At 44.6% G+C, this 68,437-nt stretch overlaps 8 protein-coding genes across 12 annotated transcripts in view; 6 read left to right on the plus strand and 2 right to left on the minus strand.

Moving 5' to 3' along the window:
- The first annotated feature begins 298 nt into the window (after positions 1–298).
- Positions 299–5,531, plus strand: kera (keratocan). Its single transcript, XM_080518630.1, has 3 exons — positions 299–425; positions 3,721–4,592; positions 4,675–5,531. Exons 2-3 carry the CDS (start codon positions 3,731–3,733, stop codon positions 4,845–4,847), a joined length of 1,035 nt encoding a protein of 344 aa, XP_080374756.1. The 5' UTR covers positions 299–425; positions 3,721–3,730; the 3' UTR covers positions 4,848–5,531.
- A 2,007-nt stretch (positions 5,532–7,538) lies between these two features.
- Positions 7,539–19,197, plus strand: epyc (epiphycan). Its single transcript, XM_080517974.1, has 10 exons — positions 7,539–7,786; positions 10,095–10,297; positions 14,223–14,397; positions 14,722–15,165; positions 15,947–16,159; positions 16,850–16,984; positions 17,152–17,310; positions 17,415–17,617; positions 17,780–17,875; positions 18,911–19,197. The coding sequence occupies exons 2-10, from the start codon at positions 10,103–10,105 to the stop codon at positions 19,079–19,081; spliced, it is 1,791 nt and encodes a 596-aa protein (XP_080374100.1). The 5' UTR covers positions 7,539–7,786; positions 10,095–10,102; the 3' UTR covers positions 19,082–19,197.
- A 1,045-nt stretch (positions 19,198–20,242) lies between these two features.
- LOC308146383 (uncharacterized protein) lies at positions 20,243–21,565 on the minus strand. Its single transcript, XM_080518164.1, has 4 exons — positions 21,469–21,565; positions 21,234–21,327; positions 20,925–21,012; positions 20,243–20,850 (listed from the first exon to the last, which is right to left on the minus strand). The coding sequence occupies exons 1-4, from the start codon at positions 21,527–21,529 to the stop codon at positions 20,413–20,415; spliced, it is 681 nt and encodes a 226-aa protein (XP_080374290.1). The 5' UTR covers positions 21,530–21,565; the 3' UTR covers positions 20,243–20,412.
- Positions 21,566–22,080: 515 nt separating this feature from the next.
- On the plus strand, positions 22,081–30,127 carry ints13 (integrator complex subunit 13; the record flags this gene model as incomplete). Of its 3 annotated transcripts, none has more annotated exons than XM_080517878.1 (17): positions 22,081–22,487; positions 23,027–23,283; positions 23,382–23,456; positions 23,551–23,753; positions 24,005–24,085; positions 24,206–24,296; positions 24,385–24,513; positions 25,901–25,985; positions 26,098–26,190; positions 27,046–27,135; positions 27,229–27,407; positions 27,490–27,654; positions 27,729–27,883; positions 28,019–28,249; positions 28,347–28,477; positions 28,581–28,716; positions 28,887–30,127. In XM_080517878.1, exons 2-17 carry the CDS (start codon positions 23,059–23,061, stop codon positions 28,921–28,923), a joined length of 2,106 nt encoding a protein of 701 aa, XP_080374004.1. In that variant the 5' UTR covers positions 22,081–22,487; positions 23,027–23,058. The 3 variants fall into 3 exon arrangements, with proteins under 3 accessions (XP_080374004.1, XP_080374005.1, XP_080374006.1); XM_080517879.1 differs by having other exon boundaries at positions 26,098–26,184; XM_080517880.1 differs by lacking the exon at positions 28,887–30,127 and having other exon boundaries at positions 28,581–28,720.
- Positions 30,128–38,023: 7,896 nt separating this feature from the next.
- Positions 38,024–42,175, plus strand: LOC308146707 (high affinity choline transporter 1-like; the record flags this gene model as incomplete). The annotated part of the gene is made up of 8 exons (XM_080518610.1): positions 38,024–38,207; positions 38,920–39,033; positions 39,126–39,281; positions 39,873–40,021; positions 40,261–40,404; positions 40,489–40,642; positions 40,815–41,032; positions 41,663–42,175. 8 exons carry the CDS (start codon positions 38,024–38,026, stop codon positions 42,173–42,175), a joined length of 1,632 nt encoding a protein of 543 aa, XP_080374736.1.
- Positions 42,176–44,499: 2,324 nt separating this feature from the next.
- Positions 44,500–51,518, plus strand: LOC308146595 (high affinity choline transporter 1-like). Of its 3 annotated transcripts, none has more exons than XM_080518497.1 (10): positions 44,500–44,611; positions 46,102–46,818; positions 47,601–47,791; positions 47,880–47,993; positions 48,452–48,607; positions 48,689–48,837; positions 49,805–49,948; positions 50,072–50,225; positions 50,394–50,611; positions 50,709–51,518. In XM_080518497.1, exons 3-10 carry the CDS (start codon positions 47,608–47,610, stop codon positions 51,252–51,254), a joined length of 1,665 nt encoding a protein of 554 aa, XP_080374623.1. In that variant the 5' UTR covers positions 44,500–44,611; positions 46,102–46,818; positions 47,601–47,607; the 3' UTR covers positions 51,255–51,518. The 3 variants fall into 3 exon arrangements, with proteins under 3 accessions (XP_080374623.1, XP_080374622.1, XP_080374624.1); XM_080518498.1 differs by having other exon boundaries at positions 44,509–44,611; positions 46,102–46,162; positions 46,730–47,791; positions 50,709–51,517; XM_080518496.1 differs by having other exon boundaries at positions 46,102–47,791; positions 50,709–51,517.
- Positions 51,519–58,171: 6,653 nt separating this feature from the next.
- Positions 58,172–61,791, minus strand: LOC308146588 (uncharacterized protein). Its single transcript, XM_080518476.1, has 6 exons — positions 61,596–61,791; positions 61,406–61,498; positions 61,235–61,327; positions 60,990–61,100; positions 60,678–60,801; positions 58,172–60,308 (listed from the first exon to the last, which is right to left on the minus strand). Exons 1-6 carry the CDS (start codon positions 61,764–61,766, stop codon positions 58,615–58,617), a joined length of 2,286 nt encoding a protein of 761 aa, XP_080374602.1. The 5' UTR covers positions 61,767–61,791; the 3' UTR covers positions 58,172–58,614.
- A 4,171-nt stretch (positions 61,792–65,962) lies between these two features.
- Positions 65,963–68,437, plus strand: part of LOC308146708 (plexin-C1-like) — a gene marked incomplete at both ends in the record, with an annotated part of 7,708 nt that continues 5,233 nt past the window's right edge. The window contains 5 exons of the mRNA XM_080518611.1: positions 65,963–66,979; positions 67,250–67,372; positions 67,992–68,126; positions 68,211–68,311; positions 68,396–68,437. The exon at positions 68,396–68,437 is cut by the window's right edge and continues 58 nt beyond it. Coding sequence (XP_080374737.1) covers positions 65,963–66,979; positions 67,250–67,372; positions 67,992–68,126; positions 68,211–68,311; positions 68,396–68,437 — 1,418 coding nt within the window. The remainder of the gene's footprint in view (positions 66,980–67,249; positions 67,373–67,991; positions 68,127–68,210; positions 68,312–68,395) is intronic.

A 68,437-nucleotide genomic window follows, 5' to 3' on the forward strand; every position in this document is an offset into this window, starting at 1 on the left:
AGCGGTTGGAGGGCGACGGCACTTGAACCCTCAGCTGCGCGCTGATGACTTCAATTTGTACAAAAAAGAAAAAAAAGGAGAAGGAGAAGAAGAGAAAAAAAAAGAAAGAAAGAAAGAGGTGGGAAAAAGGCAGTAAAGTTGAGCAACGCAAACGTTTAAAGGACATCCCAACTCATGCACAATTGTCCTCCCATCAACAACGCATGCTCCATCTTTCGACTGGTGTCCAAGGTGCAGCCTCGGGGTTGGGGGGGTTGGGGGAGGTTTGGGGGGGGGGGGTCAAACCAACATGTGTCAACGGGGTCCAAGTGCTGCAGCACTGGAATTCTTCAGTCACTGAGATTGTGTGCAGACAACAAGTCATTGGAAGACGTCGAGAACCAACCGACACCTGGCTGCACCTTCCATCCCGGCTGGACCAACAGGTACTTCTTTTTTTCTTTTCTTTTTTTTTTTTAAATCAATTTTCATGTAATGAATCTGAGTGGGAGGGGTGAGGATGGAGAAAGGCTTGGAAACAAATGCAATGGATTTTTTTTTTTCTTTCCTGGCTACACTTGACCTTTTATGTGGGTTCACTTTGGCAGACCCACGTCTTTCGTCTTGCAAATGGACTTTATGTCACGGTGAAAATCAATCTTACAGGCTTCTTGTGATCAATGTAAAACAATTCCACAAACATTTGCACACCAGCAAGTGAACAGACTGCTGTGTTTGGTTTTCATTTCTAGACGTTTTCAAAGAAAACACATCTTGAAAAGTCACTCTTACCACCGGACTGGCTTTTTCCACACAATAATCAGTCTTAAACAACAGCTACGTACTTTCTCAGATCTTGGTAAAGTAAGCCACGCTACCGCTTCCAAATGCTTCGGAGACATGAAGTGGATTTCAGCAAAGCCACCAACTGGAAATAATCCCACAAACCCCCATATATTGCAAACACAAGCCGTTGTGTAATTAACATAGCTGGCTCGGACACAAAGCCGCTGGCAGGAAATTAGCATTATCATATTCCTTTGCGTGTGTTTCTCCTTAGTCTGGCAGGCAGACTGCGCCTAACATTTGTTCCCAGTAAATATATGTTCCTTTCAGCAATGCATGAAACCCTGACTCACCATTCAAAAGTTGTTATGAATAGACAGTTGTGAACGTTGTGCACATTGTTTTGGAACGATGATGGGAAAGATGCCTCATTTGTTTTGTGTGTGTATGTGTGTGTGTGTGTGTGTGTGTGTGTGTGTCTGTGCAAGTGAAAACAAGGATTTAGTTCAATTGTAGCCACTTTAAATTAAATGCTGCAAAGTGTTCACATCAGAAGAAAGGTAAAGTGAAAATTCTCAGCCTTGAGGACAGATGGTGGTACTCTTACATAACCGATTGCTTGCAAAGAATACGCAAGGATTTCTTGCAGCCTCTGCAGCCTCACAAGTTAGCATCACGCTATGTGACATGATAGGTATTTTAACGCTATACTGTGAGAACTGTGCTAAAATTCCGACCTTAAAGGTCATTGGCCCCAGGGGGGCCACAGTCCTGCACATTATACATATCTTCATGCTGTAGCACACTAAAATCTTAATGGATGAGTCAGCATGACGCTCTGCAGAAAGCTTTCGATTATCATGTATAGTTTATTCATGCATGTTTTGGACTAGCGCCTGGGCATTTAATTGGCCCCTCAAGATTACAAACATGTGTTTGGGAGAGTTAGCTGCATGTAAACGCACCTTGGCTCACACCGGAGGAGCTCTAATGGGCTTGCCGGGCTGATCGTGGAGTGTTGCTCCTATCCTCACCACTGAGCCGGGATTATCCCGTTGCATTCGACCCTTTGCCGTCACCGCGAGAAAATTCGTGCAATCTCATGTTTGCAAGTTGAAGGGTCACCAGCTGTGACGCTGTGCTCTCGCCTCGACAAGGTGAAATCTCCCCGGCTTAGGTGTGACCCGCCTCCCATAACTGCATTACCGTTCATGTCTGCAGGCCCCGTTTTGTACTGGGTACATTGCGTCATGTTTGTGCTGGGTAGCTTTAGCGGTAATGTTGACCAACGTGTCTCCCCGGTTGGCAATATCAGACGAGATCTTCAAAAGCCGACTATTTTACAAGGAGACAATGAAAGACTTCCTCTATTATGCACAGAGGTCCCACATATATCTCTTTGAACGTGTCATCTGGGCTTGATGGGTCCAGTGGACAACGTTGTATGTGGCAGCTCCTGCTAATTAGAGAACATTGGGAACACAAGTCTTGCTGTACTGATCACGCGTTGAATGTATCTGTACACCCAATTGTGTGTATCCGTGGACGATCGTCACAATTGCACACACTCTTCACTGGCAGCACAACTTTGCAACTCGCATCTGGTAAATGAATTAATCCTAATCACATTGTGGACCGCGCAGAGGCACAGAATTAACACAAAGGTCGGTAAAGGACACGTGGGGATTTGTTAGATGAGTTAAAAAAAGATCAGTCCTGCCATGGAGGAAGGAAGGGTTCTGCATGTGGGAGTCAGTAAACAAAGAACAGGTACACCTGCAGTGCTTTGCTCCTAAATGGGCCATGTCTCAAGAACTAAAAGGGCTTAGCACACTATATGCCTCTTTGGGATTACGACCTTTGATTCTGCGATGCAGTGATTGGCCGGGAGAAGCTTTGGTGTCATCCTGAGTGACAGGCTTGCACACACTGAATGAAAAAGGTAGTAGTACAAATACAGGGAGGAGCGGAGTACCTCCTCACTCTTTCAGACCACACTTCAGCAGCGCGGCAAAAGGAAACTTAAATAACCACAGGTAAGATGCACTTCTAGAAGGCAAAGACATTGATCCGTATGTGTGACAGGGTTTGTTTCTGTCGTATTTTTGGGGGGGTTAGTTTTGTTCTTTTGGGAGGGAAGCATTGATGCAAGTTTGATAGACTTGCACCACATCTTGCATTGGAAAGCTTCAGGCTGTGAGCTACTGGGAGCAACTAGAAGCACCGAGGGCTGATCTGGCCTCATCTTTGAAGTGCGCCCATCCATGGGAAAGCGTGGCCTTTGCTAAATGAGTTCCAGGCAAACATGGAGTGCATCAAGAATTTAAACAAGCACCAGATGGCAGCTGAAGGGAATCGAGTGGAAGCTCTGGAGATGGATTGATAGAAGATGGCAGAGCAGACTGTGGATTTTTGTCAAGACAGCGTTTCGGTGCTTCTCCTTTGCATCACTTCCATTTCTTTTTCTTTGCACATGCTGTTTTCTCCTTTAACCCCAACAACCAATCTCTAAAAGTCTGGTTCTCTTCTGAACAAAGCAATAAAATGTGTTGTAATATGTGAACCCTTGCATGTGTCAACCAAAGCAATGTGTAGTGGGCTTAATCGTCTCTGTCCCAGCGTGGCGAACAACGTGCGGCTTACAACTGACATGCAAAGTCTTTCAGTCTGAGCTTTAAAATTGTCCTAATACAATTAAAGTTGACCTGGCTCTGCATCCTGTTTGCTGAGTTTTGAACCACCTCCAGCAGGTAAAGTGGTGAGCCGGGGTGACAAAGACATTAGCGGTGCAGTTCAGGACATCTCCTTGTAGTGGAACATTTTAGTTTGAATTGTCACGCTTGTATTCATGCATCTTCTGACGCCACAAAAAGCTGCTTCCGATGTCTCACTTCCAACATGAGAGGAATCAATACACAACTGGTTTACTTAACTTTTTCTTCTTCTCCGACACAGGAGCAGCGACATGGCACATCTTCTGCACCTCCTCTTCATTGTATCCCTGGCTGGGACCGTTCTCGCCCAGGACATGCCCTATGAGGACTTTCTAGCCCAGATGCATGCGTGTCCCAAAGAGTGCACATGCCCTTCCAACTTCCCTCGGGCAGTTTACTGCGACAATAAAGGGCTGAAGCGCATCCCCGACATCCCGCCACACACGTGGTACCTCTACATGCAGAACAATCTGATCGAGGCGGTGTCGGGAGATGCCCTGAAGAACGCCACGCAGCTGCGCTGGCTCAATCTCAACCGCAACAAGATCACGAATGAAGGAGTGGAAGAGGGCGTCTTTGGCGCGATGGCTGACCTGGTGCACCTCTACATGGACGACAACCTCTTGTCCTCCGTGCCGTCGCCCCTGCCGGCGAGCCTGGAGCACCTTCGTCTCTCTCGCAATCGAATCTCCAAGATCCCCGACGGTGTCTTCGCCGGCCTGAATAAGCTAAATCTCCTGGACCTCCAGTCCAACAAGCTGATGGACGACTCTGTGACCGAGGTCAGCCTGAAGGGTCTGAACGGCCTGGTGCAGCTTAATTTAGCTAAGAACCAGCTGAGCATCATGCCCCTTGGCCTGCCCCCCACCACCACCCAGCTCTTCCTCGACGGCAACAACATCGAGAAGATCCCGGCAGACTACTTCAAGGGTCTGCCCAAGGTGGCATTCCTGAGGCTCAACCACAACAAGCTCGGAAGCAACGGCTTCCCCAAAGACGTCTTCAACGTCTCCAGCATTCTGGACCTGCAGCTGTCCCACAACCAGCTCACCGAGATGCCCGTCATCCCCTCCGGCCTGGAGCATCTCCACCTCGACCACAACAACATCAAAAGTAAGACCGAATTTCAACCGTTGATGCAAACAGGGAACGTATATATATATATTTACTCACTCTCTTCTGTTGTCATTTGCAGCTGTGAGCGGCTCTACAGTCTGTCCCGTCCCGGTGAGCGACGCCGTGGAGGACTCGCTCAACAGTAGCGCTCCTCGGTTGCGTTACCTGCGGCTAGACGGCAACGACATCAAGCCACCGATTCCCCGAGACGTCATCCTCTGCTTCCGTCTCCTCACATCCATTGTCATCTGAATGCAGAAACATTTATTATTCGGTTTTGTTTTTTTCCACAAGCCATGACTTGATTTGGATAGAAGCCATACATATCTGCATGTTTGTTAAAAAAAAAAAGAAAAAAGAAAAAATGAACTTAACACTAGTTGGCATCCGCTTTACTTTAATTTCAAATGATTTTTGGTTTAATTTCAATAAGTTTGAAAAGAAATTTGCTTAACTGGGTTAAACACAATTGTGAGTGTTGTGACTGCTTGCTGTGCCTTATGTGGGTGTAAACAACTGCATGTAAAACTTTGAACCAAACTTTATTACACTTTTGCATAAATGTGTATTTTTGGCATGTGGAGAGTTTTACGGACTTATCGTCACTATGAAGAGGGAAAATGTCACTTAATTTTTACCTTTGACTACTTTATACATATTTGTAGACGTGAAGCTGAATGAATGGTTTTGTGTTTTAGGTTTCAGGACTTATTTACAAAATCCGACAAAAATATATATATATACTTTAGGTAATTTATTTTTTATTTAATACAGGGGGACATAATTAAATTCCTGTGAATCGACATGGCCAACATCCCTTAATGTTTTGTATACAAAGAGAATGCGATTAAAGTTGTGATACTCTTTTTAATTCAGATAATTGTTTTTCAGAATTAACTGAACAGGAGATTTCATTTTGGTTGTTTTCAGTTTGAATAAACTTCACAGAATGAACACACATGTTTCAAGTTTGTCTTTTTTTCCTGTGTAAGTCAAGCTGAAGTTACAAACTGGAAACTCAAATGACACACTTCTTATTTTGGTCTGTTTGACTATTATTAGATTTACTCTAGTATTACATTTCTATGCACTTTTTGTTACGCATTCGGAACTTTGCACCTCTTTTTTGAAAGAAGATGATTTTTTTTCAAAGCTAAATTACAACAAGACAACAATCAAGTATATATTTAGAAAGCCCAGGAATTAGACATGGTTCTTGTCTGTCCATTAACAGAACGTTTGATATATTAATAGAAACTATTCACCTAACAAGCGGGACAAAGACACAGCAGTTCCACAGCTACTTCACCACAGTTACCTGCACCAATAATCAACTGACAGCAATACTTTATAAATATCTCAAAAAGGAATATTAGTGTTAGCCTGAACTGATTTGTGTTCCCAGTAATTCCTACTTACCCCCCAAAAATTTGCAAAAATCATTCAGCTTGAAATATTCTGTAACTAAAATGCATAATTTTTGCATTTTTGTTCCAGAAAAGTGTCACGTTTACACAGCGACGTTTTGAAAAATGATGCACGTTTCCACGAAAGAAAATGTCAGAAATGCTGGAAAATAATGTAGTTTACCTGCCGGGCCATTACTAAGTGCTGTTGTTTGTTTTTGTAATTAATATATATAGAGAGATATATATGCGAAAAACATTAATGACAGCGAGTACACGGCTTTTTTCAACTCATGTTTCTCCGGAGGCCGCCATTTTTGTTATTGCTGATGAAGAACTATTTAGTACTTCTGCTATGGTAGCATTTGAGAAAAGGTGCATTTTTCTCCTACTGTTTATGACACAGCACAGTACTTTCTACTTTCTCCACTCCATAAACAAATAGGAGAAAATATAACGATGGTAAAAGAGTGTTTTTATTAGACATTTACTGCTGGATAGAGTCATGTTTGATGATTTGAAGCAGGTGGCTTATTGCTGTGGGTTTGAATCGGAAGCTGGCGCTTGTTTTACATTATGACACAGCAGGTCAGGTACCTAAACATGACTGAATGGCCTCATGTGTCACCGCGATAACAATCTGCCAATCAGTCAACTCCGTGTTTCTGCCGGTGAAACGTTTCCATCGTGCTCTAAGTATTGTTAGACTCTGCATTCATCAATCACTGTCTGCAGATATTATATTTTTGGGGCAACGTTTCATTCAGGCTTTGAATATAAATCCCCGGTTTATACAGCAGGTGTGGAGTGAATCCTGGCTTCTCACTCATCGCAAGGTGTCGGGTTACCATGGGAGCGAGCGCGGCGAAGGTGGGCTAGCTTGAGACAAAAACTGCATCCAAACTGACGCTGAACCTTTTTTTAAGAATGGACATGTCTTCAACTGCTCGACGCTTGACGTCTCGTTTCCCCCGCGGCGTCTCTAAACTCTGAGGCAAGTGCAGAAGAGAAGAGCTGCCCGAAAACCCAAGGAGGCGAGCGGAGGCCTTCCTCCAAGCGGGGACTTCCTCCCAGCGCCATGCTAACGGCGGCTCCTCACAGAGGTCCCATTGTGTACGCGGACCCTGTGGATCCCCCCTTTTTTACATGAAAGCAACACATGCCAGAGTTTCGCTTCAGGAAAAGGCCGACAAATATTTCAGTCTGATTGAGCCACTCTTAGGAAAATAGAGGGTACTCTTGTAGGGGATTAAAAAAAAATCCAGCGTGTGTGTGTGTGTGTGTGTGTGGAGGGGGTGTCTTTTTGCTCTCTGCTTCTTTTTGTGTCTGATACGTGTGTGTGTGTGTGTGTGTGTGTGTGTGTGTGTGTGTGTGTGTGTGTGTGTGTGTGTGTGTGTGTGTGTGTGTGTGTGTGTGTGTGTGTGTGTGTGTGTGTGTGTGTGTGTGGAGAGGGTTGTGCATGTGTACGGCGTGGGGTGGGTGCACTCTGAGTGACCAAAAGCAATCTGCTCTGGTCCAATCAGTCTCAGTGCCTACCTTCACACATAAGCGGCAGGGCACTCGGGTCCGCCAGAGCGCACAGACCTTACACATTACACACACCTACACACACACACACACACACACACATACACACACATACACACACACACACACACATACACCTTTCACACGCCCTCCCTTCCTCAAGGCACCCTGTGCGACCTCTCACCATTGGCCAAGTCCCGGAGCCCTCAGCATCTCCATCACGGCTGAAGGGACCATTCGGGAAAGCAGGAGACAGAGGTAAGCGTCCTTGGTGTTATCTTCATGCTGGCTGCACAAGTTCAGGCAGGCCAACTTACTCGACTTGCCACTTAAATTTATTTGATTAAAAAAAATAAAAACAAAAAAACACAACTAATCAAGGTTTTGAATAGGAGCTGCTCTGCTAATTGGCTTTAATCTTCATCCCCTGCTTTTGTTTTGGGAGATTGTCTGAAATGTGGATCTCTTTTTGAACTTTTTTTTCCGATTTGTGACATTTTGGTTTGGTGTGGAGCTTGTCAAGACAGGTCACACCTTCAATTTTGCACATGCTTTATCCAATTTTTGTTTTTTGTCTATTGAAGATGAATACTTGCCTCCTGAACTTTTTCATTCTTTTGTAGCAAACTTTTTTAATTTACATTTTTTTTTTTTTATTGTGACGCAAAACTTGCATTTTTTCCCCCCATAAACGACCTGGACCTGCACAAAATACTTTATCACCTGCTTTGGGACTCACTATTTTAGCAACTCTTCTGAGTGCTGGATGGTCCTCGAACCACCACCAAGTTTGTTTGCGGTGTTTGAGGATTGGGGGGGGGGGGGGGGGGGGGCGCGTTAGAAACACCAGGAACGCTCGATTTCGCCAAGCATAACAAGGGTGGCTATCTGGAGGCTGCACTTGCACACACTGCGCTGCTGTGACGGGCCTTTATAAAAGCACACCTCTGTCTATAGCATAGTCCCTCTTTCAGATTTCAGAATCGGCATCAGTGCACTGGCGGTTTGGTTTGCACGTCAAATCTCTCCTCGTATCGGAGAAGAGGTTAGTTTCACCACCGAAATACCTTTGGGAAGTTTTTTTTTTTTGGGGGGGGGGGGGGGGTTTGTTTCATATCTGTCTTCATTCCAAAATTGTGGTTGAGGTTTCTTAGTTTTCTCAGACTGGGAGATTTGGTGTGTCGAGGACAGAGCGTGCATCTGTGTGAGGGTTGTGTCTTTCTGTGTGTGTGTGTGTGTGTGTGTGTGTGTGTGTGTGTGTGTGTGTGTGTGTGTGTGTGTGTGTGTGTGTGTGTGTGTGTGTGTGTGTGTGTGTGTGTGTGTGTGTGTGTGTGTGTCCGAGCAGAGTCACGTCTGAATGAAGCGTTTCCTTGCAGCAGAGCCTCGCTGCCATCCTGTCCACAAACCTCGGTGGAATTTGGAGTTTGAGTGCTGAGACAGGCAGCGACCCGGGGCCTCATAAAGGCCGGTCTGTAAAGGCCGAGGGGTCGACTTCGCCTGGAAACCTGCCCCCCCCCCCAACCCCCCCGACCCCCTCACCACTCCCCCACCTACCCCCTCACCTCCCCACACCACCCTCCTTCTCACTTTTTTGCTCTCTGCAGCTCCGTTTTTTTTTTTTTTCCCCCCCTTCTCTTCACTTTCTCCATCTAACCCTGAGGGCCAACATCTTGTCTACGTCTCTCTCTTCTTTTCTTCTCCTCTCCTCCCTCGCTCTCCACTTCTCTGCCCTGGCCTCGCGGACTCCCTTTAAACTCGTTCGACATGAAACCATCAAGGCCTCACCTGCTATTGTTTTTTTTGTTCGTTTTTTCTGCTTTGAAGCTTCACAGGCGATGAATCGCCAGAACCCGACCTCGGTGGTAATTAATCAGTAATTAACGCACGCTGATCTCATTAGTGCCTCCCACCTCGGAGTCACTCCCGTGAACTTAATCGGCCTCGCTAAGCCACGGAGGAAATGAACGGGATTATAAACGGCAGCTATGTAGGTCAGGGCGGCGCATATGGGGGATTTTCTGCGTGGCGTGAAATCCATACGCGCTAATTTTAGATCCAAGTACAAAGAGACATTGTCGTCTGTGGCCTCGTTTCAGCCTCGTTACCCCGGCGATGTGATCAATGAGCAAGAATTAAGGTCCCAATAAAGTAGCAAAAGTAATTAAAAAAAGCCACAAAAGAAAAGAAATTCAATCCCCTTTCTCGTGGTTCGTTATCAGATCACGTCTGACTTTTGACCTTTGACACACAAGATCACCGATTCCAGCCAAGATGGCCGCCGCCTTCGTAGGCCTCAGAGGCCCTCGTGTTCTGATCCCCTGAGCTGTCGGCACCTCCGTAATGAATTCTCTGACCTCGGTGACGGGACCCGGGGACGAGACCCAGTCAGGATGAAAACACGTGCTGTATTTTTTTTTGTTTTTTTCGCATTCGTTTCCAACAAACCGGCAACAGTTTGGTTTCAGAAGTCAGTGGGTGATGTTGAAATGTTAAGAATTAGTCGCGACACCTCGCCACGGTCCGACTCCATTCCTCAGTAACGTCACGAATCTCTGTCCGTGTGAAGGGGTGACGATGAGGATGCTGGTGCGACTCGTGTTCGGACTCTTCGTCCTCAAAGCGGCGGCGGCCGGCCCCCGATTCTCCCGACAAGCCGACCTGGATACGTACGACAGCGTGAACTACGACGTGGATCTAGACAATATCAATTTGGAGAATCAGGATAACTACGACGACTACGAAGACGAGCTGACCATCGACGAGCCTCAGGTGAGAAACATTCTGTCGGAGCGCCACCTTCAGTGTGCGTGGTGAAAAGTTCAAAGATCAGCGTGGCGCCAATAAGGCCTTGCCATGAAATATGCCTGATATGAGTCATTGTGGATGAACTTTGCACGAGAGGGATTATAATTTAATAAAAACTCAGCGAGGCGGTATAAAAGTGAATAATTACAGCAAGAAACATAAAACCAAGAATAAAGAGGATTTAAGTGAAAAATGACAAATTATGGAAGAAAATGTCACAAAAAAGGATGACAACAGGTAATAAAATGGAATTAATGTATAATAGAATAGAATAGAATAGAATAGAATTTTCTGGAATTGTAATAGCAACCACACTCTAAAAACTATCAACATAATGGGGTTATAAATAATTGGTAAGAAAATCAAATAAAGTAAAGTAAAGTAAAGTAAAGTAAAGTAAAATTAAATAAAATAAAATAAAATAAAATAAAATAAAATAAAATAAAATAAAATAAAATAAAATAAAATAAAATGAAATGAAAATCCCTACACTGCCAAAAAAAAAAAAAAGAATTTGATTTGACTATTTGCTTTGTAGGTGTGTTCGAATCCGAGGTCACCGAGTTCACCTGAACCTGTTGAGCTGGACAAACTGTTTCCCAACTTTTTGCTGTAGAGTCCAACACTGTTCGGTTCTTCACTTCGATATTCCAAGAATTTTTTTAATTACCTGCTCTGAAATCTTCCATCTGCTGCAGCTTCCATCCATCCATCCAGTTTTTTTTTGGTTTCCCAACTCAGAATGGGCAAAACATTTGTCCATCACAGGACCAACACGGAGATACACACCTTCACACACACACACACACACACACACACATGGCTTTGGACTGTGGGAGTCAGCCAGAGCGCAGAACCAATGCACACAGGGAGAACATGCAAAGGCTCCACCACACCGCTGCGCCGCCATTTTTATTTCCCAATTGTTTCTCCCTCAACCAGCATCTTCAGCGTTGGTATTTGTCAATCTGCTTCACTTATGTTCGGCTTTTCAAACACGACTGGATGAAAAATCGATGCTGGCGTCCCGTCACGTTGACTGTGATGTGGCAGGCGCACACACACACACACACACGCACACACACAACACCGCCAAATCCCCTGTTCCCATTTACGCGCCTTTGTCTCGAGGAAATCGGGCCGGCCGAGATGACACGAGGCAAAATCGTCCACATGGGATTCCCGAGACTTAAGTGAAACCCGGTTGCGGGTTGCGCTCGCACCACAGCCATCTGAAGGCCCTCGGCCCACAATCTGGAGCAGATTTACAAGATAAGGCAAAATGTCAAACTGTCTCCACATCTACCAAACAAAACCTTTTTTTCATTTTCTTTTTTCTTTTTTTTTTTTTACCACTAATACGCCCGAGCTTTTAGTTGTACGGCTGAGTAACAGTTGGGCGCCGGCTCAGCGTGGGAAAGTTGTGAAGTTGCTTTGACGACGTGTCTCGGCTGATTTCGATTTGCACAATCACCTGGAATCCTCCTGGTTCGGACTCAGCCGAACACAGTTTAGTTTCGAAGGTAGCGCCACCGTCTCACATTATGCAACTGGATTTTTAAACTCATGCACAAGGGAGACATGGAGCGACGATGATGAGCTCCATAACCTCTGGAATGCTGAGTCATCGCTTTCCACGTACGGCTCTCGCCTGGTATCCCTCTCCCTCCTCTCGCCTCTCCTCACAGAGACTCGTCTGCAAACTGCTGCAAGTGGATTCTGCTCCGTTTTCCCCATTAAAAGTTTGCATTCCTTGCACAACCACTGGGGAAAGTTAGTTTATACTGGAAATTTTTTTTTTGCTCAAACCTGATTGTTAAACCTGCCTCAAAGCCGTCTGCGTTCGCACCAAAACACCTCAGTGTTAAAGAGAAGTAGGTTTCTAATTCCCTGCACGAATTGCAATAGTTTTTTTTTTTTTTAGCAGATATGCAGAAGTTAATCACGAGGATGGAAATCCACAACTTCTTATGCATGAATGTATGTATTGATTGCTTTACTATAAATTAGAATAGAATAGAGCTTTATGTATAGAGCACTTTTTTCCCAGACACGAGTCACAAGGTGCTTAACGGCACTTAAAAACTGAAAAGAAAAAAAACAATTACACAACATTTAGTTATTTATTATTATTTTATTAACATTGTAGGTTGCACTCCCTGTGCATTCTGTGTTTCCATGCTGGTTCCAGAGGGGCTTTTCTTTACCTCCCAGCCCTTGTTGCCTCTTCTTTCCCCTCGGGGGCATGTGTTTGCTTTGGAGAGAGGGGGAAATGAAGCAGGGAGCTGCGATGTGCCCGACTTTTCAAAGGCCTACCTTGTTGTATCTTAAACTGCGTCCCAGTCAAGCTTTTATTTATTTAAATGTTTTTTTTAAAGTGACATTCAGAACTAAACATCTCTCCTTTTTGCTGCCGTTCTTGTTATTATCCGTCTACATTTCTGCTCGTGTTGAGTAAAACTTAATACCCATGTCAGTCCGTCTGCTGGACCCTGAGAAGGACTCAGACTGGAATATTTGCAGCTACCATGTGAGTCTTGGTTCCACAAGGACCATTGCCTGTCTGGAGGGTTGGGTCGGCCTCGTTGGGGCGGGGAAACGGGTGTCAGGTACTACCTGTGGCAGTGTGTGGGAGTTCGTTGCCCCCTACAGGAGGATGGTAGAACTGCAACTGTAAACACAAAAAAATAGACATTATGCATAAATAACAGGAGGATAAAACATAATTCAGAAAACGTTTTGGCAGTTTCTGCGTCTATTTTCCTGAGGAAGTCTTGTTAGGCATTTGTTTCTCTGTCCTTTAAGGCCCTCTATATTATCTTTGCAATATTATGAATCCTTCTCCTTGAAATAAGGTTTTTTTTTTTTTTTTTTTTTTAATATAAGTTCCTTGCAAAGCGCTTTTCAAGCAAGGTCCTCCTATAAAGTCTGTGAATCAATCAGTCTTACTTTCACCACAATCGCATGTGAAGAAATGTGTTAAAATGCATCTTTATTCGTTCTTCTTCCACACCAAGAGGTGGGTTCTCCAGTCTTGCGTTGGGGTCTCCAGTCTGCTCAGTTTGCTGCCATCAAGTGGTGAAAATAGACTTAAAAATATACTTTCGACAGAGGAAATGTGCAAAACTCCTTTATTTGTGTACCAACTGCGCATTCCCTCAGTGTTCATGTCTTGCTGGTTTGAATCAATACTCTTAATCCATCCATTTAGTTCATGTCAGTTTACTTTATTTCATTCTTTGACAAAAAATAGACAATTCAATACAAAACAAAACAAAAGTTTCTAAGGTTATGAATGAAACGGAGTCGAACAAAGTTTAAAGTTATATAATCTGCCCTTTTATATTGCACGTTTAAAAAAAAAAACAACATTAAATAAACAAACAGCCGAAAACAGGATAATACTTTACTGAAAAAAAAGAGCATTGAGTTAGTTGAGCTATCCTCAATGCACACAGCCATTAGTTTATTGCACAATGCACAATGCACAAATACCTTAAATACTGTCTTTCCGCAGTATATTATAGATTAAAATGTCTTTTTTTACATGCACCAGTTGGGCTACTGCCTTCATGGCCAGTAGAGAGACCTGCACACACATATTTGCGTGCAGGAAGAGTTTAAAGACGAGCATTTATCTGAAAATATACATAGTCAGGCCTTCTTGCTGTGAGCATACAGTGCTGACCGCAGTGCATTTAACGACTTACTGCAAAAATAAAACCAACCAAAGAACTACGTGTGCTTTGCGGTGGTATATAGTAGTTTTATTTTTACTATTTATAAGAGTATTTCACAGTATTATATTGGACATACATACAAAAAAAAAAGCTAAATGTTTCTTAATGTGTCGTTTATGTCTGACTCACTGCTGCTGTGTTTCTCTCAGATAGAGATTGAAACACTGGCCCCACCCGACTATAACTACCCTGCACCGGAGGCTGAGAAACAAGAGGAGGAGGAGGAGGAGGAGGAGGAGGAGGAAGAGTTGCCCCTGACACCCCAGCTTGTCCCGCAGGGTTCCGGGGGCTCCGGGGTCCTCATGGGCCCAGACACACAGAAAGGTCTGAAGAAGCGCCGAGACGTCGACCTTTAACCCCTCAGAGTTCTGACATGAGTGTGATAATCCGGCCCGAACGCGTCGCCATGACGACGGGGGTGGAGAAAGCAGCATTACCTGAGAATCACCACATTAACCCGCCATGATCGCTTCCTGTTCGCACGTCATCCATTTAACTAGCGGCTAATGGTTAAATGTGTTCAACCGTGTCTTTTTATTTTATTTTGTCATCAACAATTTAACCCAATCATCACTGTGATTCCTGATTCTTGATCTTTTCCAGCATCGCCTGTCTTTTCTATTAATCCCTAATCTTGTCTCTAACAAGAGGTGGAGCTGCGTCTGACGCCCATCGATATTCTTCATGTCTCCGGAGATTTCGGGGGCTCCGCGGGGTCCGGGGCCTCGGGGGCTTCCGGGGCTTCGGGGGCTTCTGGGTCCGGAGGCTCGGGAGACATGCTGGTCTCCGGCGCCTCGGGGGACATCGTCCTGATCTCCGGGGACTCCCGGGAGCTCGTCGGCTCCGGGGGCTCCGGGGAGTTCTTGCTCTCCGGGGATCTCTTGATATCTGGGGATCTGTCGGGATCCGGAGATACCACGGGATCCGCCGCCTCCGGGGATTTCTCCGGAGGCTCCGGGGTAATGGTTGATCTGGGTTCTGGAGGGTCCGGGGACCCGTCTGGTTCTGGGTCCTCTGGAGAGGTTCTGACCTCGGGGGCCTCTGGAAGCTCTGGAAGCTCTGGGGACTTTGGGATTATTCTGATATCAGGAGGTTAGTACCTTTACAGAGCCGTCACCTGAGGACATGTCCTTCTGTCACTCTTTTTTCTCTCTCTTTTTGTCCTTTTTCATCTTTTTTCTTACTCTTTCTTTTTTCTCTTTTGTCTTTTTTATTTTTATTTCTCTCTCTTTTTTCTGTTTTGTTTCTCTTTTTGTCCTTTTTGTCTTTTTTCTTCTTTTTCTTTCTCTTTTTTCTTTTTTCCTCCTTTTCTATTTTTGTCTTTCTCGTTTTTCTATTTTCTTTTTCTTTTTTTTCTTATTTTATCTATCTTTTTTCTATTTATATTTTTTGTCTCTTTCTATTTTATTTTATCTCTTATTTAATTTCTTTCTCTCTCTTTTCTTTTTTCTTTCTCTTTTTTGTTCTTTTTGTCTTTTTTCTCATTTTTTCTTCTTTTTCTTACTCTTTTTTTCTTTTTTCCTTTTATTCTACTTTTTTCGTTCTCTTTTTGCTATTTTCTTTTTTCTTTTTTAATCATCCTGTCTGTTTTTTCTCTATGTTTTTTCCTTTTTTCCTCATCCCCTCATTCTTTGTGATTGATCTCTATTAATATTGTCATAAATGCCATTTAACTGCTTATCTTTAATTGTAGTTAAATGTTGAGCTTGTTGGTTCTTGTGTTCCAGTGTGTAACTGTGTGTGTGTTCCATCATCACGTCTCTCTAATGTCCCGTCACCTCTGAAATGTTGTGGTGACTGGATTTCCATCTCACCCTATCGCCCCCCTCCCCCAATCTCATGTCTTCTAACCTCAACCCGTGGCTTTAACAAGAGGAGGAGCTGCCCCTCACCCCACACACTATCCCCCAAGAGGCATCGGGTGCTTCTGGGGAGTTTTCAGGAGCGTCAGGGGGCTCAGGGGCCTCAGGGGACGTCGGGGCCTCGGGAGATTTAGGGCTCTCTGGCACCTCTGGGGAATCTGGGGTCTCTGGTTCTGGAGACATCGAGGTCCCTGAGGTAACCCTGGTCCCTGACATTGATAAAGGTCAGTATCTGGTCTGGACATGTGCTAAAAGCAAAGTGAAACTTAAGTCTTAAGTAGTCGGAAAGTACCCAATAAACCCAATCGTGGTGCCATGTGCCAGAGCAGAGCTGCCTGATTGTGGGAGGAGTCAAAGGGGAGGAGCCTACCTTGACTGTGATGTGCTAAACCCCGAATGACACTATATGGGGTTTGATTTCTGATTGGCTGCTTGGAGTCGACACACCTTCTTCACTTCTGTCGTTCTTGGTATGGGGACGATTCGTACTGCTGGGAGACCTTTAAGAAGTGAATTTCGCATTAAATATGACTCCTTTAACAATTTTGACGGATTCGGTGACTGGCAAACGACTTGCTGTGGATCCCCTCGAAAAGAAAAACAGCCGAAGAGACGCTTCAGGATTTATGATTGGTGTTTGTTCAAAATTTACTGAGGATATCTCTGCCAACATTCCTGCTAATGTTGCTAACATTCCTGTTGTTCATAACCTCCCATCAAACGACAGTTGATTAACGCCATTTAACTCCTCTTACACTCCATTGTCACAAACACTTTGTTAACACCGCTAAAACTGTTTTTGTGTAACATCCGACCGGCAAACAATAGTCCTCTTTCTTGATTGCCAGACTCCTTGTCCCAAATCCTGGCTGATCTAACCTGTGTCTCTAACGCCTAATCTTGTCTCTAACAAGAGGAGGGGCTGCTTCCGACCACACCAGAAACCCCTCAGGAGGGTGCTGGCACTGTAGAAGGGTCAGTGAGCTCTGGATTGCCAGAGCCGGGTGAGCCAGACGAGCCTGACGAGCCCGTGGTGGTGGTCAGACCAGGTCAGTACTTGATGAGCCAATTGTAAAAAACAACCAAAAAATAACCTCACTTCACTTTGGGACTTTGTCCAACAGGAGGCCTGAATTTCCTCGTGGGGTCAAAAGCTATACGCTGTGTCCTTCGTGAACGTTCAGTCTGGTTTGTTTCCCCGTCCGTCCCGGTGCAGGTATGCCCACGTGTCTGTTGTGCACGTGCCTCGGCGGGTCGGTCTACTGCGACGACCTGAAGCTGGACAGCGTGCCGCCCCTCCCCAAAGACACCACTCACTTTTACGCCCGCTACAACAGAATCTCCAAGATCAACAAGTCCGATTTCGCCTCCATGAGTGAGTTGTCCAGCTGGAGTTATCCACACACAACTAAACGTCAGATTTAGACCTGAGCCCACAGAGTGTATGTTTCGGGGGTTTTTTTTCTCAACTCAATCCAGACAAACTGAAGAGGATCGACCTAACCGCCAATGAGATCACGTCCATCGACGACAAAGCCTTCATGGGTCTGCCCGAGCTGGAGGAGCTGGTTATCCGGGAGAACCACGTCTCACAGCTGCCGGCCCTCCCGGAGACCATGACCTTGATTGACGGCAGCCACAACAACATCGGCTCAAAGGGCATTCATAGAGAGGCCTTCAAAGTATGTAGACGTTCGAATGCAGATCGTAAACTATGATCCTTCGCCAGGGTCGCTATCGTCTGACGAAAAGATACTGAAAGAAGAGTTGTCACTACATGAGGTCTACCTTAAAATACCATTTCAAATACCAGTAACGACTTGTCTTTTTCCCTCCGTTCGCAGGATATGACCAGCCTGCTGTACTTGTACCTAACAGACAATCACATCGATTACGTCCCAGTGCCTCTGCCAGACAGTCTGAGGTCTCTACACCTACAGGTAAACCAAGTCCAGCTTCCCTCCATAACCTTAAAGTCTCACCAACATTTTATATTTTTTAACTGCAGGTAAATACTGTATGTGGTGATATCAATTCAATATGGACCATTTGGAATAATACCTTTGGAATATTCTTCAATTCATGATTACGTAATAAAAGCAGATCTGAATGGGGGGGGGGGGGGGGGGGGGGGCGCATCAGCAAACATTGATGAAACTATTCAATGGTCTAATACAGGCAAAATGTAAAGTTTTTAAAAAGAAACTTTATTATATCATAATTTTTTTTGGCCCATTGTGCAATTTTGTTTAAAAGAACTCTCATCTCATGGTGAAAAAAAATTGCTGAACAAAGATAGAGAAGTCAAACTGACTAACATTACATTAACAACAAAAATATAGTATTAAAAAAAGCTAAAATTGCTAAAATGGCCAAAAAAATGCCTCAAATCAGAACAAAAAAAAAGGAAAACCAAATTATTTTTAAATGCCTAATTTCCAAGAGGCACTAAAACAAATAGTCAAACAATAAAAAAATAGCTCAAATAGATTAAATAGATTACAAAAGTATAGCCTCAAATAAAATTTCTCAAAAAGCAAAAATGGCTAAGAGTCATTTCAGTGAAAACAGCTACAACAGCTAAAGCGACTAAAATGGCTTTAAAACCTTTTTTTAAACACTAAATGAATAAATTATATCTGATGTTCTAAGCAGAAGTTACAAATTGTGGCTCCAGACAAAATATATTTGGTGGAAAGTTGCAAAAGTGGCTCATTTAAAAACTTGATTTATGTTTACAGTATTGAAACATGCTCCCAGTTCATTTCATTTTAAAATATTAATAATCTTGCATTAAGCCTTAATTTAAAGTACTTTTTAAATTGCTGCTTTGCTTTTTTTTCCCCCGCTGACCATCCTGATAAACCCATTATTAATTGATTTAAATGATTTTTGGTGCTATATCAGCTCGTAACCAGATCGTTGTGATCAATAAAAATGTTTTTTGGGTTGTTTTTTTTTTTTTATCCTTGCAGCGTAATAATATTCAAATGATGCACGAGGACACGTTCTGCAACCTGAAAGATTTCAACTACATAAGGAACGCGTTGGAGGACATCCGTCTGGACGGCAACCCCATCAATCTGAGCAGGACCCCGCAGGCCTACGTCTGCCTGCCTCGTATACCGATCGGGGATCTCATTTAACCACACACACACACACACTCACACACACACACGCACACACACACACACACACACACACACACACACACACACACACACACACACACACACACACACACCCTCGACACCCTTGCACACATATTCAACCACATGCACACATATTTTGTACATAGCGGCACCCGAGACACGACGCCTGCCGACACATACGTTCCACTCGCGCCTCAAGAGAACCCTCGCTTACAGATCCTTTGGGGAACAACAAAAAAATAAACTAAACTGCAACTCTGTGGAAATTGTCTCTTAAAAACCAAAATAAAAAAATAAATAAAAAAAACCCACATAAATTCATCAAAATCAACCTGATTCTGACGATCTAAAGCACATACACACCGCTTTGCCGCGTCTCGTGACTCTATATGGGATTTTAATGCCAGGAAAACTACACACTAACACACACACACACAAACACACACACACACACACAGATTAAATGCAAACGTTTGTGTTTGGTGAAATCAGTTTGTTTTTGGTTTTTTTTCAAAGAGAAACCCTTGAATGGCGTGTATGTATGGCATCCTGTTTAGTGTCTTTTCATGATGAGCAATAATAAAAAAAAGAAAGAAAACAACCAGTAATATATTGTTTAAATATGTTTGTTTTGTAAAAAAAAAAAAAATAATGTTATTATTGATGAATCTAACACTTTTGACATTGTATACTAGTATAAACATTCTGAAGCTGGAGCTTAATGAAAGGTAAATTTGAGTATCTAATGCAATAAAAGACGCATTTAAACACAATCATTGGTTGTAAAGTCTGTACTGTAATATAAAATAAAATACTATCGAAGGAGAAAAACAAAGTTGAACTGCCATATTTGGGATTCTGCAAGGAATTCTCCAAGGAGTGTCGTTTTTTTTCAACACAATAGCTTTTACCAAAGGCTCTGCTGTCCAGAGTCGACCCAGACTTTTGTTAGGTTTTTGGGAGGGGGGTGGGGGGGCTGTTGAATTTGATTGTGGAGGGGGCAAAGAGTAATGCTAAAAGCTTGCTATTGTGTGCTCTGTATGGAATAACCACAAGTGAATAAAGTCGTTTTGAAGACCTCTCCAAACGAGGAGTCGCTCAACGTGTTCATTGATAACCCAGAGATGCAAGTACACTGTCAGTATATGTCCTTTAATATGCATTTAGAGGGAGGAGGGGGTCAACAGAACTATACAAAGGTGCACATGATTTTTGTGCAACAAAGAAGAAAGTAGAATTTCTCTGGAAACATTCAGTACAAACAATAATAGACTGAAGGTGTGTTATTTTTTTTTTATTCTTTGAAGATGTTTTGCTTGAAATGTTTATAAGAAATCACCTCCTCGACTCAGCCTTGCTCTCCCTAGTGAAAATACATCTCTCTTCATTATCGTCTCCCTCTCCATCACTGTCTTCTCTCTCTCAATCACTGTCTTCTCCCTCTCCATCATCATCTTCTCCCGCTCCATCATCGCCTTCTCCCTCTCCATCATCATGTTCTCCCGCTCCATCATCGCCTTCTCTCTCTCCATCATGGCCGCCTCTCTCGCCAGCAGAGCTCGATCTCGCTCCAGCCATCTGTTTTGCGCCGCCGCCGCCACGTTTCCCTCCTCGTCGCCGACTGAAGAGGAGGCGCAGTCATGCTGGCTGGTGGAGATGTGGAGGGTGGGGGCGCTGCCCTCCAGACGGCCTGCCAGGGCGTCGTCCATCAGTGAGAAATAAGGCCACCAGACAGACACCCCGTCTGGAGGACATTTCAGGTCCTGAAGAAGCAGATTTGAAAGGAAAACTCAGCAAATCCTTTATGATCTGAAATTGGGCAGGGATGGGGGTATACCTTGTGTCTCTTCTTCATGGCTTCCCATTTCTCTTCAGCTTGATGAAGGCTCATCTTATCCTGCAAGCCCATGTGTTTCAGAATAGCCCTGGGGGGAGATACAGATATCAAAATTGCAATGAGATTCTCTGACAAAGAAATGTAAAATTTGTGTTTGAAGGAAAGCAGCAGCACCAGAGGGGGAAGCCAGATTATTATGAAATAAATAGAATAATAAACAAACAGTTACGGTGATTAGAGAGATAACAGTATGATATTGATGTGTGAAGCAGCTTCCCCAACATGTGACACTTTAACACTTTAACATACCTCCATGGCTTCCCAGAAGTTTCTCTCTTTCCAGAAAAGAGGACACCGTTTGTCGCCCTCAGCTTCACAAAGTAGTCAGTTTCTCTTGCACTCACTAAAAATGAGAGGACATAACAGATGGATTTATGTATTTATCAATTTAAGAAAAATTACAAATATATATGCTCAAGAAATAAGTAGCTCAACACAGATTATTATCAGTGAGTGATGTAGACTTTTTTATGAATTCGCTTACTTTTGTATGAGGACACGTCATCTTCAGAGGTATAGATAGAAGCTTGATCTTGTTCCTCCATTTTTCTTGGTTTCGCCTCCTTCTATTCTTCTCTTCTAACTTTTTAGTCAAGTTTCATTTCGGGGGAAATGATAGCGACCTGAATCACAGCTGTATGTCCCGCCCCTTCTCGACTCTGATTGGCTGAACAGCGTCTTCTCGTCGACTTTTCAGACATATATTATATTATATTATATTATATTATATTATATTATATTATATTATATTATATTATATTATATTATATTATATTATATTATATTATATTATATTATATTATATTATAATCCTTCCATGAATCTGGATACTTCTGGATATGGAACATGGAATAGAGCAGAGTGACGGGTTATTTTGTTTCTTTGTTTTTTTAAGAATAAATAAATAAACACTTTGCTGGAGCGCATTCGTTCAAAAAAAACGTATCTCGTCGTTTCTTGCGCAATATGAACAGAGAGCTTTCCCATTTTAATTTAAATAATGTTATCCGACAGTAGGCGGAACCTTTGGCAGCGCTCGCTCATTATTCAAGGGGGAAGGAAAAGAGCGAAGGAACATTTCCGCCAATAACAAACCTGCTAGCCTGCAAGCTAGCAATGTTTTATTGTGTCTCTTTGACATTTTTACCTGTCTACACGTCACCTGTTGGCCTTGTTTGGAAGTGAATCACGGTGAAGACATTTATACGTTCGATACACAGACGCCATGATGGAGAAAATTACCCGTCGGTTACTTTAAAGGTGAACCAGCAGATAGATGATTCGGCCTCCGGTTAGCTCGCAGGCTAACAGGCTAGCATGCTCCTTCAGCAGGTTTCCAAGTCAAAGGTGATTATCATGTCCTGAGACTCTGCAGGCAGCCGGAGAGCGACTTTCCACACTCCATCGCGACTCTTACGGAGGAGTAGCCTCAGCTTTTCACACGCTTTTGGGCTTTTTTCCTCCTCCGGAAAACCTTGCAAGTTTTTTATTTTTTTCCCCCAGGTGAGTTTAGATGTACAGTTAAACATGTTTATGACCTCACAGAAGCGATTTTTTTTTACAGTTATGTCTATTTTACTGAGATGGAATTACGGGTAAATGTCACTATAGAACAGTTGTTGCCATTAAATGTATTTATTTAACTATTATTATTAACTGCAAATCACAAAAATACAGTAGTATATTCTCGTGGGATTGGTTTGTCATCTTATCACAACATTAAGGACGTCTGTTCCTGAACACAAACACTATCTGTCCATGCCAGCCATCTAATGCTATAAACGGGATCATTATCTAAATCAGAGCCTGGGCAGATTTTTTTTAAATTATTATTATTATGCCTTATACAAGATTTAAGCAAATCTGAATGTGTAATTGCGAAATGGATTAGTCTTTTTAGTTTTCAAGCAGTTTTGTCAACGTTTATGTTGATACGGGTTTATGTTGATACAGACTTTATCATGTCCCACCATGCAGGTAGAAATTAAAGCTGCAGCAGACGAATTAAAAAAAAAAAAAAATCTCTTCTTTCACTCAAACAGATCGGTGCGCTGAGTCGACTTGGGAAAAAAAAATGAAGATGTTCTCAGTGGCACATAAGACGGTGTTCGTGGTGGACCACTGTCCCTACATGGCGGAGTCCAGCCGCCAGCAGGTGGAGTGCGACGTGCTGACAAAGAGCCGAGCCCAGGGGGTCATCCCTTTGGCCCCCGTGTCCAAGTCCCTGTGGACCTGCGCTGTGGAGTGCTCCATGGAGTACTGCCGGATCCTCTACGACGTTTATCCAAGAGACAAGCTGGTTGGTTTCTGATATTTACATTTGCCGTGACCCAAACAGTGGGTCACAGTTTATTAGCATAGAAGCTGTTTCAATCTCATCACTGCTTCATTCTACAGGTTAATTACATTGTGAGTGATTCCGAATTCCACATACTGAATAGCTGGAGGCGGGAGGCTCAGACCACTCTTGAGGTAATAGTATCGAGGAATCCAGTTTTTGGGACTTGCAACCAACGAAAACGGAACGTTTTTGGTAGAAATCTTTTTTTTTTTTCTCATTTTCCAGCTCATGTCGGCTCTGGCGGCTGTCGGGCCTCCGAACCCTCGCGAGGACCCGGAGTGCTGCAGCATCCTGCACGGCCTGGTCGCTGCGGTGGAGTCGCTGTGCCAGATCACGGAGCTGCAGCACGAGAGGCGCACCGCCATGATGGACACGGCGGAGCGGGTGTCCAACAGAGGCCGCATTATCTGTCTCACCAATGCCAAAAGGTAAACGGAGCTCACATTGGAAATTTCATATAGACAGTGGGAGCTCATGTATCATATTTCACTCGTTTGTCCGTGTAGGAATTTGTAAATCCCACTTCAGTTTTCACATCATCAATCAGCCGAACACAAAATAGCCTAATTTTATTCCTTTATTTAACAAATCAAATTACGTTCCAGCTTAAGTACATGTGTTACTGGGTGTATATTCAGGACGTCTTTCATCCCAGCTCTCTTTGCATTTCCTCGCGCAGCGACACTCATGTGCGGATGCTGGAGGACTGCATCCAGGAAACCATAATGGAGCAGAACAAGCTGGCGGGGGGTTCAGACAGGTCGGTGATGATGTATTCCAACACTTGCCGAGGTGGCCGCACCTTCGACGAAACTCGAATCCGTTTTTTTTTGCGTCGCGTGAACTTCATCCATAATCCCGTCGCTGCGTTCACCTTCAGGCTGATGGCGATCCAGCAGTGCGACCTGGTCCTGATCCACATCTACCCCCAGGGGGAGGACACGCTGGTGTCCGATCGGCCCAAGAAAGACGTGAGTGTGAAGTCCAGACCGCGCCGGCCGGTCGGTCGGTTTGCCGCCCCCGCCATTCCTCACGCCACTCCCTCTCTGGCCGTCACAGATTTCCCCTCTGCTCACCAGCGAGGTTCACAGCGTCCGGGCCGGGAGGCACCTCGCCACCAAACTCAACATTTTGGTCCAGCAGCACTTTGACCTGGCCTCCACCACCATAACAAACATCCCCATGAAGGTAAACACCTCCTTTTTATTTTTTTTCTCTCTCTCCCTTGATCTGTCCGGTATTCAGCGCCGTCACACCGAAATGCTAACCTAATAAACGTATCTGTTATGAAGTTGTTGCTACGAGTCAAGTCAGACTTTATCTCTCCGCCATTTGCTTTATTTTCATGTTTCTAGCCCTCCTTTGATTTTTTTTTTTTTTTTTTGTTCCGCCTCGCACTTTTCATTCTGCTTTGCGCTCGTCCTCCTCTGCAATAACTCCAGAATCTCTCTTTTCTTTTTTTTCCCTTTTCTTTCATTTGCATGCTGATATGACTGTGAACCTGCTGCTGGTTTCATGCTGTATTTTCTGTTTTGCTAGCCCACATTAAATGTTTGCGAACAGGTTAGTACTCTGATCACACACACACCAACCTGAGGAAGGGGCAGAGTTTTACACCGTTGCAGCACACACAGACACACACACACACACACACACACACACACACACACACAAACAAGGCCCAGTCGGTGGAAGAGTTTAATTTGACGTTCCCGGCGGATCCACGGGATTTGCCGACGAGGCTCACATAAAAGAACAGGCAACTCTGGTTTCATGTAGATAAGAAAAGCAAAAAAAAAATCTCACAAAGCAGGATCTGTAATTGCTGTAAATTTTAGGAGGAAATTGTAATTTTTTTTTTATATTTAATAAGCATTACGTTCACATCAAATATCTAATTTTAAAGTCACGTGACCTGATCTTACATCCAAACATCTGTGACCAGAGTTGCCTTTTTGGAGCTGTTCAAACCCCCCCCCCTTGTCTCCGTCCCTCCACGTTGACTCCTCCCCCCTCCTCCCATGAGAAACACCTTCCATTTAGTGTCTCGCTGTGGTCCATTGTGCCGTCTTGAGTACGAGCTTTAAAAACATAACCATCCCTTATATGTCTGAGCCCGGTTCCACCCTGTAGCTGCTCGCCCGCCGCAAAATCTCAGCGCTTGTTTTCAGTGTTCCCCCCCCACATCTTTATATTCGCGGAACCACGGTCCATCTTCCGAAAAGTCTTTCCGTCTCTAAGACCGTGAGTTCTGTCCACACACACACACACACACACACGTCTGTAAACTCAGGGGAAACACTGAGCCTGTATTGATGAATCAGTTCAACATTAAAAAAAAAAAAAGGTAAAAGTTCTATTTGCTGTATTCGGCCCCCGGTTGTTTCATCACGTGCTCCCGCTTCCCGAGCGAGCCGCCATCTCCCTCCTGCCGTTGCGTCCATCCCCGCTCACCCTCTGGAACATGAAATCAGCAGTGTATCGTCGCGTGTCGGTGTGCCAGCGGCGCACGTTTATGGCGAGGCGACGTCACGCCGACATGTTTCTTTTGTTGTCGTTTGTGCGGAACGAACAGGAGGAGCAGCACGCCAACACGTCGGCCAATTACGACGTGGAGCTCCTGCACCACCGGGACGCCCACCTGGAGTTCTTCAAGAGCGGTGAGTAACTCGTGTGGATGCGTTTTAATAAAAAAAAAACGCCAAAATTAAAAAAAAAAAAAGAAGAGAGAGAGAGAAGACATTCACAATCTGAAAATTGTTTGTGGTGCAGGAGACTTGCATATGGCCGGGACCAGCACCCGAGAGAACGGACTGAAAGAGACCATCACGCTGAAGTGGTGCACTCCTCGAACCAACGGTATAGGTGGGCAATGTCGGCTCAACTTCTCACTTCCTATCATTCATTGTGAAAGATTTCAGACGTTCGGGAAATATTGTGGTCGTTAAAAGTGTTGTTGTATGTGGGGGGGGGTTGTTTTTTGTTTTCTAGTGCTGTCAGTCGATTAAAAAAAATGTAACTAATTAATTGCACAATTTTTGGTAATTGATTGCGATTAATCGCATTGTTTTTCTACTCAAAACTGCTCAAAGCTTGTAGTTTCTATTTATTCAGGGAAAACCACGGAATTAATGTCGACTCAGCACACAGAGACTAGTTTTATAGTGGCCTTTTAGCTTTTGGTGAAACTGTTTCTCTCCAGGGTTAGCAAAATAATAAAGACATAAATTAATTCATTAATAAATAAATCAAAAGAGGAGAAATTTATATTTCATTTGCAAGTATTTCTTCCCGTTTTAGCAGTTTGGCGGCTCTCGGTCAGTCAACATGGCAACCTGCTGTTTTGTTGCAGAATTACTACTGTGGCTGTAAAAGTCGGCTTTTCAAAGTAAAGCTATTGACTTTCACATCCTCAAAGAGTCATCAGGTAACTTTTAAAGTGAAACTTTCTACCTTAATATTATTCCATTGGGTCTTATGTTGCTCCGGTAAGAGTAAAAAAAAAAAAGGAAAAAAAACGGAAGTAAACAAAACTACGTTAATTACATAAACTTTTTTGAACGAATTATTTAATTTAGCGCGTTATTTTTGACAGCACTAGGTTTTTTTTTTTTCCTTTATCTTGTGATTTTTTGTGTATCAGGATTTTGTTCTCCAGTAAAGTAGTTTGAAGTTTGTGTTTCTGCTTTTGTTTGTTGTTGTTTTTTTTCCCCGCCTCAGAGCTGCATTACTGCACAGGAGCTTATCGCATCTCGCCCACAGACGTGAACAGTCGTCCCTCCTCGTGCCTCACAAACTTTCTCCTCAATGGTGAGAATGCCGAAGACGCGAACGAATCGGAAATTGGGATCGTACAAGTTTGGGGCTTTGACTGTCTTGTGGCGGTTGCCGGTGGTTCTGCAGGTCGGTCGGTGCTGCTGGAGCAGCCCAGGAAGTTGGGTTCAAAGGTCATCAGCCACATGCTGAGCAGCCACGGCGGCGAGATCTTCCTGCACGTGCTCAACAGCAACCGCTCCACTCTAGAAGACCCGCCGTCCATCAGCGAGGGCTGCGGGGGCCGGGTGACCGACTACCGGATCACGGTACGCCCGGGCCTTCCCTTGCGGAAATACGCGGTGCGCCGTCCGGATCGGTGACCGTTTTTGTTTTTTTTTCTCTTGCCAGGATTTCGGCGAATTCATGAAGGAAAACCGTCTGACCCCGGTGCCGGAGTCGTCCCACGACCCCTCGTCGAAGCTCCCGATTGAGCGGGGCAAGGCCCAGCTGGAGCGCCACACCCGATACTGGCCGATGATCATCTCGCAGACCACCATCTTCAACATGCAGGCGGTAAGCCCCGCCCATCGCTGGGTTTCTCCTGTGGACGCAATGAGAGCTTGATACTTCCTGGTTTCCTCCACCAGGTGGTGCCACTGGCCCTTCTGATAGTGAAAGAGACTCTGACGGACGAGGACGTCCTGACCTGCCAGAAGACGGTCTACAACCTGGTGGACATGGAGAGAAAAAACGATCCACTGCCGATTTCCACGGTGGGATCCCGAGGCAAAGGCCCCAAGAGGTAAATCTTCCCACCCGTTTGCCCCCGTTGTGCTGGATTCATTTCAATTCGGTTGCTGTAAAGTTGTCGAGAATTGGCAGTTTCCCCCGGGGGAGAGTCGCGCCGCAAACCCTGCGTTCTGTCGTTCCCCCTCAGGGACGAGCAGTACCGCATAATGTGGAACGAGCTGGAGACGCTGGTCAAAACTCACGCGGGGGCCACCGACCGGCACCAGCGGGTCCTGGACTGCATCATCGCCTGCCGCAGCAAACCCCCCGAGGAGGAGGAGAGGAAGAAGAGGGGCCGCAAGAGGGAGGATCGGGAAGACAAGACGGAGAAGAATGGCAACAAGGAGGCGGAAGACAAAAGCTGGCAGGACTCTGAAAAGTCGGTAGTCGGCGGCCACGGCGCCTCCCGTCCGCCGGACTCGAGGGGAGACGGCGTGACCTAAACCGTCTTCCTGTCGCTCCGTTGTGTTTCGCAGACTGAAGGTTTTGCTGGAGAAAGAAGAACAGGAGCCAGAGGTGATCAAGGATTCCCCGGATTCGCCGGAGCCGCTCAACAAGAAGCCGCGTCTGACCGTGGACGAGGTCCAGCCTCCAGAGAGAGCCAAAGGTACCGGCGCGCATAGTCGTCACGTTTAATGGGGCGCCGGATGATTTCTCGCGCCGCTTGAGTCACTGGTGCGCCTCTCGACCCCCCCCCCCCCCCCCCGCAGGGCCCGTCTCGCTCCTCACCATGTGGACCAACCGGATCACCGTCGCCAATTCCAGGAAGCACCAGGAGTTCGTGGGGAGAGCGAGCTCGGTGAACAACAAGTTCGAGTTGTACCAGCAGCTCAAAGAGGAGAACGGGTGAGTGTGTGTGTGTGTGTGTGTGTGTGTGTGTGTGTGTGTGTGTGTGTGTGTGTGTGTGTGTGTGTGTGTGTGTGTGTGTGTAACCCCCCCTTCCCCCCTCCCCAGCGGTCCGACAAGCGGTCGAATTGTACGACCGGAATTGACACGTTTCTCTTTTTTTTTTCCAGGATGGACGTTCACGAAAACGGAAAATCCTCCAGATGATGTTTTGATGAGATGATGTGGATGAGATTCTGGACCACAGTGGAGTGGAGTGGGGGGGGGGGGGGGTTCAGAGTCGGGTGTTGGAAATCGGACACAAGAGACATCTAAACTCTAACAAGGGATTTATAAGTTGTTGGGTTTTTTTTTTTACCTGAAATTTTGTAGATACGCTGGTCACACATTGTACAGCAGGAAGCCGTCGGTCCAGACCACTGCTGTTGGCTTTTGGACAAATCTGTCATGAATGTTTGGATGTGATGGACCCCCCCCACCCCTCCCCCCGGACTAAAACATCCTCCTGCTTCTGAAGTGTCCAGTGTGAGAATAATAAGACGTCATCGAAGAAATGTCACGCAGAATATATAATCATGAAATTGTGTTCCAAACTGTCTCGGTCCCATGATTTCTCCCTTTTACAAGCAATCGTCCGATCAGCTTCCGCTTTGGTTGTGCCAGAACCTGTGTGTGTTACAATCTCCTGATTATATTGTAATTTATTTGATAATGACTTACTATTCTGTATCATCACTGTGCCTCCATGTACTCACCTTTTAACAGTGTGATGACACATGTTTTTTTTGTTTTTTTTTTACTGACAGTAAAATTTAGCTTACGAGTGGTACAACATCTGTGTTTCTGTGTCTTGAACGGAGGAAATCCTGCTCAAAAAAGGAAAAGAAAAAAAAAGTGAGATGAGCTGCCTCGTTGAGCAGGGAGTGCCTGTCCCGAGCCACCAGGAGGCGCTCCCGAGGAGCAGCCTGGAGCTCCGGGCCCCCCTCGGCCTCCTGCGGGTCCAGGGACGAGAGCGTCGCCGTCCTCCTCGTCCACAAAGGTCCGAGGTGGGACGGAGTAGCGGAAGGGGAAACCGACAGCGGCGCTGGAACCGACTGCAGAACTCTGGGAGGGAAGTTCACAGAACCTGGATGTGAAACATACGTTCTTATTACGTTGATGGGCGAACAAGTGGGAGTTTGTCTTGTACTTGAAATCCTCCAAACAACCGAGCAAATTGTGAACATTTCGTACAAAATATAGTTTGTTTTCTTTTCAAACAGACAGATCCCAGCTGAGATATCGGCGATGCCGCCATGAAAGCTCGATATGCTGTCAGGGTGAGTTTGTAAAAACACCCATAATGCAACAGCTTTAAGAGAAATTTACATTTCACTGTATTTTTCACCAAAAAATTTCATTAAAATTGACTTTATGCTGAAATTGTAGGCATTTTCTGAAGTCATTGTTTTTTGTGAAAATAACATTTTCATCATGTGTACTATATATATGTATATGTATACTAAGTTTGAATGCGGTCGATGACGCGTCCTGAGTGAAAACGTTGAGCCTCACATCCTGACGGGTCCCAGTTGGAGCTGTGGAGACAACGCGGTGACACTTTAAGAAACAGATTCTGTTCTGTTATTGTCGTAAAAATCGTGATAGCTATTTGTTGAAAGTGGCTGAGAAGCATGTGCTCCCGACTTGGCAGAGTTGGACTTGATCTTTGGATTAAGAAGTCACCTGGAAGAGATCAGAGGCAACATTTTAAGTTAATCTGAAGTCACTGTTGGGTAATAATCAAGATGACTTGGGAGATAGGAATTTAAATCTATTGGGAAAGCTCTTGAGAAAGTGGTTAATAACATTATTACTACTTCCAGCTCATAAATTCTATGAGGATCTTTAGTGCCCTCCAGATGTGTTCAGGCCATGCCAGCTGCTGCCCTTGGATACCATGGCGCTACTGTGACTTTTCACCATTAAATCTCTTTATCACGTGGACAGGTTGGTTAGTTAGTTTTTTGTTGTTTGTTTGTTTGTTTGTTTGTTTATTATTGGGATTATTATCATGTGGACAGTTTAGTTTGTTAGTTGGTTAGTTTTATTTGTTTATTTATTTTAGATTTTTTTTTTTGTATTTATTTATTATATTTATTGTGATTATTATAATGTGGACATTTTAGTTAGTTAGTTAGTTTAATTTGTTTATTATTTTATATATTTATTTCTATTTATTTACTTATTTAATTTATTATATTTATTGTGATTATTATCATGTGGACAGTTCATTATGTGGAATTTTGTTGAGACGTTTCACTCAGAAACGGAGACAAGCGACGTTCAACCTTTTCCTACCAACAACAAAATCCAACAAAAAGAAATCGGCTCACCCTCTAATGACGGCCAACATGTGCATCACATTTAAAAGAGGCTCTTTCTAAGCCTCTGGGAAGCAGTGAGAACCAGACAATCGACTGGACAATCTGACTCCAGTGTGGGTGAAGTATTTATATCAGGAAACTAACAAGGGGAGACATTAAATCTCAAACTATGAATGTTCCTATTGTTAAACCTTTCTGGAAAAACAAGCACAGAGAGAGAGAGAGAAAAAAAAGTGGATAATAAGCAACCTCCACAACGAAAGACGTTAGTCCCTGAAGAAAGCAGAGGAAAAAGACTCATTGAGGAAGAGGAAGAGAAACCGAAAGACCTTTTAGATATGCAGTCGTTGACATAAGTGTTTAATGTAATCCAAGCATCAGGATTACACCTCATACCACAAAACATCTATTGTGGTCTGACAATCTAGAGGACTCTGCCTTTCACATGAGCTACATTATTTATTTTTTTTATTGATTAAAGTTACTATTTGTTGTTCCTCGTATACGGATAAGGGACGATTGTCGGTGTTTGTTGAGGGGAGGGCACGTGGCCGAGGTGTTTCACGTGTCGGGAGTAAAAACAGAAGACTGAATGGAAAAACACTGAGTGGGAAGTGACGTGGCGGTGGTGCCAAGACATGAGCGTTTCAAAACAAAAGGAGGAGCATGAGGGCACGGGAGAACACGAGCCCGTCACACAACTAGTGTTGAACATTTTGAGCTAAAAGTGGCGTCAGGATGAAGGCGAGATGAAATCTGAACTGCAGTTGATAAAAAGACATAATAGACAATTAAAATATAAAAAAATTAAGTTCCTGCCGCAAGTCACTGAACTGAATAAGACCCAGTGACTCTATGCAGTTTTATCTCTTTTCATTGAATGTTCTTGTCCTGGTTTATCCGACTGCTTTTTCAATCTCTGTAAAGATTTTATTGTGATTTGACTTTATCTAGTCTTGATCTTATCTCAATTTTTCATTTAGTGGTGAAGAGCCGAACGTTGAGGTCTTGTCCCGTCCGTCTTGTTCCACTTGACCGATTGTCAGGCTCAGGCGAGTGGCGATCGGTCCTCTGTTGACGACTTTGCGTGTCGGCGTGGAAACGACGCCACGAGAAACTGGGCGAAGTGTCCGTGACGCCCGGCGAACGGCGTCGTCTGCATGATCCTCGGGATTCATACCATCCAGGCCTGAGAATTGCTGACACTCGTTCTGCCTTATCGGTCGATTCTTCAGGAACCTTAACTTTTGCGGCGGAGAGTCAAACTCTGGTTCTCGGCTGAAGTAGTCGAGTGGAAACTCGCGACCGACGTCTCAGGACTTCTGTTAGACGAACACACTAATTCGTCCGTTGGCGTTTTGCAGGCGCCTGCGCACGCCTTGTTGGAGGGAAATGGAAAAGTACTCGGTAGTTTGACAGTCACGTCTGAAATGTCGCCACTGACGGAATCCACAAAGGGTGTTGACATACGGTTCTCCCCTTTGCCGCTTTTCATGCTTTCTCGACACACTGGCTCCGCACAACAACAACAACCACTCTCGGAACGGGCGCACGCAAAACAGGAAGACAAAGCCAGGCTTCAGATGTCGGTCGTCAGCCATGGCGCGATGGTTGGCGTCGAGGGTGACGGGATTTAACCTGAAGGAGAAAGTTAGCCCACGTGGTCGTCGTTCCTCCTGAACAGGGCCCGGTATCCCCCGCGACCAAAAAAAAAACGAATGAAAGGAAAGTTAATGATCTTTGTTTAATTAAATACTGTTGGTCGTCCCTGGTTCTCCACCTTGCTGGGTTCCTGTCAGTCGCTGTTCTGTTTACGATGTGCAGATGAAAGCAGGCGCCGCATGCCGCCTCCGTCAAGAGACACTTTGAGGTGGTAAATCCCACATTCCTCGCGCAAAGCCGGGCCGACGAGGCTGCTGCTCTGTGGCTCTGAACGCCAGCCAGCGAGGTAATGCGTAAAGTATTGGCTGATGATACTCAGGCCCCGTTTCCATGGCAACGTTGCTCGGAGCCACTGAAAACTCAACTTTTTGTGAACGCTCTGACCCCCGTCCCCGTGGAAACGTTGGGGAAACACAACTTTTTTTTTGTTAATGCTGCTACTTGTACGTTGCAACACTGTACAACGTTACATTTAGTCAGAAGAAGATTCTCCACTATCGGATTTATCGTGAAATTATCAGAGAAACTAGAGCTACACTCGGTAGAGCGCAGTCCTCCGCCAACGCCACGTTTGTTCGCGGAGCCGAGTTAGCATCTCGAGCATGCGAGCCGTTTGCTCACTCGCCTGTCAGGTAGCGACATCACTGTGTGAGACACCCAGCAGGGAGCGTCTCCATGGCAACAGATGCTGATCTCCTCTCATCCACTTTGTATGGGACATTTTTTCCCCCGCAGTTTTGGGGGATTTCTTCAAAAACGGTTTGTCGTTAACGTCCCAAACTTTAAAGGATTTGTCCTTGGATGGTGACAAATCATCCCCGAGGATTTCACGACAATTCAGGTGAGTCGTTTTTGCGAAAACTTGGTCAAATGCATACAGTACATACACGCAAATAAATAAATACACGCAGACGAAAACGTGACCACCTCGGCCAGCTGTAATTGTAACCGCAGACATCCCGCCAGCAGGAAGTGGATCGTATAAAGTGATGGTAACAGTTCAACACGTCGGATGCAGATCTGGTGAATAATTCTTATTTGTTTAGTTGGTTTTTCCAGTCCTGCTCTGCTCACCTGATGCAGCTCCCTGTGCTGTGTCTGAAGGAGGACGAGTCTGCCTCCGACGTCGTTGAAGGAAACCCTGATGGTGATGTCACGTTTTGGAGCAGCAGCAGCAATTATTTAAGATTTAAAAAAAAAAAAGTCCAGAGTTCTTCGTGAAGCGGTGCTCTCTTGGACGGATGGACTCCGGAGTTTGGCTATAAGGTAACCCATGTCCTTCGTAGTTCTCATCATTGACACTTACTGCTACAAAGACGTGGCATTTCTCCAAAACAAGTGCAGGTCTGCGGGTCAACAACCTGTCTGTCGTCCTGCTCTACCTGACCACCAACCTGACGGTCTATACCGTCGCAGCTGAGCAGAACCTGATCCGGAAAGCGTTCCCGAGCAGAGGCTAAGTCTTCGCTCCAGGTCCAGTTACAAGTCAGTCGTGGTTACCACGATACCCGAAAGGCGACCTGAGACTCCGTCAGTGGCTCACGTGGCTGGAGGGGAAAGGTGGACGACTCTCTGTGGGCCAGAGTTGCTTTGTGTGTGTTTCAGTTGTGGTTTTGAGGTTTAAGGAGGTTCAAGTCATTCAGATCCCACCGCTGACGGGCTACTAAAACCAAAGGTAACAAATGGAGGGGGGGAAGGGAGGGAAATACTGAAGTGTACTTGGAATGGTGCTGGTAAGTTTACAAGGATCATAAATGCTTCGGGGACATTGAATCCACTTCCTCCAGAGTCGTCTGCCCCCCAAACGCCCACTTAGGGAGGATCATTACTGGGAGGCTTGAGTACGTGTGGCTGCCACATGTCTCTCTGGCATTTCGCTTGATGTGCAGCCATCCTATGTGAGATGGAAGAACACAATAATGCAGGTCTGAACAATGACTGAATACATTTAAGATTCCAAGTAATTCTGCAATGAACCTATTTCCCCTTCTGGGCTTGAATCAAAGGGCTGGATTGCATATTTTTTTAGCGAAACGCACACAAAGAAAACTTTACATTTAAACTTTTCTTTGTCGTGGTGCAGCGTATGTGTGATGAGAATATAGTTTCGCAAATCCAAACTTACTTACTTACTACCGAATATTACTATAATATCAAGATAAAGCTCATTTTAATGATACCAAACTTCTACTGTGGCTGTTATGCATATTTTTTTCGGAAACTTTTCTTTTAACGTTTTCCTGGAGGGTTTTGTTTGTGCCACTTTGCAGGGAGTTATTCAGAGTTAGGGTTGAGTTTAAGTTGTCACCAGATAAGATCAATCATGAACACTGATCAACAGCTGCAATCGCTTGTTTTGATTGACGATCTCTGGTTCGGTTCCAGGAACAAACGCATACCTGTAGACTAAACATAAATATATATATTGCTCATGTGCAAATCTATACATATGTAAAAAAGTTATTCTTATCTAATTGGTCAAACTGGCTTAAAATGTATTTAAAGATGGTTTTTAACCTGCAGCAATTTATTTGTATCAGCGTTACATTAAGCTACACCCAAACCTGAGAAAACATTCAACATTTTAACATAGATCAATTACAAAAAATCAATTTTTGTCTGAAAAACAAGTTCAAAACAATCATTAAAAAAAAAGACAGATTACATAGAACCTTATCGAACAGCTGAGTAAATACTGCTTTGTCTTCTTCACATCGTTTCCTCACCTGTTGAGCTTCAACACTCGTTTCTCATTCTGTTCCTTCATTGTACAAGTTCAAGGTTTGACTGCTGACGAAATAAATGTAAAAAAGTTTTATTCATGTCTTTTTTTTTTTTTTTTTCCTTAGAATGTTGATTAATGTTTATCTTCTTGCACAACTAAATGTGGTTCATCTTTATACGGTGACTGAAAAACTGGACTTTGTATTTACTCAGGCCACTGTTGACTCAGGTCAGTGACGTTGTTTTTACATGATTTCGCTTGAATTTTCCCAGACAAACTTGCCAACAATCAAACACGAATGTCTCTACCAGCATATAGAAATACAATCGCTATTTATGTTCCAGGTGGGCAGCAGATGACCAGCTCAGACACATGGCTTCAAGCACAAACTTGACTTACTGGATTTACTGGATCTGAGCCATGCTTTTAGCCGGCAGAAACAAAACAGGTGTCGGATTTTCCTCAGGTCTCAGTTACTCCTGAGCCAAAAACGTGATAAGAAGAGGAACCGGTCTTCAGAACAGAGTAAACTACATCTTTGAGCATTTTTGGACTGGAGCATCGGATGTGATATCATCAGTTTCTGAAGGCGCCACAGGTAAATGAAAATCACTTTTTTTGGGGTGGTTTTTCATCTTTTATTGTTTGCATTTTTTATTTTTTTTTAATTTAAAAATATAACTTAAATCTTAATGTTGTATTTTCTACAATTCTAGCTTGATTGCAATAAATCTGAAACAGTGCATCAGTTTGAACAAAAAAAAAAGCTTATAGTAGACTTAATTCAAAATTATTTTTTTTATTACACAGCACTCATAAATGCTCAGTGTCTCTCGCACAAATCAAAATCCCCTACTATATTCCAGAACAAGTAGTGTTTCTTGGCTGTTTCTCTTTCCCACATTTGATTGTGTACAAAACAAACCACTGGAGGGGAAAAGAGCGCGGCACCGTTGGTTGGCGCAGTGGAAAATAACTGGTATAAAAAGAATGGACATGTGCGAGCAGTGGAAGAGAGGGAGGGAGGGGGGGGGGGTCATGACTTCATGTTTTTGAATTGTTTTCTAATCTGCACTTGATAAGCATAAAATAAAGACACTCTTATGGAGCAGCTCGTTTATCTGCGAGGAGGAATGCGAGCTTGAATGAAAAGAACTTTGAAGGAACACATTTATCGTTGTATGACGGCGATGACAGATTGTCTCTGCCAATAGATACAACAAATATTGCCAAATAACACAGAAAAAAGTCCCCTGCATTATATTTTAAATGTTTATACAGACAGTCATTTCCAAATATTGTTGTTTTTAATTAGATGTGCAATGAGCCATTTTTGTTTTTATTTATAGAATTGGCAGCAGCTGGAATTCGGATGAAGGTTATGCCTAATAAATTTATTTATCTTATCTCTAATTAGTTTGGAACAATTAAGAGAAAAAAAATCTTGCTTTATGCAAAGGTCAGAGGTCACAGGTGAAAATCAAGTCTATATTAGAGACCAAGAAATTAAAAGTATTGAAATTTGATGTGAGAGGTGATCAATGGACATTTGGATTGTGTTTCGGGAAGGGAAATATTCCGGTGTTTCATCTTCGCTTCTTCGGCCTGGATCTCCAGAGGAAGTTCCCGGCACCAACAACAAGGAGCTGAGCGGCTGAACTCGCTGAGGGACACCCGCATGTCCAGGTCTGGGAAGGAGAAGAAGACCGACGTCGGAGCGCAGAACAAGAGGAAGAAGGAAACTCCTCCACTTCATTTAGTCCCAGGAGGACCAAGGTGCAGAGGATGGACAACCAAAGATGGGGAAGAGGAGACGAGACCCTCGGGGGGTGAAAAAGAAAAGGAAAGAGGTGGATGAAGAAGAAAAGAAAGAAAAAAAAAAACCCAGGATATTGGAATTGAAGAGCTTGGTGGGAATTATTAGATTAGGCAAGGTGGGGGTTATAATGCCTTCCGGGTAACCGATGCCAGGTGTGCAGGACCTGAATGTGGGAGCAGCATGTAGGAGGTTGTTGACGGTACTCTTCGGCCGTACAAGTCAGAGACTTGGTGACCACGGCGCCCGGTTTTGGTGTAGAACAGATACATAGTGACTCATTTCTTGTCTTCATGTGGGGCTCGTGCTTTGTTACAATCCGCACTGACCCGGTATCGGGGCAGTTGTGTCTGCCGGCGTCTGAAGGCCACGCCGGTTATCAGTGAGGCTCCGAGAAATGATGAGAGCGACAGATCCAGTGAAGGTCGGGTTGTGCAAGTGAAGAGGCTTTAGCATCAGGAGGCACTGCACCGACTGACGCCGAGGCAGTGGTAAATAAAAAAAAAAAAAAAAAACCTCTTTCATAGAGATTTTCAACACTTTTGACACTGATCATGTTTTCGTCAGTTCTGATTTACAGCGTTAGCACGTTGAAGTCAAAGCTCTAAGGTTAGAGTGTCTTTAGTTGGCGTCGCAATGGCTCCAGATTCAAATTCAATCCAAATAGCTACAGAGGCATGACTCCCTCCCGGGGAATAACGACTGTGTGTGTGTGTCTTATCAAAACAGACTGTCAGAATGGCAGCGAACTGGCTGGGACTGGTGTCCATCGGAGTGTTTTATATCATCATCCTGGGAACCGGCATCTGGGCATCCAGGAAGTCCAAGCATGAGGAGAAGAAAAGCCCCGGCAGCCGGAGTGAAGTGGCGATGGTGGGAGGAAGAAACCTGAACATCTGGGTCAGCATATTCACCATGACAGGTATCATGACTGTGCTGGTGTCTTAAAGGACATTATTCTCAGGTGCTCACTCCATGAGGCGGGGATAGGGAGCTGCCATTGGATTAGTTTATTGGAGGAAGCCTGGGAAGTTAATATTAGTCATCATTTTAACCCTTGACAGTGAATTCACATTCATTTCTCTCTGAATTTCTGAATAAGATTATCTACATGCTACTGAGTACAACCAAATACCCTGATTATGACAAGTTGCTCCAGTTTTACCAGTAAAATCACTGGAAGACAACGATAGTTAACCAGAGCAAAGAGGTCAAATCATACAAGAAGCAACATGTCTCTCACTATTTAACCAATTAATGATGTATTATATACAAGTACTAGTTTGACAGAAACAGGAATTATTGTATGAGTTACCAAATATGGTCAAAACGATGACTTATACTGTTCCTTATAAGAGGAATAGTGACTTCTCTATTGAATCCTGTAAATGTTGCATCAAGGGTAATAAATTCTAGTTTGCACCCACTTCCTCTTTCTAGTTTCAATAAAAACATCCTTTGAAATTGAAATCCATCTTGTATTGATTAGCAAAGGGATTCAAAAGACTCTAAACCACTTATTGTCTCATGGGTTCATGGACGCCCATTAAAAATAAAACAAACAAACTCAACTTTGCTTTAGTGTTTGCAGTTTTTACTCCAGTGTATGTTTGTGTGTGTTTTGATATTTGCAGCCACGTGGGTTGGTGGAGGTTATATTTTGGGCAACTCTGAAGTGGTCTACGATCCCACCAAGGGCCTGGTTTGGGCGACTGGACCCATTGCATACGCCATAAATTTGATCATAGGTGAGTAAGGCCGAAGGCTCGGAGAGTACACTTGTCCAAGAAAAACAACCAATGGAAGTTTCTAAATGACAAATGCTGACTCTTATCATCAGGTGCCCTCTTCTTTATCAAACCTATACGGTCAAAGAACTATGTAACCCTCATGGACCCGTTTCAGGAGAAATATGGCAACACCGTCGGCGCCATTATCTTCATTCCTGCCATAATAGGGGATATCTTGTGGATTGCGTGCATTCTTGGTGCTTTGGGTAAGTTTGACAGAGTGTATTTCAAAATATATTGGTATCATGTGTGTGTTAAATGGCTCATATTATGCAAAATTCCCTTCCTAAAGGTTTCCCAACAGTACTTATCATCCCCATACCTGGAATGAAGTGAAGAAAGTGTGTCCTCGCTCTTCCTGGCTTGTTTCAGTTTTGCTAGTGTGTTGCTCCAAGCAGCCAATCAGAAATCAAACCCTATATAGTGTTATCGCGGGGTTTTAGCCAATCACAATCAAGGTAGGATCCTCCGCTTTGACTCCCCCCACAATCAGGCAGCTCTGCTCTGGCACATGGCGCCAGGAGAGGAAGTACCTCCTCCTCTTCCCATAGGTGGCTGTGTGTGGGCGGAGCCAGTCCAGCTCACACAGACACAGCAGATTCTGAATGCAGCTCCTAGGATCCAATATTAAAATGGAGAAAAATCAAGGAGAAGCTAGAAACTTTGAATGCAAATTAGAATTTTTAGAGCAACGAGACCATGTGAAAGTGAAAAGATGGATAATGTGGTGCCTTTAGAGCTCTTGTTATTTTCTTTTCTTTTTTTTTTAATGCCTTGCTGAATGTTTGTGGTTCCAGGCGGGACAGTGAGTGTTGTCATGGACATTCCCCCCGTGCTGTCTGTGGGAATCTCTGCCGGCGTGGCCATCCTCTATACCTTGATGGGGGGGCTGTACTCCGTGGCCTACACCGACGTCATCCAGCTTTGCTTCATGCTCGTCGGCTTGGTACTGCACCATTTCAAGCTTAGCTACTTAGAACTTTTCTCTCTCTCTCTCTGTGCAATCATGGTTTCATATAGACCAAACCGTCACAATGACCAAAGTTGGCTAACAAGATGATTTATTCCACACAGTTCTCTGGCAACGCCCGAGGGGAGTCGTGTCCACACATGCTATAAACCACCAATCCACACAGTTCCGTGTATCTTTGCCTGCCTAATCGTACTGTTTTCACTCGATTCCAGTGGCTCTGCGTGCCGTTCATCCTGACCACCCCATACGCCGCCAACATGACCGTCGCTGCCGTGAGCAGGCTGCACCAGGAGCCGTGGCTCGGCAAGCTGCAGCTGCAGGACGTCGGTCGCTGGATCGATGAGTTACTGTTGCTGGTAAAAGCACCTTCCACTGGCAACCGACTGAACAATCTCAGAAAAGATATCTCTTCATCCCCTCTGTTTCCATCCTTTCTCCAGAGCATCGGCGGCATGTGCTACCAGGCTTTCTACCAGAGAGTATTGTCCACAGCCAGCGCTCAACAAGCTAAGATCACCTGCTACGCTGGAGCGGTGCTGTGTCCAATCCTTGGCGTCCCGTCGCTCATCATTGGGGCAGTCGCAGCATCCACTGGTACCCCTCTTCCTTTTGCCTTCACTATGTTCCCCAAACTGCATGTAAATCATCTGCACAAACAGTCCATGGACTCTCTAATTGAAACCATGACATAGCCACATTTTCCACATATACACGCTGTCAATTCAACTTGTATTTGTGTTATATACATGTGATTATTGTCTGCCAGACTGGAACCAGACGGCCTACGGTTCCCCGAGCCCCTACGAGCAGGGCAAGGCCGGCATCATCCTGCCCATCGCCCTCCAGAACCTCTGCCCTTTCTACGTCTCCCTGATTGGGATCGGCGCCCTCGCCGCCTCCGTGATGTCATCCGCCGACTCGGCGCTTTTGTCCGCGTCATCTCAGCTGGGGCGGAACGTCTTCAAGAATCTAATTTACAAAAAGGCGAGCATTTAATTTTTTTTTTTTTCCAACTCTACTGTGAAGTAAAGAGGACCATGTGGAGCATCTTTATCGATTTTCGAGTCTTCAAGTTACTGCAGTACTATACTACTATAGGTTGCTGGAAAAGTCACAGAAGAGAAGGAGGAAACAAGTCTGAGTGCAGGAAGCATGTGTGCATGGGCCACTGTGGGTGCTTCCCCCTAACAGTCCCTCCTATCTGCTTTCCTATCCACTTCTCCTAAACCCCACCAACACAGTAAAGTACAGTTTTTGTGCAGCCTATTCTCATCTTGATTGGTTGTTTATTCACCCGGCAGCCGTTTACCTTTAGTTCCTCTTTTCCTTTGATTTACATTCAAACCTGCTGATATTATATCAGTGGTTAGAGCCGCAGGGGAAAGTGCGCTTTCTGTAGTCCATTTGCAGAAATATGTAGCTCATTCACCACGGTAGACGTCACTGACCTTCGCTATTCAGACGCACTCCGAGTGTCCGTCGGTGTTAGCTACCCGCCCAGGGTGTTCCCTGCCTTTCGCCCACTCTACCCTCCTCTGGACGAAGCGGTAAAGAACACGGATGGATAGGTTGAAGACAGTGTGGCTGACGGTATTATTTTTCTCCCGTCTCTAGGCGTCGGAGAAAATGATCCTGGTGGTGGTGAAGGTGTCGGTCCTCGTGTGCGGACTGATAGGAGCGTGCCTGGCCATGACGTCGAGGTCCGTCCACCTGTTCTGGATCGTCAGCGCTGACGTCCTGTACTCCATGATGACTCCCCAGGTCATGTGCACCTTTTTCCTGCCCCGATACGCGAACCGGCACGGGGCCTTATTTGGGTTCGCCTTGGCCATCCTGCTGAGGATCCTGATCGGAGAACCCCTCATCAGCCTCCCGGACGTCCTGCCGCTGCCGTGGGACGAGGTGCAGGAAGACGGTCACAAGCGTCGCCTGTTCCCGTTTCGCACGGCCATCATGCTCGTTACCATCGCGAGTATTCTGCTGACGTCGCAGCTGGCCGAGCGGCTGTCGAGGAAGGGGCTTCTGAGATGTACGCACGAGGCTAAAAGCCACGACAACGTGCAATACATGGCGCCCGTCCGAACAGACGTGGAGGAAACCGAGAAACTCAAGACTAGAGAGTCCTAATAACTCGCCAGGAAGGACACAAATAGGCACCTGCATTGAGAAGACAACCGCTCTAACGTTTGGTTGTGTTCAACACATCATTCACAGAGGAAATGTAATGATGCAACAGCACGCGTTTAGGTATTTAAAAAAAAAAGTTATCTGCCTATCTATACCTGGACATTGATTGTTTTCGGGGAGTCATACAGTAATGTGAAACCACAAGTTTACTCAAAGGTAATTATTGAACCGTTGATTCTCTGTGAAGCACTGCCTGTTCGTGAAGAAAGACAGTGACGAGAGGGAAATATTTTTTTTTTAAATCTACATTTTGCACATAATTTAGATCAATAGAAAATGGAGCAGCTACAAGAGAAAAGTGGCTACCCTGGGAAGTAGTGGCGAGGAACTCCTACCTCATAGTGACAACATGGTCATGAGTTCAACTTCATTTTTATTCGGTGCAGAGCTCCTGGAGGTTTTCTCTGGACGCCAGGGTTTCCTGGATTTGTCCTGTGAGGCTGAACGTCTCGCCCCTTCGCCCACTTGTTAGCAGCGATTGGCTACAGCCTCTCCACCATCCTTAATTATGGGATTATTATTCTTATGATTATTATTATCTATACCCAGAAGATTCCAGCTGAAGCTGAAGGAATTAAAAGAAATTTGCCTGCAAAACGGCTGCCGGACGAACTCCTTCAGGTGTCCGTAGAAAAGTAATTCACATGGCATGTTGCTGGTGTACACATGGGGAAAATGTAAGAACATGTCATGATAGGTATGAGAGCAGCAGCAAATGCGGCGCGAAGGTTGACACATCACAACTTCAGAAATGTGGCAAATGAAAACGATCAGGCTGCCAAAGGCAGTAATTGACAGACACGTGGCACTTAGAAACTGAGGTAGACTAAAGGTGAATTAAGGTAAACTGAGGTGATTGTTTTAATTCTAAGGCCTTTTCCACACAAACCAAAATGGCCACCATTCTATTTTTTTCCCACCCATCCACAAGGCACCATAAAAATCACGATGTAGTACATATGCCGGGCCTATAGGTGGCACTGAAGCTCTGCCACAGAAATACAGCAAAAGAGGAGAAGAACACACAAGCATGAAACAAGAATCCTCATATTTGACAAATCCAGCATGAAACAGCTGTTGCCGTGTGGGCGGGGCCTAAGGGGCCTATTAGCTGAACAATTAGCATTTAAATGTTGACATTGAGCTGCATAAATATTATGATGTCGACAGCAGTATTAGGTCAAATGAGGTTTAGGCTCGCGAGAGCAATTCTGAAAAAAGTACGTGTACTATTAAAACTAAGCCTCTTCATGTTGTGTGGAGAATAAGAAGACAAGCTTTCATGCTTGAATCAGACCAAGAACATATAGTCTTGTTGAGGTTCACAGTGGGTGAGGCAGTGATTGCCAAAATATCATATACAAATGGGTACAAATATCCATTTAATAAAACAACTCTCCTCCTATCCTTCTGGACAAAAATGACTTCATCACGTCCTGCTTGGGAGGAAAGTCCAGCTATAGACGCATCGGCTGTGGAGCGCCCCCTGCCATGAGGCCGAGGAACTGTTACAAAAACCACCAACAGCACCCACTAGTGACCCAACATGCTAACTACATCAGCATTTCTGTAATTTCTATGTAAACTGACATCATTTTAAAAATCGTTTTCACTTAAAACGTTGTGTAGATAAAGCCTTTCCCCATCTTTGAATGGAAAATGCACAATTAAATAATTTTTTAAATTACAACAATCAAAATTGTTTAATTTAAATGTAAATTCCATTCGTAGGTCCAACCATTGATCCGTCAGCCTTCTATTCTTTCCATGATGATGGACGAGCCTCGGCTTCAATCAGCACTTTTTAAAAACAAAAAACAAGAATGACATACACATATAAATTCATTGCATTGTTTTTTTTTTTTTCAATAAAAATGTATTCTGACGTAAAGTTGTCATTTCATACGGTGGTGGGGTGGGGGTTTGTGTATCTTTGTGTTTTGTTTTTAAATGTGTATAAAGTACTTAGTGCTACAGATTGTATGGAATACTATTTATTAAATTTGTATTCTGTTATTGATATTTTAACTTCTATTCATTCTGTGTGGAGCAAGACAAGAATTTCCCTCTGGGATTAATAGTAATTAATTAATCATTCTATTTTAGTCTATTATCTGTGCTGTCTTTCGCTCTCGTGATTTATTTCCACTCTGCTTATCTTATTTGTGTGACACGCTCGATGATTCACGGGATCGCTGCCGCAGCTCTTATTGTGAAGACCGAAACAGGAAGTGTGATCGTCAGTCGGAAGTCTGCAGGAGTCACGGCGGAGTCAGAGCATCATGATGCCACACAAAGAGGCTGCCTCCCTTATTCTCTCTCCTCCGTTCAATCCGGCTTCATCCTCCTCGTGAATCTCGTCGGAACACCATGGCCGTGAGTCACGCGCGCGTTTCCCCCGCGTTCTGAAACGGATGTCAATGAATGATACCGGATTTATTGGTGAAACGAATGGCTTTGCTTTTTTTTTTTTTTACATTTTTTTTTTTTTTTTTCATGGTTGCTGCCGGTGATTGCACCCTGCGATAATGTTCGTACCTGCTGTCTGGTTGGTTTTCATCACGCCGCGTGACGTCACTTCCTAGGAATAACCGTGGCGTTGCCGTCCAGCTTCCAGCGCGCGCGTCGTGATGTGCGCATCTCAAATCTACCCGATCATTCTGTCTGAAGATAGATCTGTATTTTTTAATTTCATTTATTCATACATTTTTTTTTAGATATCAATCTAAGATTTCCGGTTATAAAATTTCGTGACAGAATACGTTCAGGGTTTTTTTTGTTTTTTTTTCTACTATGTAATTCTCCTTCCGCTCGTCATAGTGAAGTAAAGCTCGTATGACTTCCCCTATTCAGGTTCACTGAAACTATCAGATCACAGCCTCATGGAGCTTTTTTTTCTTTTCTTTTAGATAATAGAGGCTATTATTCAGTTTTGTCTGTGTAATTCCATATACTTGATTTGACATAACCCAATTTCTCTGAACACACACACACACACAAAAGGCCTTGGTGATGCCAGCCCTGGTTTTCCTGTGCCTGGGATCCTAAATGAATATCTATGGTATCGCATGTCACTCATTGTAAGTCAGGAAACAGTATGGATGCCTACAGGGAAGCTGTTTTCTCCGAAGACAAAGAGCTCAGTGTGTGACCTTCACCCACTGAATGCCCACAAAGAGCTCCAAGTCTGCGTCTCAGCATCTTTCATTGTGTGGAAACGTCTGCGGTGCAGTGGAATGCGACTTTGATGATGCAGCGGCGTCCCATCAATTCTCCTGAAATGAGCTTCCTTAGAGAAAAAAAAGCCTCCTATCAAACCATTATTACCAAAAAAAAACCTCCAGGACTGCCTGGAGTCGTTTCTCTGTGTTATTTGTTGACGTAAAGCACTGAATGGCAGTGAAATGTGCTTTACAGATCAAATACTCTCACTGAAGTCCATCAAATTGAGCAGCTGATCAAAGTTGCGTCAACGACCGGTGAATGACGAGACTTCCTGTTTCCATCTCTAGAGTAAAAGTTTTAATCGGCCTTAACTGTTCATTTCCATTATCGCAGGGTGTTTTTTTATATATTGGAAAGTCATTAAGTGTCTGATTGAAAACTATAACATAAGTTATACCGTGATCTGTGTCTTCATTATGATAAGAATAGGTACATTTATTAAAAACAGTATATATTCTTGCCTGTAATTCTGTATGCAGCCATATTGAACATTCGTCTCAGAGTGTGTGAGTTCATATTCTAAATCCTTGAGTTGGGAAAACAAGTGTGATGCTCTCATGTTTTTTGGGGGGAATTTGTTTTACTTTCTCCTGTTTAATCGTATTTTCCTGTCCATTTTTTTTTTTGTTCCTCTTTTCCAGCTGCGCTAAGATTCGACATGTCATCCTGACCTGACCTGTGAAAGGAGACATTAAGGAGCAAGTACGATCACTTCCTGGCTCTTGACAAGGAGTTTGGCTGGCTGTTTGTTTATTTTTAGGCTTTAAAAGTAAAAAAAAAAAGAGAGAGAGAGAGAAAAACTCACCTTTAGATTAGGGGCAGGATTTTGTAGTGGCTGGATACTTTTTATTTTAACATACATCAGACTGCTTCACACTCTTGTTTTCTGTTTTTCTTAACCAGAAGAATGATGATTCAGCTGATTGAGGCATTAAAAGCCGACGTCTCGACTCCGCAGAGCGATCCTCACTGTTGTGTGGGTGTTACAGTAATTTTCCACGCACGGTAGCGAAGGCGGGGACCCCTGCTCCTCTGCCCGCCTCACACTGTACTTCTGACAGTGCATTGGTGGTTTAATCGACCACGGTCATAATAAAATAAATTAGAAAAGGGGAAAAAAAAAAACCCCAGCACATTTGATGATATAACACGTCTGCCGCCGCTGGGAATCCAGAAGTGTAGAGATTTGTGGAAGCGGGTGTCAGGTGTCAGTGTTACGTGTTCAGCAAAGAGTTAAAAATACACGCAGTCTCCCCAACTTATCCACAGGGAAGTAATCGTACATCCTCCTCTCTGTTGTGACTGGCGGCTTTGAAAATCACGCCGGAGATTTATTTCCTCTTCTAAAAACAACACAGGTAATTATTTTATTTTCATGCAAAGCGTATATTTTGACTTTTTGTTTTGTTGTTTTTGTTTTGTTGCTCGTTTTCTACTTTTTGTCAAGGAAGAAAAGGCTTAACTGGTAAAACATGTGAGAGTGGATCTGCAGTTGTTAAAATGTTTAATGACAGGGGTTCAAACCGGCGCTAAAAATAAACTGCAAAGCCGCCTGAGCAACTGTGTCAACTTGGGAGAGTTTGCAGAACAATTCATGAATTCATAATGCTTTAATAGCATCATGCATATTTGGAAGGGAAAAAAAAAACATTTTTGACTTCTCCGGCCTCATATTGGACCGTGCATTTATTGGCATGTCTGCTAACGATTGGAAAACTGGCGTTTCGACGATTGTGCCAGAATTTTGACAGAGCAAAGGTTTATTTTCTCATTTATTTTTAGTCTGTTTTGTGTTTATATGTACGAGTGGGTTCGGCTTTCAACATGCATGCATATAAACGTGTGGGTTAACCCTAACCCTAACCTGTTTAATAATAATAATAATGATGATAATAATGTTTGAAAGGAGTGACAATGATAAATCTCGCGCGTGTGATCAAGTCTGGAGGAGCTAAACAGTATTTTTACGGCGCGATTAGAAATAGTCGTAACCCTCCTGGAGGATCCAGCAACGAGAAACATCTGGAGAGTTTCTCTCTGCCGAAGATTTAAAAAAAAAACTTCGCCGACCTGCCGTTGCATGTGAGGAGCAAGACGCCCGCTTTGCCACACCCCCGTCCCTTCCTTTGTGTCCATTGAGGCCGAAGATGGCGGTGAACTGGATGGGCCTGGCGTCCATCGGAGCGTTCTACGTGGTCATCCTGGGGACCGGCATCTGGGCGTCCAGGAAGTCCAAGCATGAGGAGAAGAAAAGCCCCGGCAGCCGGAGCGAAGTGGCGATGGTCGGGGGGAGGAACCTGAACATCTGGGTCAGCATATTCACCATGACAGGTGAGAGCGTCGTCGTCGTCGTCATCGTCGTCGTCATCGTCACCCTCAAATCGCTCTTTGGTCACATCGTGGTGTTTTGCTCCGGCAGCGACGTGGGTGGGAGGAGGCTACATCCTGGGCAACGCCGAAGTCATCTACAACCCCACCAAGGGGCTGGTGTGGGCCGTGGGGCCGCTGGCCTTCGCCACCAACCTCATCGTGGGTGAGTGGCGTGGCGACGCCCCCGTTTGCAACCGGGACGAACCTTTTAACCTTCTCACTGATCCAGCCATGATGATGATGATGTGCTTTACTGGCACAGATGCAGGTTGTTTTTGGTTTTTTTATTTTGCAATTTATTTCAGCCTTTTTTTTTTCTTGACTACATATTTACATTGCGCCGCTGTTTCTCTACATGAGGACGCTCCCAACTGGCTCGACAAGAGTTTCACGGCGACCATAGCTTCTCTAATGCGCTTGAACAGGAGAGAGATTAGTGGGAGGAGGTGTTTAGTTGGTCTTCGCTCTTGCTGTTTCACAAGACGCCATTACAATTCTTCACACTGGTCCTTCAAGGGGGGGGGGGTCGTGGGGGTCCTTCAGAAAAGGCGTACGGCTTTCCCGTTTAAAAAAAAAATGCTTGTTTGTTTGGGGTTTTTTTCCTCACTTGCGCGACTCCAGGCGGACTCTTCTTTGTCAAACCGATCCGCTCGAAGAACTACGTCACCCTGATGGACCCGTTCCAGGAGAAGTACGGCAACACGGTCGGGGCGGTGCTCTTCATCCCCGTCATCATCGGAGACATCCTCTGGATCGCCTGTATCCTCAGCGCCCTCGGTAAGCCCGCTCCCCGGACACCCCCGGCAGAATGAGTCGCGTCGGCGAAACCTCCAACGTCGTGGTTTTTTCTTCTTCCAGGCGGGACGGTGAGCGTGGTCATGGACATCCCCACCACGCTGTCGGTGGGAATCTCTGCCGCCGTGGCCATCCTGTACACGGCCATGGGGGGGCTGTACTCCGTGGCCTACACCGACGTCATCCAGCTGTGCTTCATGCTCTTCGGCCTGGTGAGGGCGCTGTTTTGTTCTGTTCTGTGTCGGGTGTGTCTCGGGTTCGTCTCGCGGGGACCCGGCCGGTAAAATAGTGCAACAATAAACATTTACATCTTCTTCTATGCGATGGGAATGTCTAAACAATCTGGCACTTCCTGCATTCGGCGATACTCAAGTTCAGAATTCGACTTTCAACCAAATATAATTCTTGTGGAGCCGTAAAGCGTGTTAATCATCTAGCATGAAGAAATAAGTGTAAGTAAATAAATCTAAATATCGCTCTGTTTTAGCCTTTTTAGCTGGTTATAGCTCCTGTATGTTTCCCATTGTTTACAGCGGTTTTAGCTGTAATACACACATACAATACATTTTTTCTAATTTATTTATTTTTTATTATGCTTTATTTTTCTTAATTTAAAATATTTTTCCCCATTTTGTTCTTTTTCCTTATTTATTTATTTTTTTAAACCTTTTTCTCATTTTGTTAATTTGTCTTCATTTATGATCCAGTCAGGATTTTTTTTTTTCTAATTCACTTCAGGACATTTAATTCATATACACACACACCTAAAAAAATATATGTGCACCATTTGATGTTAAATAAATAATTTATATCTTATGAAAACATGGTGATACCAAAAGAATAGATGTTTTAATTAGACCCACACATACTTAACAACATACGATATATCTCATATATCTAATTAACGTGCCTGAAAGGGGGGGAAGGAAGAAGTAAACTTATCAAATTCTACCCCTTCTGTATTAAAAATGGTATTAAATATGGAAATATAGCGGTAAGAAAGTTATCCAATAGAGAAGACTTATAAATATATATATATACATATATATATATATATATATATATACGTACAATATTCACATATATAGATACAAATATGCATTCATATACATATACGGCTAATCCTGTCCTGTCAACTTGGTCTTTTAACGACCCCCCCTCCCCCTCCCTCCTTTCCAGTGGCTCTGTGTGCCGTTTGTCCTCACCTCCCCCTACGCCACTAACATGACGGTGGCGGCGGTCAGCCGGCTGCACCAGGAGCCGTGGCTCGGCCGGCTGCGGCTCGAGGACGCGGGCCGCTGGACGGACGAGTTGCTGCTACTAGTAAACACCCTTCCTTCACCATCATCATCATCATCACCCCCCCCCCCCCCCCCCCCCCCCAATATCGCACCTCACACAGCCCGTCCCACTGAGACCCTCCCTCTGATCTCGTTCCTCTCCCAGAGCATCGGAGGCGTGTGCTACCAGGCCTTCTACCAGAGGGTGTTGTCCACCGCCACCGACGCCCAGGCCAAGATCACCTGCTACGCCGGAGCCGTGCTGTGTCCCATCCTCGGCATCCCGTCCCTCATCATCGGCGCCGTCGCGGCGTCCACCGGTACCGAGTTTTAACACCCCGCTCTCTTTGTTCGTTTGTGCAGCGGCAGCAGTAATTACAAAGTCGAGGGTACCTTCCGTCCCCTCCCCCCCCCCCTTCCACCGCCCAGTCCTCGGTTGGTCATTAACGCGTTTCCCCCCCCCCCCCCCCCCCCCTCTTCACCGCCAGACTGGAACCAGACGGCGTACGGTTCCCCGAGCCCCTACGAGCAGGGCAAGGCCGGCGTCATCCTGCCCATCGCCCTCCAGAACCTCTGCCCCTTCTACGTGTCCCTGATCGGGATCGGCGCCCTCGCCGCCTCCGTGATGTCGTCCGCCGACTCCGTGCTGCTGTCCGCCGCGTCCCAGCTGGGCCGGAACGTCTTCAAGAATCTCATTTACAAGCGGGTGAGCGGCGGTCAAAGGAGCGGCGGCGAGGCTCAGGAAGTACATATATACAGTATATATATATATATATATATATATAATCACTTGTTCCTTCCAGGCGTCGGAGAAAATGATCCTGGTGGTGGTGAAGGCGTCGGTCCTCCTGTGCGGGCTGATCGGGGCGGGCCTCGCCATGATGTCCAGCTCCGTCCACCTGTTCTGGATCATCAGCGCCGACGTCCTGTACTCCATCATGACCGCCCAGGTCATATGCACTTTCTTCCTGCCGCAGTACGTCAACCAGTACGGCGTGCTGTCGGGCTTCGCCTTGGCCATGCTGCTGCGGGCGCTGGTGGGCGAGCCGCTCATCGGCCTCCCCGACGTGCTGCCGCTGCCGTGGGACCGGCTGCAGGCCGACGGCCACCGGTACCGCCGCTTCCCCTTCCGCACGGCCATCATGCTGCTCGCCGTGGCGATCATCGTGCTGGCGTCGCAGCTCGCCGAGTGGCTGTTCAGCAAGGGGCTCCTGAAGAGCATACGCAGCGGCGAGACGGACAGCAACACCTGCGACATGGCGCAGATCCAGGCCGACGAGGAGGAGATGGACAAGCTGAATGGCGACGGGTCGCCTTCAAATAGAAGCAATACGGATACGGAAAACTAAATTTTTTTTTTTTTTTTTTTTTTTTTTTGGAGGGTTAAGGGCATTTTTCATGAGAAAATTCTTCACTAAAGGTCAAATGCGGACCTCAAATTGTCCCCCGGAGGACCGTTGGTGGGGGTTTTAATGGTGAGCTGTGTTTTCACATTCCTTCATCTAATCTTAAAATGCAACTCCTTTTACTTTGACATATACGGAAGAGGGTTAGAGCCACTGTGGGAAAAACCCTGAGGTCTGACATTTTGGCTTTTTTTCTGAGTTCTGAGAAGTTCTGACTTTTAAACTTAGAACTCTGACTTTAAACTCAGAATTCTGACTCTAAATTCTGACTTTAAAGTTTATAAGTCAGAATTCTGAGTTTAAAAAAGTCAAAATTCTGACTTTAAACTCAGAATTCTGACTTTTAAGTTCAGAATTCTGAGTTTAAAAGTCAAAATTCTGACTTTAAATTCAGAATTCTGAGTTTAAAAGTCAAAATTCTGACTTTAAACTCAGAATTCTGAGTTTAAAAGTCAGAACTTTTAAACTTTAAAAACTTTAAAGTCAGAATTCTGACTTTAAATTCAGAATTCTGAGTTTAAAAGTCAAAATTCTGACTTTCAGAATTCTAAGGAAAAAGTCAGAATTCTAAGAAAAAGGTCAAAATTCTGAGTTTAAAGTCAGAACTTTTTTCCAGGGTGGCCCTAATCCTCTTCCGTAGACGTAAAATCCCCGAGCCTGGCGAAAAAAAAAAAATAATAAAAAAGGCTGGAGATACTTGACATGTTTCTGTACGTTAAGCTTTAAAGAACATCACGTAGGGACTTTTACGGCTTTTGTTTACTTTTCATAGCGTAAAGCCTTCAGTCAACATTCCATTGGTTTTTACTCCTGCAATGAGGATCAAGTAGACGTCTGGAAGTAGTTCAGATTAAATCAAGTAGATTAGAACCAAAACTACCTGTATGGAATATCTTTAGCTGATAGTGGAATAAATATATGTTGTTTTTTTTTGTTTTTTGTTTTTTTCTGTCCTCTACATATACTTTCCATCAACCGAGAGAAGAAAACCAAAACGATCCCAAACGAACACCTTTAGTCGGCAGTCAATCCCGTCAGCGCGTCGAGGAAACGCCCCACGTGTTTTGCACTTTGTTGGTGTTTGTGTTTATCCGTCTCAGCGTCCCCATGGCAACGGCCGTGTGGTTTTGCGGAAACAAAACGCCGCCTCAGCATCGTGACACATCTCCTGAATAAGAACAAGCTTTATTTTATCTTCATTAGAACCAAATGATCCTCGTTTCATTTTTTTTTTTTTTTTTCTCGTTTGTTTTTCTTCTCAAACTGAAGGATTGTGGGTCGACAGGAACTTTCCTCCTTCACTGTGCAGCTTCTCTTTTTCCCCTTAACATTTGTACTGTTTTGTAGTTTGACAGCTTTTCCCGACGGAATGACCGCTTTGCTGTTTTTTTCTTTGTTTTCTGTCTGCATTCCAGGTTTGAAGGCTGTACTGAGGATGGAAGATGTGTGTGTGTGGTTGTTTTGTGGCTTTTGTGGATCCTTCTGCACTTCAGCTGAACATCACTCCTACTCTGCCGCTGACTTTGGCAGGAATCTGGCAACCGGATTCATTATCCTGGTAAAGGGGTTCTAATGAGACGCTACGGAGCTCGGCGTTATGTAAGAATGAGCTTTTTTAAGATTCATTCTATTCTGGCCAGTGAGATGTTTACTTCACTCGAATTAAAAAAAAAAAAAAAATTGTCAGGTTTGAGTTCATCTTCAAGTATTTCTACCGGAGAGGAAGTCAGTGAGACGACAGAGGATGAGAGTCACTGTGGGAAAACCCTCTGTTCTGACTTTTTTCTCAGTATTGTGAATTTTAAACTCAGAATTATGACTTTTAAACTTGGAAGTATCACTTTTAAACTCTGAATTACGATTTTAAACTCAGAATTACAACTTTAAAGTCAGAATTACAACTTTAAAGTCAGAATTACAACTTTCAACTCAGAATTATGACTTTAAACTCAGAATTATGACTTTTAAACTTGGAGGTATCACTTTTAAACTCAGAATTACAACTTTAAACTCAGAATTATGACTTTTAAACTTGTAGGTATCACTTTTAAACTCAGAATTATGACTTTAAAGTCAGAATTACGACTTTAAACTCAGTATTATGACTTTTAAACTTGGAGGTATCACTTTTAAACTCAATTACAACTTTAAACTCAGAATTATGACTTTTAAACTCAGAATTATGACTTTAAACTCAGAATTATGACTTTTAAACTTGTAGGTATCACTTTTAAACTCGGAATTATGACTTTAAACTCAGAATTATGACTTAAAACATAATTCTAGGATTTGGAAGAGGATTAGGGTCACTGTGGGGAAAAAACCTGAGTTTTAACTTTTTTCTCAGAACTCAGAATTCTGATTTAAAAGTCCAGTGGCCCGAGTCCTCTTCCGTAGTGAGACAGGAAGTGAAGCCAAGTTCCTCTCCATGTAAAAGCACAAGGCTATCTGTGACGGAAGGAGAAGAATCTTCATTATCAATTTACTATTCAGTGTTTTTTAGAAATCGATACTCTGCCGTTGAAATATAATCTCGCAGTATTAAACAGCTGTTCAGGTTTTTTTTTTTTTTCTTTTCTTTTCTCAAAACGTAAATCTTTAACATCAAAACCAAAGAGGACAGCGGCCAATCACTGGCGGAGTAGGCACGGCGCTTTTCTGAAAAAGCAGTACGATTGATAACAGCGTGGATGTGGCATTACAAAGTTACTGAACTTCAAAAAAAAAAAAAAAAAACTTGAATAAAACACAGTTGCTAAAAAAAACCAAATCTGAGTTGTGGTTTGTTGTGTGGCCTGATTTTTGTGACATTTAAAGTTGTCGTAAAAAGACTATTCAATAGAGTATACAAGTATACAATCATGAAGATTTTAGGTTGCAGAATTCTATGATTAGTTTTATTCATGTCTTCCAGATAGGAAGCTTTATTTAGTATTCTACTCATTCTTTTCTGGACTTTAATATGCGTTCTGTATGTATTTCCCCAAAGCTCAATGCAATGTGTTGCGTATGGCATTTTAAGTATATGCAAACATTTCTGGTTCAAAAAGTGGCTTGTTTTATAAATAACACTTGATTTTTTTATGTGTTCTATATGCGGCTTCTAGGATTAGAGGAGTTTTAGGTTCATGCACTCTTTTCAGTTTTGGCTCATTACAGACCCACGGAGTTTTATTAAATATTAAGTTACGCAGTGGAAAAGCTCGTTGGACCATATTTATATGATAACATTGCACTGGTACCATAATATTATTATTTTATTCCCCCCCCCCTGCTGTGGTGAGATGAACCATAAACACTCTGTAATTGAAATCCCGTCATGAAAACACTCCTATCTGATCAGAGTGAAATTCTCTCGGATCTGAGGTGGTTTACGTGTTTTCATGGTCCGATCAGAGTCCGTGTGAAACACTGGAAGCTTCTGTTATGTAAACGTCAACGCATGAAGTTTTCACGCATGTTGCTTTGAGAACTAATACCAAAAAAAAAAAAGAATCATGAGAATCCAGAGCCGATGGATCCGTCTTGAGTACCAGGGCTTCGGGGGTAAAGTTCATGTAGGATCATGTCACAGAGCAAAGCATCATGGGAATAATAGGAAAGAATAGAAAGACAAAAAAGTAATCTGCACTTTATCCGAGTGACGTCAGGTAAGAGATGATCCCGATTGGGAATTAAATTCCAGACAGGAGGGGTGTCCAAACTTGGTCCCGGAGGGACGGCGTCCTGCAGGTTTTAGTGTCTCCCTGCTTCAGCACACGATGAATCTAACGATGACGTCGTCACTGAAGTTGTCCGGAGACGCGTCCAGGCCGCAGGAGGAAGGCGCCGTCCTGCTGCGTCCACTCTTATCATCCGAGTGAGGAAAAGGCGCGTTGCCAACCAAACAAGAGTCCTTTATCCAGTCCCGCCATCGCCATGGCAACTGTGAAAAGAGACTGACCTTGAAAAAAATCTCTTTATCTCTCTGGCGTCCTTGAGCGAGGAACAGACAGTTTGACTTGGGGAAAATGTCCAGCTCCTCCGAGTCCCGCCAGGCCAAAAATAAATAAATCAATCAATAAAATAACCACCTATTGTGAATGTATTCAATGGATTTCACCGAGTGTGAACGGAAAATATTCAGTTTATTGAAACGTGTTCACTTGAACATGGCCGATGAGAGCAAACTGAGATTTCTCCTGGTAATGCCATAATGTCAAGGAGTGCCGGACTCAAATCCTCGAGGAAAAAAAAAAAATAAAATCTCAACTATAATGAGAAATTTAATGAGAAGTACTGAGCCGGACTGCACTCAGGCTTTATGGGACAAAAGGAGAAAATCCTGTGTCGGTTCTTCTTTCTCAGACTCTGTACCAAAGCGACGACTGCAGCGTTTTAAGTACATTTTCTGTTTGTTTTAGACATTAGAAGTGTGATAGAATGGAAGGGCTTTCCGCAAAGAAGAGTCGAGGCCCTGAAGGACTGGGTCTCTGGACGTTCCCACCGCCTCAGGACAGGATGGACGAGTCTCCGTTACATAAAAGTGTTTGCATTTGATCTCCTGCTCCTCAGTGAAAATCCTCTCTGCCCAGATCTGATTACAATTCCAACCAGAGTGTCAGCAGGAGGCGACCCCCCCCCAAACTTCCTCCACCTTTACATAAGAAGGACGGGACCACCTGCTGGGCGGAGAGACGTAAGAGCGACAGCCTGCAGATGAGAGGGAAAGCATAACAATGGCCTCCGGCGTGAGAACGTGCTGGTTGCTGGTTTTCATGAGGTTTTTGTCTCCATTTTTCGTGACTGTTCTCCGTCTTCATTGCTGAAATTTAGCATTTAGTTTCTGCATTCGGTCCTAATTTGACATTTTAAATCGTTAAAAAAACTAAAACACAGTTTAAATTATGAATTTAATTATTTAACTTTTTGAAAACGCAGAGAATTAAACCTTTTCAGCTCATCAACATCATCATCCCAGACGATTCCCATTTAGACGACTTGATATAATAATAAAGATAATTATTTGTAGCATTTTAATGACTGAGGATAGAAATAATTCACTTATTATATTAAGTCGTCTAAAGTTTCGCACATCAACACTGCGCCCTTGAATTATAAACGGCCTTTCTTTAAAAAAGAAAAAAAAATATTAATTTTTGAATACAATCTATTATTCATCACACAGAACATAACGTCTAATGTTTTCAAAAATATAATATTGGGAAATTGAAATGTGGATCCTGGTATCCAGCTCTATTTATGATTCGAATCGCTGAATCAGCAATTTAATTACTGGATTCAGGGCAGTTTTTATTGTATTTCCCCATGTTTATTTACATTTATTTAATTGTATTTAAATAAATAAATTCAGCTTCCTGTGTGTTTGTGGACAACAGTATAACCTGAGTTCCCATCAGATTCAGATGAATATTTTACAGTTTTAATTAACAGCCTGTCGCCTTTAAACAGATAAGAAAACAGTTTTGTTTCTCAGTTGGACGATGAGTTGAGGAGAGAAGCTGCGGTTCAATGTTTCCTCGAGCCTCGAAGCTCGTCAGCGCTTGGATTTGAGGTTGTTGGTTTTTTTTGTGTTTTTTTAAATAACAATAATATTGACATCGAAGCCGGTCGGTGTTCCTGGAGGTTAGAGCAACAATCCCATGAAAGGAAGGCCCGGGTTCAAATCCCAGGGAGGGAAGACTTGCCGTCAAGCCAAACATGCAGGTCAGTTGATCCCGGAAGGGGCGGCGGCCATATTTGTTAGTTTTATCCCCGAGATTTGGCCGCACGGCAACTTTACGAGAATAGGATCATATGTTTACTCAAAAAACTATGAAACAGCAGAAAAAATATATATTTTATCAGTGTGACTCATTTATAACGGCCAGATTTCATGAGTTTATTTTCACCCTCTCATTCCTTGGGGACAGAAAATACATGACGTATATTAGACGAAACTGCCCTGTTAGTCAAAAACGGCCAAATAAAATTAATCGGTTTAAAACATTTGAGAACAAATTGACAAATAGCAAGGAAATTCAAAGTGTTTTCATGTGTTGTAGTCCTAGAAGATGAATTCTGAGGAGCAGAGGGAGCATCTCAATCTGATCTCCAGCAGCATCTGCTGTGAAAAGCCTGAAACTGCACCACGTTCCGAAAACAGTTATGTTTTCAATTGTACGTTTAAGAAGTGCGCGAGGGACGTGGCGCTACGTTTCAGACCGACAAAGTTGTGATTGCAGAGCGACTGCGGCTGTAAATGTTTACGTCGATACCAGGATGTGACAGCTGGGAGGATTTTGCTCATATTTAATGTGAATTTATTTCCCCACAGTCAATAATAATGCATGACATAATAATTAAATCAGTATTTTCAGGCCTCCATCTTTCAATCGGATTAGATTTGTTCAAACAAATCACGTATACAAGAATTACAAAGAGGAAAATACAGGGTTTATTTTGTGTGTTTTACTCAATGGGGAAAAAAAATGACACGTTAATTAAAACTCAAGGGACGTAAATCTGAGTAAAGATGGGAGGAAATGGAACGCCGACAAGGAACGCAACACCAAGAACTAAAATGGTTTGGAAAACGAAAAGTTTAAGTATATTCGGCTTTTTTTAGGTGAAATTTGAGGACGAATCTAAAATCCACTATAGGTGAACTTAAAGTGACTTTTTGGAGCTTTTCAATGTTAATCTATTGACAAACCCAGAAGCACCTGAAGAACATCACTCATCCAATCATTTCTTGTTGATATTCCCGCCGTGGCGTCTCTTTCAATAAACGATGCAAGTTTCACACACACACGTGCAAGAAAACAGTCATGTTCCAATGATCTTTATTTTTCTGAAAAACAAGAAAAAAACAGGTATATTTCTCAGCAGGTTAAATACAAACCTACACACACTATATACGCAGTAAAATAAAATAAAAAAAAAAAAAAAATTCACAAAGCAACCTTTGCACATGTCAATAATGTTAAATGGGAGGGTTTTTTTTCTTCCTCGTGTTAATTTTGAGACAAATTCATCAACGATCAGACACATAAATCACTTTAAAGTCCAACACAAAAAGTTGAAGTTTTAAAAGGCGGACGCACTGAACCATTCCGTGACGCTTCCTGGGGACATGGACGCATTTCAACAAGCGTCAAAGCGTCGAGCGTGTGCTACTGCTACTTCATCCGTCTCTCAGAAAGCTGATTCGACTCAGTCGCTCACATTAGTACTTAAAAAGAAGAGCTAAAACTTTTTTTTCGCTGAAGCTTAGAAAAAGCCGTTCAGAAACGCCGACCTCCCGGGTCCGATCCCGACGCGCTCAGTAGTCGTCGCTGGCCTCGTCCTCCTCGTCGTACTTCCTCTTGAGCCCGTGCTTCTTCAGCTTCCCCCGGTGCCGCCGCTTGGCGGCGAACTCCGGGTTGGCCTCCCTGGCGTGCATCTGCTCGTGCTTCTTCAGCAGGCCGGGCACGGAGAAGCCCTTGCCGCACGTCTCGCACGTCCACGGCTTCTTGCACGTGTGCGTCCGCTTGTGGACGTTCAGGTGCGACGCCAGCTTGTACGTCTTGCCGCACACGTCGCAGCTGTACGGCCGCTCGTTGGTGTGCAGGCGGATGTGCACCTTCAGGTTGCCCACCTGCGTGAAGGTCTTCTCGCAGATGGTGCAGCGGTACGGCCGCTCCCGGGTGTGGATCCTCAGGTGCACCCGCAGGCAGTACTTGCTGGAGAACTTCTTCTGGCACACGGGGCAGGGGATCTTGGCCTTGGGGATGTGGTCCAGCTGGTGCCGCTTCAGGTCCGACAGGTAGACGAAGGTCTTGCCGCACTGGGAGCACAGGTACTGGCGGTCCCCGATGTGGTAGCCCATGTGCCTCTTCAGCAGGCTGGGCACCAGGAAGCGCTTGCCGCAGCGCTCGCACATGTGCGGCCGGTCCCTGGTGTGCCAGCGCTCGTGGTTGGACAGCTTGAAGGCCGTGGGGAAGACCTTGGCGCAGTGCTTGCACGGGAACGTCATCTGGCTGGTGTGGCACTCCATGTGGCGCTTGAAGTAGGTGGACTGCGTGAAGCCCTTGTTGCACACGTTGCAGTAGAAGGGCTTCTGCCCGCTGTGGGCCAGCATGTGCTTCGTCAGGCTCTGCAGCTTGGTGAAGCACTTGCCGCACTGGCCGCAGGCGTAGGGCCGCGACGAGCTGTGGGTCTTCAGGTGGTTGTTGAGGAACGCCTGCGTGCGGAAGCTCTTGTTGCACGCCGAGCAGACGAAGGGCTTCTCGCCCGTGTGGATGCGCTCGTGGTCGGTCAGCTTGGACTGGTACGGGAAGCTCTTGTCGCACACGCTGCAGGAGTACCGGTCGGACGGCGGGCGGATCTGCTTCCGCCGCCTGATGCTCGGCTTGGAGTCGTATCCGCCGGTGAGTCTGGGTGGGGGGAGGGGCGGCAGGGCCGGCAGGGACAGTGAGTTTGTGGCGATCTGCGACACCCACTGATGTAACGTGACCCTCTGGGTCTTCTGGCCGTCTTTAGTGGCGGCGGCGGCGGCGGGCTTGATGGGCACTTCGACCACTCTGAACGGGATGGACTTCAGCGGCAGCTGCTGCAGTTCTGCTTTCTCCGGCGTTTTCGCCGCGCCGGGCTCTTTGCCCTCGGGAGGATCGGCCGGGTCGTCCTGCGGCCGGGTCGTGGCGCTCTTCTCCTCCGAGGTCTTGTCCGGCGCCGACTCCTCGCTCTGGGCGGACCGGGCGACCCGCGACTCTCTGGCCGCAGCCTCGTCGGCTTGTTTCTGCGGTGCGGCAGCCGGGGGCGCCGGGCTGCCGGGGTCGTCGGACATCACGCCCAGGTCCTCCGTGTCGCTGACGGAGGCCGAGGTCGTCTCGTTGACAGAAACCTCCAGTGGCTTCGGTGATTCCGGTGCAGGAGCCGGCGGAGGAGGAGGAGGAGGAGGAGGAGGAGGGTCTGCAGGCTTCGGCCGGAAGGCGAGCGAGGTGAGAACGCAGTCACCGACCGACGAGGAAATAGTCGCTGGAAAGAAAGAAAAACGAGAGGCTGCGTCACTTTTACAACACCAGTTATCAAATCAGGAAAAATGTTCGTTGTCATGACAACCCGGTCCACATCCGACCGGGACTTGGGAGGAATCCGACATCCACACGAAAGTCCATGTTCTCGCCATTGCTAATGTTTATAGTGCGTTGCTCTCTGCTCACGTGTGGCTTCACTGCTAAAAACAACAAAAAACGGCACCCACTAGTGGCCGAACACCCTTAATTACATATATTCCCACCGTTTCCATGTAAATGCGAGACTTTTCAGAAACGAAAATGGGAAAAAACTAAACAAAACGAAGACCCCAATGCGTCTTCACTTTGAACACTAATGTAGACGATCTACCTTTAACACCCAGGAGTCCTTTGGCCTGCTGGTGCAGGAGGAGCGTCTTCAGGTCGCCCGTCTCGGGGATCAGGCCTCCGCAGGCCTCCAGGGTGGAGGCGTCGGAGGAGATCATGGTGCCCAGCTGAAGTTTACAAGACGTAGGATTAGATCGACATTCAGACGTCGTTTTACCTCTTCTAACGTTCTAACGTGTTCAGAACAACCTAGACAGGCTCCGGGGGATTTTCTTTTTTCGTTGTTGTGCAATTTCTTTTCATTTTCAAGAACGACGTGACTGAATATTTGCAACCTGGTGTTTATTTGTTGTACCTGCGACAGGTTGGGCACAGGGAGGAGCTGCTCCAGCTTACACACCAGGCCTGCGACCAGCGTCTGCAGCGCCGTGTCAAACTTGGTGCCGTACTGAGCCGGAAACACTTCCTGCACAGAGGAGGGAAGCAGATCTACTCGTCTTCTAACTTTAAAATCCATTTCAATGTATTGAATGTTCGTCCGCAATGTCAAAAACCCTCATTTTGATTTCTTTGTAAACGGCGTCGTTCCAGAACAGGTACCTTGAAGAAGCGCTTCCTTTCACTGGGGCTCTTCTGCAAACTCTGGACCAGCACCATGAAGTTGGTCTGAGATTTCTCCACTTCTGCATCCTTCTACAAAACACAGACAACTTCACAGTTGTAGGTGTGAACAGAGAGATCGGAAAATGCTTCAAAGATTAATGGCCTCACCGCTGAAAGTGAGGTGATCTTCAGTTTATTAATGAGAGTTTGGATCGCCTTGGAGTCCGGCGGGCCGTCTCTTTGAAGCATGTCCAGAATAATCTGCAGTTAGAAGAGCGGGAAAATGAGCCGAAATGCATTTCTCACATTAAAAAACAAAACAAAAAAAAACAACAACCCCAAAACAAAACCAGTTCACCCTGGCTCTCAACCCCAGGATGAGTTGGGCCGTCTGCTTGAAGCTCATGAGCTCGGGAACCGTGTGCGTCACCATGGTGACGAACTCCTCCACCCTGGGGTACTGCTTCACCTTCTTCTGGCGCACCACCTGCCAGATGTACGAGTACGTCAGCTGCAGGGGGGAGGTCATGAGGCGGAGGGAGGGGAGGGGGAGGCCGCCAACACCTGCGAGGGACGGTGGAAATAGAACATTACTCATCTGTGAGCCAGGGAACAGTGTGCAATGTTTAGAATAATACACTGTTTATAGACATTCTTTTTTTTTTTTTTTTTTTAGGAAACTTATTTAATCATTATCTCCCACAACACAGTTTCCCCACAAACTATATTCTGGCAGGATGAAACTCTCCGTCCATGCAACCGTCACATCAGACGTGATTATACGAAGGAGCGCTCTCGTTCCCTCGTCTGTTGTCATAGCAACGCACCGAAGAACTTGCCTTCAGAAAGCGGCGGTTTAAATAGCACATATTCTCACACCTGACCAGCAAATTCTCTCACTTCCTGTAAATTCCCGCAAACATCACACACTACCATTTATGTCGTTTTAAATTTTTTTTTTTTTTAATAGAAATTAAAAGTTTTATTCACCACTAACACAATATTTGGATAATGACCTCCCCAACAGCTATTCGGTGTCATAATCTTTGTAAAATCCAGGAAGGAATCGTCTGTTTGGGAAACTGGGGTGAAGAAACTAACACTCAGACTCCCAGAAACAAATAAATAAAAATATACACCTGTTTTTGGCATAAAATTAAGGTATTTAAAAAGTGACACTGGTTGTAAGTTTTGATTTATATCTAGTAAAGCTCGTCAATGAATAGCAGTTCATCTGCTGCTTCCATGGAGGCTACTCCTGACTGACTTTGTGGTTTTAATTCACAAATCAATATCTTTTACAAATCTGACGGTGGGCCATTTATAGTGGATGAACACAGATTTCACAGCCTCACGGTGACGCAGTCAATGAGTTGATTTAATCAGTGTTGAGACGAGCCCACGCTCTTCGTCGACAGCTCATCCAATGTGTCACAGACACTCGGAAATAACAGGAAAGCTAATTGTGCATCCTTCTTATAATCATGCAAGAGTCATTTTTTCCACCTTTACAAATTCGGCCTTGATGGCTTTATGTGATGATGGGATGTCCGGTCGTCCGCTCATCTCAACATTCCAGTGACTCCCTGATTTCCTTTCAGTCTAAAAGCCTCCATTTGTGTTCAACTCGTCTTTAGAAACGATGTGATGAAATGATGAGACGTGCAGAGCGCAGGCGGTGCAGCAGGGGGCGCTGCAGTGCAGCGCAGCCTCGGCTGCAGCAGGGGGCGCGTTGACGGCTGACGAACAAACTGCAGACAGTCGACAGACGGACAGGGGTTTGAACGAGTGCGCGATTGCGTGTGCGCGTACTGCTGCTGCTAGAGAGGGAGGGGGTGGGGGTGAAAATGAGCGCCAAACAGCGGCAAAGTTGGAATAAAACTTTTCACTTTGCGCCAGGCACACTGGTGATAATCGAGGGTTTCCATCGCCGGTGCGACGCCGCGGGGCGCCCGACGGGAGCGGCGGCAGGACGGGATTCAAACCGCATCGTTAGCAGAGTCAGCGGACGAGCGAAAACCGCCGCACTCGGCCCGCAAATAAGCGCCGCAGACGTCGGTGTTTACCCACACGCGGCTCCCTGCTGCAGCCGACGGACCGGGCTCTTCTTCTTCGTTTGCTCTCCACCGTTTCCCGGCGGCGGCCACGGTTAGCCTGCTAACGTTAGCCTGCTGGAGGTAGCCTGCTAACGTTAGCCTAGCCACATACCTGCGGTGTCGGAGCGTCTCGCCATACTTTACTCAGGACGTCCCGCTAGTGTGACAAACGTTCCCCAACGTGCACCAAGCACACGCTCACCGAAACCGTTATTTACGTATTAAACCGTGTTTTTACAGAGCGTCAAGCCAGGAGCAATAATGGCGACCGCTGGCAGCGGCTTTCCAAAACAAAAGTCCGAGCACTTCCGGCGGAAGTTGCCTTATGAAATAAAAGTATAGAATTATTTTTTCCCCAGTCCTTGAGCACGTTAAAGAGGCTGCTGGAAAGTGTCAAGTTAATTGAATTACTCAAAATTCATTGGGAAAAAAATTAATCTTTGGAATATTTCATGAATGGACCAACAAAGAGTTGATTTAACCACACAGGCGTTATCTTGTCTTAGTAAAACAGAAACACATGATATCCAATCTTAGTACAACCATTTTTCATTCACGGGGAGAACATGCAAACTTCACGTAGAAAGGCCCAGCCAGTGATAGAACTCAAACTATTCCCCCAGTGAGGCGATAGCGCTTATCACTGATCCACCAATAACCCAATCCTATACTACCATCAATTTAAAACAATATCGACAGTGCTATGTAATAAGAAGACAGGCTATATTCTAATATGTTATGTTGGCGATGACTGACAACTGTGCAACTATTTTTTTTTAATCTTTATGTCTGAGCGGCGCCACCACTGCAGTTAGGTTTTCTCTGAATTCCCTCCCCCCCCCCCCCCCCCCAATGCATTTGAGGCTAATATGTGACAGAATATTGCCGTGTGACCATATAGTTTGACATTTATAAAAAAAGAAATGTTGCTGTAAGTTGTGGTCTCTGAGCCCACATGAAGCCTGAGGTTAATACTCATGTGAGAACGACTGCACCAACAAGCTTGGTTAGTTTTGGTCTTTGTGGAAGTTTGTATTCGCATGTGTGTTCTCTAAAAAGTCCACATTCGTGTTCGGTGATGTTTTTAAGGTGACCATGAGTATAAAAAGTGTGAGTGTGTGTGCGGTCTTGTATTTCTGGACGCAGGCGTCGCCTCCAGTCCGGCACTGCTGAGACAACGCCTTGAAATAACATGATGAAACATATTTGCAACCCGAAAGCTCATCTTGCAGTGGTGAAGCTTCCGTTCACTGGAGGTAAAGCGTTGCGATGAAAACCAAGGCCCACTGTGGTTTATCTCGGTTCTGTTGCATTGAGCTGCCAAAATGAAGAAACCCTAGAGACCACAGAGTTTTCACAGTGTTTTGCCTCCTTTCCACATTGACTATTGATATAATTCACTTTATTTCCACACGTTACATTAGTTTGCCGACTTTCCAAAACAAGGATATTTTTATTCCTATTATTATTATTATTCCATGTTCGACAAGTGAATTCATAAAACATTCATCTCAATGGTACATTATATTATTTTATACTTTATTCTCTACTGACCCTGCATCTAACTGTTTAGAATAATCCTCAATAGTCTGTAGTCAATCTTTAACAAAAATCCTGAAAGGTATTCATTCAATTTAAGGCTTTAAAAAATAGAAGAAGCTAGAAATGGTGAATTGCGTATTATTTTCGCCAGTTTAATGGTTTTTAATTATTTTCACAAATACAAATGTGACAGAGCTTTGACTGTTTACTCAAAATATAAACATCTTTTAATTATTAAACTCTTTCATTCGGTTTCTTTTTACAGCAAAATCGTGAGTTAATTCAACTCGAAGCGTTTTAAAATCAACTCTAAAGCTGAATTTATAGAACTCTCACAGATTCTACTTCCACAGCATTATTATGTCATCTCTTCAATGGAGTTAAATTTGTGACACAGAAGGTTTTTTTAATACTGTTTTAATCCTTGACACATAAAGTTTACTTTTTGTGTTGTTTTATTGTGACACGTTAAAATCTATTTTTAATGGTGTTTTCCCTTTTTTGCCGTTTCTACATTTGTTTATCATAAATTGCTTATAATTATAATTATTAGTTTCTGCTAATTACCACTTTATTAGACACCCTCTTTGCTTAAACTTAAAGCTAAAGTCAGTTAAAATATAGTAGTGACGTATGTTAATACATTAAACACGTGTCAATGTGCGTTTTTAAAAAGAGATTTGAAGCGACACGATACACGATTGTTTTATTAAATGCAGAATGTGCAGCTCAGTTGGCTTTTGACTTGTGGTCTCGCGGAGTTTGTTTCCTTTCCAGTAGCTGAAGGTCGCTGAGGCTCAGTGCGCTTTTACGCGCGACTCCAAAACGTGCGTGTCGGAGAGCTGAGCGCTACGTCATAATATTAATTGCACAGTAAACAATTATCCGCTGTTTATTCTTTATATAACGTGAATAAACATTAAACGTAATTTGATTTTAGGTTTGATTGCAGGTATTTTCACTGCTTCTCCTTTTCACCCTCAAGGCGCAGTGCGCTTTTACGCACGGCGCGTCGGAGAGCGGAGTGTCATGCGGGCGCTATGCGCTTGAGGTTCTCTCAGTTGAAGCTGCCAGCCTCCCCCAGAAGATGATCCTGCTGCTCGGGCTGCTTTTTTTTCTCCGTGAAGCACCGGGCCTGTGCCTGGAGCAGCACGGGTCGTTTCTCTTCGATGGAGACTTCCGTCACTTCGCCGTGGCCAATGACACGGTTTACATCGCCACCGAGGAGAAGCTGTACCAGCTGAACCACGACCTGACCCCGGTCCACAGTCTGACCCAGAAAGGAGTCCTGAAGCGGGGTGATAACCCGGACGACCCACCGGGAACGGAGTACTTCTCCAGAATTTCTGGTGTCGCTCACTGGAACTCAACTTTCAGGATCAATATTTTATTGCCGTTTGCAGAGAATCGGTCTGTGATCAGCTGCGGTGTGACCGACAATGAGTGTGGATACTGCGAGATTCTGGACCTGAAGAACATCTCCAACATCCTGCACAGGGAAAACTTCCAGGTGGGACCGAAACGCAGCAACGGGTCCGTTGGTTTTCTGGTGACTCTGAAGAACAAGCCGCCTCGTCGGGACACTTTTATTCTGACTGCGATAGGACGGGACGGGTCTGGAGAGGGGAAATGTGCCTCCGATTCCCAAACTGTAAACCTCCATAACACTGACAGCAACCCGAACAACGGGGGGATATTTTCTCTGAACGAGGAGTCTAAAAAACCAGCCATCAAAAGTAAAGTGAACTTGGAGTTCGTGGACGGATTTCAGGTGGACTCGATCATATATCTGCTCTCCAATGTGCCATCAGGCGCTAAAGACAACCAGGTCCGTCTCATTTGGCTCGAAGACAAATTAAGGAAACAGGAGACTCTGAAGTCTCTGAGGGGCGCGACTCTCGGCCTCTCCGGCGGTGGAGAGGCCGGCAGGCTGCTGGCCTCCTCGGTCATCCCGGGCGGTCTGCCGGGGCTGTGGAGCGGCGTGTTCAGTGTGGATGGAGGACAGAGCAACACCCAGCTGCTGCTGTTTGACATCAGCCCGGACCTCTCAGGAGACCCCGACAACGATCCACACTTTTACTTCAGCAAGGACTCAAGAGGCACCGTGAGTCTCACACGCTTTACTCTTAATAAGCAAAATGTTCTAAATCAAGTTTGATTATAATGAGTGTTATGATTAATAGTTAATTATTCATTTTATTATGACACATTAAAATCTATCTTTAATAGAGTTTTATTGTTCCCCTTTTTGCCATTATTGAATTTCTTTACCATCAATTTAAGAGCAGAGCTACATTGTCACCACATCTGGGCAGTATTAGAATCATCACTACTTAAATTAATAATTAATGCTCAGTGTGTTTCTGTTTCTCAGTCAAAGATGCTGCGTCCGGAGGCCGTCCTCCTCAGACGGAGCTACATGACCTCCGTTCTGGCAGTGAGGCAGAGAGGATGGATGGTTTTCTTCATCGGGACGGGAGACGGGCAGCTCATCAAGGTGTGTGACAGAAATTATTCTTCTATACTTCTAACCTTCTCTAGTCGTCAGCGTCATACTACATAGCTTGTGAGAATAAATCCCCCACAAAAAAACTGAACTGGTTTCAGCTCAGGGTCAAAATAACAGCATGATCATCTATACTAAGAGTGGTTCTGTATAATTTCTCTTTATTTTAGTTCAAAGAAACACAAGCTCAAGTTTAATTAAATATCTATTTATTAAAAAAAGTTGAAATTGACAAAAGACATAAAATGTCAACATTGTCATTAAAAAAAAAATTGGCTCTTGGTGCAAAATTCCATTTATTGCAACAAAAAAGACTCACCTTCTTTAAGATTCATTTGTAGTTTTTATACTTTGCAGGCCAATTCGGGGGCTTATGTTTGACACCCGACGTTTTACACATGATAAAGGAACCGAGCAGAACTTTCATTCAATTCTCTCGGAGTTTACGTTCATGCTCACGAAGCTCCTGCAGCAGGAGATTAAAACGCACGCCTGGTAAATTCTAAAGCAGATAAACAGACTGTCAGTAACCCCGTTCTGTGACGAGTCGACAGCTTCACGCCTCACAGAAAAAAAAAACTAACAGAGGATCTTGTACTCTTGTCGTCAGCTTGCTGTGGACAGGAAGTACCACACCGCCTGTCCCAGAGTGCTCTACAGGTCCAACGAGGACCGCCGGGTGTTTCCCAGAATGCACCTGGATCCAGTGGATCACAGACACGTGTACGTGCCGTTTCAAAACGAGGTAGCTATCGTTACGACCGCGACACACACCCAGTGGCGTTCCTTTTGCATTCGCTGTATTTTCAAGTGTGGTCTTTGTTCCCAGATGAAGCGTGTGGCCGTAGCACAATGCAGCACATACACAACCCTACAGGAGTGTTGGGCCGCTCACGATCCACACTGTGTGTGGTGCGCCGGCACAACCAGGTGAGGAAGGAGCTCCGGTCATCGCTCAAGCGTCAATCAGTTCATGACCTGGACTGAAACACGCTTGTCTCTCCAAAGTTGTAGGTTTGAAGGAGACTGTGAGGATTCAGACTGGCTGTCCATCCC

This window comes from Blennius ocellaris, assembly GCF_963422515.1.
Source record: "Blennius ocellaris genome assembly, chromosome: 22".
Lineage (NCBI taxonomy): Eukaryota > Metazoa > Chordata > Actinopteri > Blenniiformes > Blenniidae > Blennius > Blennius ocellaris.

Excerpts from the sequence above, each read along its gene's own strand:
- kera (XM_080518630.1), top strand. The coding sequence starts at position 3,731 with ATGGCACATCTTCTGCACCTCCTCTTCATTGTATCCCTGGCTGGGACC. Across the intron at positions 4,593-4,674 it reads CGACCACAACAACATCAAAA|CTGTGAGCGGCTCTACAGTC; the intron begins GTAAGACCGAAT and ends TGTCATTTGCAG.
- epyc (XM_080517974.1), top strand. The coding sequence starts at position 10,103 with ATGAGGATGCTGGTGCGACTCGTGTTCGGACTCTTCGTCCTCAAAGCG. Across the intron at positions 10,298-14,222 it reads TGACCATCGACGAGCCTCAG|ATAGAGATTGAAACACTGGC; the intron begins GTGAGAAACATT and ends TGTTTCTCTCAG. Across the intron at positions 16,985-17,151 it reads CGTGGTGGTGGTCAGACCAG|GTATGCCCACGTGTCTGTTG; the intron begins GTCAGTACTTGA and ends GTCCCGGTGCAG.
- LOC308146383 (XM_080518164.1), bottom strand. The coding sequence starts at position 21,529 with ATGGAGGAACAAGATCAAGCTTCTATCTATACCTCTGAAGATGACGTG. Across the intron at positions 21,328-21,468 it reads TGACGTGTCCTCATACAAAA|TGAGTGCAAGAGAAACTGAC; the intron begins GTAAGCGAATTC and ends TCTCATTTTTAG. Across the intron at positions 21,013-21,233 it reads ACTTCTGGGAAGCCATGGAG|GGCTATTCTGAAACACATGG; the intron begins GTATGTTAAAGT and ends ATCTCCCCCCAG.
- LOC308146595 (XM_080518497.1), top strand. The coding sequence starts at position 47,608 with ATGGCGGTGAACTGGATGGGCCTGGCGTCCATCGGAGCGTTCTACGTG. Across the intron at positions 47,792-47,879 it reads CAGCATATTCACCATGACAG|CGACGTGGGTGGGAGGAGGC; the intron begins GTGAGAGCGTCG and ends TTGCTCCGGCAG. Across the intron at positions 50,226-50,393 it reads CGCCGTCGCGGCGTCCACCG|ACTGGAACCAGACGGCGTAC; the intron begins GTACCGAGTTTT and ends CTTCACCGCCAG.
- LOC308146588 (XM_080518476.1), bottom strand. The coding sequence starts at position 61,766 with ATGACCTCCCCCCTGCAGCTGACGTACTCGTACATCTGGCAGGTGGTG. Across the intron at positions 61,328-61,405 it reads AGATCACCTCACTTTCAGCG|AAGGATGCAGAAGTGGAGAA; the intron begins GTGAGGCCATTA and ends TGTGTTTTGTAG. Across the intron at positions 61,101-61,234 it reads AAAGGAAGCGCTTCTTCAAG|GAAGTGTTTCCGGCTCAGTA; the intron begins GTACCTGTTCTG and ends TCCTCTGTGCAG.